The 72,089-nt window shown below is 33.2% G+C and overlaps 1 pseudogene; it reads left to right on the top strand.

Moving 5' to 3' along the window:
• The first annotated feature begins 38,624 nt into the window (after positions 1-38,624).
• On the top strand, positions 38,625-40,714 carry LOC116280254 (synaptojanin-2-binding protein pseudogene; annotated as a pseudogene).
• The last annotated feature ends 31,375 nt before the right edge of the window (positions 40,715-72,089 follow it).

Raw genomic sequence — 72,089 nt, 5'->3', positions numbered from 1 at the left:
GCAGAATACACGTTTTTTAAGCTCATGTGGGACATTTGCCAAGATAGGCCACAATCTGGAAAACAAAACACATACTAACAAATTTAAAGGAGTAGAAAGTACTACAAGATATGCCTGCAGACTACAATGATATTTAACTAGAAGTCAAGAACAGAAAGATAGCTGGAAAATCTTAAAATATTTAAAGATTAAACAAAAGACTTTTAAATAACACATGGAAGAAGGAAGAAGCCTCAAGATAAATTTAAAACTTTTTTGAACTAAATAAAAATGAAAAGTTAACTTATCAAGATTTATAAGATTAAACAAAAGCAGTGCTTAAACAAAAACAAAATACAGCATTTAATTAATTTATTAGGAAAAAAGAAAGTTCTAAAATAATCTATGCCGCTACCTTGTAAGAGAGGGGCAACCTAAATCCAAAGTAAGCAGAAGAAAAGAAAAAACAAAAAGGAAATCAAGGAAATTGATAACTAAATCAATGGAAAAAAATCAACAAAGCCAAACAATGGCTCTTTGAAAGATCAATAAAAGTAATAAACCTCCAGCCAAGCTAATCAAGAAAAAGAAAATAAAAGGAAAGACACAAATTAGTAATATCAGAAATGAAAGAGTTTCATCACTACTGATCTGATGGACATTAAAAGTTAGTAAAGAATACTATGACCAACTTTATACCCACAAATCTGATAACTTATTGAAATGGGCAATGGACTAGTAAATTTCCAAAACAGAAAGCGTCGAAGCCAAGATAGTTTTACTAGTGAAGTCTACCAAACATTTAAAGAAAAAATGTTACCAATTCTCTATGATTTTTTCCAGAAATAGAAGACTAGAGAGTACTTCCTAATTTATTTTATAAGGTCAGCATCACCTTAATTCCAGAGTCAGACAAAGGTACCACAAGAAGTGAAAACTACAGGCCATAGATGCAGAATTCTCAAATATTAGCAAGTCAAATCTAACAAGGTATAAAAATAATTATATACCATGACCTAGTGGTACTTATTCCATGCATGCAAGATGAACTCAGCAGTCAAAAACCAATTAATATAGTCCATCACATCGACAGGGTAAGGAACTTAATCTACACATTGAGTGTGATCTCAGTTGAAATTTTGCACATATAAACAAAATGATTCTAGAGTTTACATGGAAAGAGATGTGATACACAAAGATATCCATGGCCATAATCTAGTATCAAAACCTTATTACACCTGCACCCCAATGTTCATAGCAGCACTATTTACAATAGCTAAGACATGGAAAGAGCCTAAAGGTCCATTGACAGATGACTGGATAAAGAAGATGTGGTATATTTATACAATGGAATACTATTCAGCCATTAAAAAGACAACATAATGCCATTTACAGCAACATGGACATCCCTGGAGAATGTCATTCTAAGTGAAGTAAGCCAGAAAAAGAAAGAAAAATACCATGTGAGATCGCTCATATGTGGAATCTAAAAAAAAAAAAAAAAGAACATAAATAATACAAAACAGAAACAGACCCATAGACAAAATACAAACTTGTGGTTGCCAAGGGGAAGTAGGGTGGGAAGGGACAGACTGGGAGTTCAAAATTTGTAGATACTGACAGGCATATGTAGAATAGATAAACAAGATTATACTGTATAGCACAGGGAAATATATACAAGATCTTGTGGTAGCTCACAGCAAAAAAGAATGTGACAATGAATATATTATGTTCACGTGTAACTGAAAAATTGTACTGTACACTGGAAATTGACACAACATTGTAAAATGACTATAACTCAATAAAGAAAAGTAAAACAAAACAAAACAAAAAACCTTATTGTGTGGCATCCAGTGAAAACTGTTTAATGTGTATAACTTATTGTTTCAAATCTTGCATCAGGTCTAAATCAATAGTTATACTTTTATAGTAGACGACTGAAGAAACAATTCATCTTTGTTTGTTTCTCTCTACTGAGATCAGAGAAGACTTGCATCCAAAAGTTCATCTAGTGACATTAGACCTGTTTTTGGCAGTTTCTCTCTGTAATTGCCAGATTTCTGTTATCTGTTAAATAGATGCCTTCCTCTTTTCTACATCATCCTTCCAGTCAAACCAGTTAAAATAGTTTTGCATCAAATTTAGGGCTTGAATACTTGGATATGCATATTGATTACTTTTAATTTGTAGTTATCGAAAATTCTAATGAATATTGTTCTACCTTTACTCTGTCAATAATAAACTTGTTGGGTTTATAAGTCCAGACTCTGAACTGGAAGTATAATTTAAAGTTAATTGGAAATGAGGTTGTGGGAGCCATTACTGGGAGGACTGAACAAAAGAATCAGATAACAAATATCATGTTTACTTTCTAGTAAAATGTGATTTTAAAGTAATTAAAATAACCCTACTGTAAACAGTACATCAGTGCATCTATGAGAATAGTAAAGAGCCTGCTAAAATACCTCCTTTTAGTTACTTTAATACTAATATCAGTAACTCTAGAAAACTTAGATTTTTAAGACCTTAGTAAGGAAACACTGTTCAGTTCTTCTGAAGTGCTGACTTCACATGAGGAGCATGAATCCAGTTATTGTCATTTTTTCAACTTTGATAGCTACATGGGTGATAGCAGCACTTGAAATGGTCACTCCCAGTGTTGTGACAGCCTGTTTTTCCTGCAGGGCACTTTTATGTAGATGAAATCTTTTGGTCAGTAGAAGTGGCAGACTTCTTCTGGCAGGTCCTTGTAGATTTGTATTACATTTTATGTCTCAGTTTCTAGGGAAGAGAGATGCCCTAGAGATTGAACATGATTATGAGAGGATTCATCTAAATAAAGCATAGGACATGGTCTCAGACTCAGATTCATAGGCCTGCCACACACAAATGTAAAAGTAGAAATTCCATACTTGTTTCTTTGTTTTTAAATTTTTTTAATTGAGGTATATTTAATGTACAATATAGTGTATAAGTTTCAGGTGTACAACATAATGATTCAAAAATTTTAAAGGTTATGTTCCATTTATAGTTATTATAAAATATTGGCTATACTCCATGTGCTGTATCCTTACAATTTTTTAATTAGTGTTCTCATTTTTTTCAGATATACAACCAAGAGTGGAATTGTTGGATTGTAGGATAATGCTAGTTTTACTTATTTAAGGAACCTCCATACTGTTTTCCACAATGGCTGAACCAATTTACATTCCCCCCAAGAGTGTACAGTGGTTCCCTTTTCTTCGCCTTGCCAACATTTGTTATTTGTGGTGTTTTTGACGATAGCTGTTTTGACAGGTTTGAGGTGATATTTCATTATGGTTTTAGTTTGCATTTCTCTGATGGTTAAGGATGTTGAGGATCTTTTCATATGCCTGTTGGCATTTTGTATGTCTTCTTTAGAAAATGTCTATTAAAGTCTTCTGCTCATTTTTTTAATTAGGTTGTTTTTTGTTTTTTGGTTTTTTTTTTTTTGCTGTTGAGTTGGGTAGGCTGTTTATATATTTTGGATATTAACCCCTTGTTGGTCATATTATTTGCAGATATTTTCTCCCAAATCAGTAGGTTGTCTTTTTGTTTTGTCAATGGTTTTGCTTTGCTATGCAAAAGCTTTTAAGTTTAATTAGATCCCGTTTGTCTATTTTTGCTCTTATTCCTTCACTTTAGGAGACAGATTCGATAAAATATTGCTGTGATTTATGTCAAAGAGTGTTTTGCCTATGTTTTCTTCCAGAAGTTTAATGGTTTCTGATCTTATATTTAGGTCTTTAATCCATTTTTATTTTTATATATAGTATTAGAATTGCAGAGTTGCTTTCATCTCACTACCTTCAACATGAGTAGGGAAATATAGCCACAGAATGTTTTTTCTATTGCAGTGATTTATTTTGTGGTCCCAGAGTTTTAGTTGTCCCCAGAGCGATTCATAATTCAGTATCCTTTGTGTCTCTTGCTTCATCAGAGGTATAAATTCAGATCCTATACCCATGAGAGTTGCAGATTTTCATTCCACGCTGAAGACACACTGGATTTCTGACCTATGACAAGTTTCCCTGACATTTTCTAAGCCGGTGAAATGTTTTTGTTTGTTTGTTTTATTAATCCTTTCCAAAGTCAAGTCAACCTTCTTAAAAGTCTTTAGTTAACTGTCTTTAGTTCCAGCAATATACTTTGCATGATCTTAATTCCACCTTTCCTATCTTCTAATGGGTATTATGGTCTAGCTTCTAGTGTCATTGGGCTTCCTGGGGCACCACAAAATCAGCTGAGTTTTAACTTTGTGGTAACTTGAGATGTTCTTTTCTTTTTTTTCCAAATCCAATTGTTTTTCTTTTTAATTTTATCTTTATGATTTAAATATATTTGTGTTTACAGTGAGGATAGTAGGAGAAAAAGGGGAGGGATATCTATAACATCTTGATAGGTCATGGAATCAGGAGAAACTAAGCCATTTTCTGTGTAATATGAGGTAAAATTTTAGAATACCTGTGGAGGGGACTGTTCCTCAATACTTGAAGTATAAGTAAAGGACTACTTAGTTACACAGATATAAACCAGAGGGTATAATTGAAAGGGGTGAGGGGGCGATAAGGGGCTATGACTGTAAGGAGTTAAAGTACTTTGTGTAATAATGAAAAAGCTTGAATATGTTGTGGTAGTGTTCTTTCTTTCCATACTATATATGTTTCTTTGGCAGAAATGGTTCTTTCATAGAATGGATTTTAGACTGTGCAGTGCCTACAAAGTCATATTTATTTTTCTGGAGAAGTGTTTGCTTTGTGTTGTCTTGTTTTGTTTTTGAGCACTTGTAGAAGACCGCAGGAGCGCAGTGTAGATCTTATTTCCACCAGAATCAAGATGAAATATTGATTAAAGTACCTGAATGAGACTTAATAAGTGCTGTCTCGGTTTGAACAGATTTTCCCTTAATCTGATTTTACATATGTTTTTTTGAAGAATGGGAAATATTCCTGTGGTGTCCCATTCTTTAATTTGGAAAGCATTTTAAGTAGAAACTGTTCACTTGCCCTTTTTAAAAAACTGCTTACAAGTAGTTTAGTCCCTTGGATTTTCTGGCTAAACTAGAAACTGAGTAATTACAGAAAAAAATTCATTCTGTCAGACATGTTTGAGATAGGAAATAAGGCCTGGGTAGTTGGTCAGTATTTTAGGTTGAGAAGTAAATCCTTTCCCTTCTAATGCTTCATTCTCTGAACTGGGTTCTGAGCATATTATATATGCTTAAGGGCACCCTGAGGTGAATCTGAATTTTGACACAGAAAGAGTGACAGGAAGAGAGGAAGTCCTCTGCCTTGTGAGAAAAGCATCTAGGAAAGCCTCACCACTCAACGCATGGTAAGCAGAGTAGCAGTAGCAGCATCGTGAGAAGCCTGTGCCCTACCTCAGACTTGCTGTGGAATCTGCATTTAAATAAGATGCCTAGATGATCTGTAATGAGAAGTCAGGTTTGAGAAGCCCTGCTGTAATTGTCGGAGCCAGCCGACAATCGATCAGGTCCAGAAATCTGTGCTGCAGGACTGAGAAAAGGAAAGACGTAACAAAAAGACAGCAAGACAAGACTAAAAGGTGGGGTTGAGAGGGTCTCACTCTAGCCCGCAAGACGCTAAGTCAAGAGTGGACGACGAGTTTATTTCAGGTGGTTCTTTTATATGATTTTAACCCATTAGCTCATACATTCCTGCACGTAGGCAATAAAGCCTAACCTCGTGACTCGTATACATTCAACTCAGGTGATACATTCAACTCAGGTGATTGTTCTCTAAAAGGATCACTGATTTGTGTGCCAATTGTATCTCTCCCTCCGAAGGTCTTTTGTGACTTAATAGCTCAAAGATGTTTTCCTCAGGCATTAGCGCACCTGGTGCATTCTTTAGTAAAAGAGGTGGCGGGACAGAGATTGTTCTAACTCAATTGACCTTTGAGCCGGGCGCCCCGCACTGTGGGAGTTTAGGCCCAACCTTTGTGCTCGGCAGCCTCAATCTCAGAGCCTGGCGCCCTGCACTTTGGGGTTTTACGCCCAAGTTTTGTGCTCGGCAGCCCTCCGTCACGAGCGGCTCCCCGCATGTAATGAACTGAACAAGATGTGTCAGGGCTATGTATTTTAATTTCTGTCATATCTGTTTGCTAATTTTAATTATTTGCATAATCCGTTTAATACTATCCTTGAACCTTTAGTAAAGAGCTGTTAAATTATTTCAACCTACTATCATGAGGACAAAAGAAAATTAAGTCATGCATGTGCATCTGCTTTGGGTTAAAGTGACAAAATAGAGATAAGTGTCCTCATAGGCCACTGTGGTAAGAAACATGAATTTCACCATTAGCTGTTAAGTGCTCCAAACTGCAGAAGGCAAAGAAAAGATGTAGGGTCAGGAACCTATAGATAAAATAGTTTCTTCAGACTCAATGGTAGTGGCACAGATATCTAAATTGACACTATGCTATATTAATCTTTTATTTTATTAGTTCCTTGTACAGTGAGACAGTGCCTGTGGTTGAAACTGGATAAATATTTGTTGAATTTAATTGAAATACAGTGAATAAAAACTTCTTGTTGTGTGGATTATTTCATTATTTATTCATTTTATTTTTCAGTGTAATTATACTGTCTACTTCTCTGGATCTCCTACAGATTAATCTTCATTCTGGCTTGTAAAAACTTTATACAATAAGCCTATGTTCTTATATCAAAAGCGACTCTTCAGTGTTTGAAGCTTTCTGTTGTGATATCCCAAGCTCAAGTGCACAACACCCTATCTCTTCTATATGCTAACTCACATTTTTCAAATATATTCCCTAGGATTCATTTATCTAGACCCTGTGTTGTGACCACAGTACTCTTATCAAACATCAATGTGTTAGTTTCTCTTTTGAAGGAGAGAGACAAGAATTAAAGAAAGAGACACAGGAAAGACTGTTTTCCCCTTCATATCTCAAAGGATAGTCTCAGGTTTTCAGAGCTGTAAAGAGATGAAAGAAGCTGAAGAAAATTCATCTGCAGTGTTTAGACAAAATCAATGCCTACTGGTTAAATGAGAGGCACATAGAAAATACACTGTAAAATGAATTAAATGGTAATTGCAATTACCTGCAGAAAGTTTGATTAGAACCTGGGGAATCTACAAAGGTAGCCAGGTAATAAGAAATGCATTTCCAAAGCCCATTTAATTTTGTCAATGTACCTTAGTAAATTTGTAGTTGGTCTCATTAAAAGAATTAATTTAAATACATCAAACTTTTCATATTAAAAGTAATGTGGAAAACTTTGTGTGCACCTGAAATTATTTTCCAAGTGAATCTAAGGGATGAGTAATTTAAATTATCTTTTAGAAGTTTAAAAAATTATTTTATTAAACTCAGTCTGCCATATTTTACAAAACTGATAAAGTTAGAATGTCATTTATCTTACATAAATTCAAATTATAAACTTGGAGCTATTTCAAGTAGCTATACTCTAAGGAGAGTGTTCTAAAATATTATCTTGAAGCCTAGTATTATTGAGGATTGTATCATTGAACTCTGTCAAAATAAAGGCATGAGTGTCTGGAAAATATAAATTCAAGTATATAAATACAAAGAAAAATTTTAAATGTTTAAATGTGATATAAGAAAGTCAAGGATTGGAGAAGTAACTGAGAACTTCAAATAAACTTGGGTTTAAGCTTCAATCAGCTAACCAATACATGGTAGTCAGGCCTCTTTTGTATTCCCAGAGAATGAGAATATTATTAAGGTCTCAAATGACCACAAAATGAGTTGATTATTTTTAATTTAATGAAATTAAAACCTGTGATGTAGATCCTCAAGGAGAGGGACAAGAAGACAGAGTAGATTTAAGTTTAGAATCAGAGACTCAGGAGAAAATGAAAATTTAAATCTTAAGAGAGAACATAAATAAAGCAATGCAGTAGTAACTTAGAAGTTTCAGGTAGACAGGTTTTTATCAATGGTCATTTTAGATAGACTTAGAGACTTGGACATCTATTAGCAAAGACCTCAAAGGAATGAAGAAAAGGAGGCTCAGGGAAGCTGACATATGGATTAAGATCTACAGTTGAACTGAGATCAGGGTTAGTAGTCTGAATTTAAGCAACAATACATAGAGATCAAAATTTGGCATCTAAGTATGGGCAGAAATGATTTAGTTGTGAACTATACCTTTATAGAATACAGGAATATAGATTTAAAGAAATCAGCGACTTTGCTTACATAGTGTCATATTGTTCTTGTCCTTATATGGAAGAAGAGGATAAGGCAATGAGAATACTATTTACGTTAAATAAATTACTACAGATTTTAATTGCAGCAACATAGGAAGAGACCAAAATAAGCCAGCGTATTCAAGCAGCTCTCACTGGGGAAAAGAAAAAAAAAGTTGACTTGGTTATTCAGGAATCTTTTGAAGAATGTACTGATAAGCTGTGTGTGTGTTCTAGGCAGTTCTGGAGTAAATCTTGGCTTTGCCATCTATATCTGTGTAGCATAGGACATGGTACTTAGTTTCTCTGTGTCTTTGATTGTATAACTGCAGAATAAGAGTAAGAGTATCACTCAGAATTACCTTAAAAGGACTAAATGAGATACCCTGTAATTGTTATTAAGGCACTTTAATGTGTAAGGTAAAATACTGTCAAATACTCTTTAAAATGAAGATTGTGGGAATATAACTGCTTTGAATTACCCAGGAAAGATTCTCTTTAGGCAACTGCGAGGAGGTAAGAGGAAGTAACTATAAATAGTGCTTATTAGAATGATTCTCTCTTCATTCAAATAAAAGCATCACAGATTTATCAGAATGGTGCACTGTTAGGCCAAAACGAATAGGAACAGCTTATTTCTCACAAAGATATTAGAATAAGCAAATAATTAAAGTTTTGTTTTTACCTATGTGGGAAATTCTGAGGCTTCAAGCTTGAAAACAGCTAGGCCAGGAAAATGCTAAAAAAAAAAAAAAAAAGAAAAATCATCAAAAGCCCAATGTAGTATATAGCAGTGGAGAGTTTAAAGGTGACAATATCATGGGGCAGTAGGTAGGACAAGTGTGAAAACAAGAGTTAGATAAGTTTAGAAGTGAAACTTTGAGAAGATGTATCATGACACACAAATTCTTTCATGAGAAAAAATTTATTGACATGTCCATACTACAACTTCCAGCATGTTAGGTACTGCAACAGTCCTAATAAAAAACATTTATTTATGAAGTTAAAACTTGATTCTTTTTATACAATCCCCATGGAACATACATCTGTTTCTTTTAATATGAAGATAGAAGTTCTTTAAGTTTGTCAGTCTGTTGTTTTTTTTAATTCTCTCGATTTCTTTGTGGTGATTCATGGATTCCACAATGATACAACTATCATCATTACTTGTTTTATTAAACTATATTAACATGCAGTTTTATTTTATATATTTAACTGATAAATATTTCTAGGATAGGAAATGTCTTTTGGAGGCAGGCCTATCTGGGGTAGTATTAATTTTTGTGTCATTTGTATCAAAATTTATTTGTCAATGGTGATAAAAATGCCTGTTTTTCACTGAAAACTAGAAATAAAAAAAAAATATGTAACATATGCTGGGTTTCCAACTTGTCACATTACAGTTTTTCTTTTAGCCCCTGTATTCAAGACTTTAAGTTCTGGAGTTCAACTTAATGTCTTTAAATTCCAGCTCCAACATCCAGTTGCTATGTGACTTTAATTGAATTATTTATTCTTTCTATGCCTCTTTTTCTAAACTGTAAATTTGGGTGTCTATTTCAAATAGTTCTTATGAGGATTAAATGGAGTATTATATATGAACTGATTGAAGAGTGCCTGGCACATAATATGCACATGACAAATGTTTGATATAATTTTTTGTTTTAGCAGTGAAAAGGACAAAATTCCTATGAAGTGGCATTAAATATTTTTTCAGTTATCTCATTGCCCTGTAATAAAATTTAAGGAGCCATAACACAGTGAATGTCGATTAAACTTTATGGCTAAGATTTACCTTAAATTTTATTTAAAAATTTATACCTTACAATTGCTGCTGTCACATTACTGAGTATTCATGAAATGTCTCTCATTTTTACATCCCACCTTCTCCATTAACAAATAGCGAAAGTTTCTTTTCACATGTGAAGCAAAAGCCTAACAATACAAAATCATGTTTAATAATTTATCTTAATTTAAAAATGCTGTGACTGTGAAGATGCGAGTCTTTCAGTATCTTTAATGCTCTAGAACTCCCACTAGGCAATTGAAAATAAGCAGTAGTAGCTGGGAATACAATTATGCACAACTATTACACAATCTTTCTCCACACGTGCACACACACACACATTTTCTGTATAACTTCTTCTTCTCACTTATAAATATTATCAATGAAAATAATTACTGAAATGATTAAGCATTTTTTCAAGTGATTTTATAACTTATTTTCTTCCCACAACTATAGTTCATTGGCATATATAGAGCTTTTCACTAGTGAAATTTGTTCCCTCAATTTATCTATGTGTGTTCATGTATAAGCAGCAGCACATATCATTTTTCTCTTTGGTATCAGTGAATATTTTGTGAATTCTCTGGTATGCAGTACAAAATAAAAATAATTATCATATTTAGCAATATTCACGAAGGGAAATGTTACATTTAAACCTGGTTAAGTTTTGACATGTAACAGTACTAATTTACATTTGAAATTGAATTTATATATATATTAAAAGAGGAATAAACAAACACAAATGATTTTACTGTTATTACACAACACCTCATGTAATATGAGATGCCATCAAAAATGGCTTAAAATATATTAGGATTATCTGAAATCTTACATCCTTTTGCAAAGTTAATATTATGTGCATTTTGACATTCATAATAAAGATAATTTTAAAATTTACTTTATCTTGAATCACTAATGAATGTGTTGGTATATATAGAGAGAAATTACTATATTTAATACCTTTAACAACTCAAAAAATATACAGTTGTTAAGAGTAAGAGGTCTAAAATAAGACTATCTGGTTTGGGATCTCAGCCAAAAATCTAATGTTTATATGATTTGGAGCAAGTTATTTTACGCCTTTAAGCTCAGATTGCTTGTCTTGGAAGCTAGAATAATAATGGGTGCCACAACATAGGGCAGGTTCAAGGAGTAAATTAAGTAATAGCTGTCAGGATCTAATCAAAGTGACTAAAACTTAAGTATTTAGTAATATTTTCCTGATTTTTATTGTTGTTATAGTTGTATTATTAACTCTCACTTTAAAGGCAGCTGGTAAATTCTGTGGTCTTGAAAGTGATGAATAGAGGAATCTCTAAAACTAGATATAAAAATTTTAAATGTGTATATATATATATATATATATATACACACACACATAGTTACATATTTAAAATGTATATCTATGTATCTATCTATCTATCTATATATATATTATTCCATATCCTTTTTGGAAAACAGTCCAATGAGTGTAGTGCTAAACTAATTATGTGGATTAAGCAGTAGTACTTGGCAAGCACTGCATTTTTGAATAATAACAGCATGCCTCAGGTGGCATTAAAGCATACCAAGCTGAAGGCTATCAATTTTACCACCTGAGAAGTGTTCTAATTAACCAAAAATGCAGCGCCTAAAGTGGCTGCTCCATTACTGCCAATGAGACAAACAGTTGGATCCTTAGATTTATTGGCCTGCAAATTGCTGACTGTCAATTGCAAAACACCAACTGTGCTTTCCATTTGCAAGTTTTTTCCAATGTTTAGTTGAAGTGTAAGGTCAGTTAATTATAGAAGGAAATACATTGGGTGATAAAAGAAATGCCTGAGCATCAGGTACAGACTTAACCCCCAGGAAACCCAGTTCCACTACATTTTGCTATGTGGCCTTGGATAATTAATTAATTATGGCATATTTCCCTATCTATAAATTGAAACAGAGTGATTTCTTTATATATTGATTAATGAAGATGCACTTAATGTGCTTGGAGTAGTTTTGACCTGAAATCATCATGGATGTTGTTCTTTTCCTATTTCCACCTCATCCTTCATAATACACAGAGGCATTTAGTCAAATGAATAATAACGTGTTAGGCAGCTGCATGTGTTAGTCTTATTTTTATGAATTTATTAAGAAATTAAATTGTCCAATCTGGAGTAGTACTATGTTTTCTATTCTGTGTAAAGCATAACTCTTTTCTCAAATTCACATTTTTTTCTCTTAAATATACTAGTGGGTTAATGGTATATCTACCCAGGGCTAAGGAATTTATAGTTTTCAGTAGACAGTGCCCTCTGCTTTTATAATAAAATGTGTATTTTATAGGGCAGAGAAGATAAATAGGTATGAGTTCAACCCTACTGCTGCATCTAAAGTGTTTATGGTGACACAGTAGCACCTTTTACTTCATTGCTGTTTTCAATGATCCATATTATGGAACTGTTTTGTAGAAGTGTATGCTTTAAAACGTTTCCAAGTCAGTAACTAAATCCTTCCCTTTGAATTTAAGCAAAGTGCATCTACTTCTGTGCTGGATTATTCAGTATAATGAAGTTCGTTTTATGAAATGTTTTAAGTTTATTTGATCAGGAAAACCTGGAAATGATGGTACTGGGTGTAATCCTCAGAAATAAGTAAAAAATGTGGACTTATATACATGGTTACTATAGTCTTGGGATAAAATAGTCAGATATATTTACAAGATTTTTATGAACCATTTGTTGTAATGATACTGTATAGCATTACATCTACATTCTTGGTTCAAGTGTAGAATTTTCTTCTGGATGCAGCATGAAGGTATGCTTGAGTAGCCATGTGAAAGCTACTCACTGTAACTTCTGGTCAGAGTACATACAGTACATCCTAAGAAATGTGTAATTTTACAGTAGGTCAAATGAAAAGGTCAGTAGTTCTGTTTGAGGATAAGGTATAGTGTCCCTTTGTTGCTGCTTTGTGTGTGTGTGTGTGTGTGTGTGCTTGTGTCTGTGTGCCTACCTGTGTGTGTATTTTAGCAAATCTGTTAAAATTCTATTCCTAAGGTGGCATGGTAGTGAAGAAGGGAGTCTACCTTATGATAATACAAAATGCATGCTTATTCTAGCTTTCACTGTATTGTAAAATACACTCACCACTATTACATTTGACTATTGAGTACTTAAAATGTAGCTTCAAATTGAAATATGATATTAGTTTAAAAATACACATTAGATTTCAAGGACCTACTAAGAAAAAAGATTTTAAAAACTTCAAATAATTTTTACTGATGCCATAATATTTTGTGTAAAGTAAAACATATTATTAAAATGAGTTTTCCTCTTTCTTTTTACTTTTTAAAATGTGGCTTCTTGAAAATTTAAATGACATATGTGACACATTATATAATGTGTGCTGCATATGTAATTTTAATTTTAAAACTATTGCTTATTTTACAGAGGTTTAAAGCATCTGTGGGATACCAACTAGAGAAATGCATGTTTAAAATCTGTAAGATATAGGAATAAAGCATGCTTCTTATGTATAGAATTGATGCTCCAGGTCACGTGCAGTTATGTGAGTAGCATATTTAAATTATCAGAAATGGCCCAAAGTTGTGTTTTGTTAACCTAAAACAATAAAACTGTCAGTTATTTTTTACTGGCATGATCGATTTACTTGGGAACAATGGAGAACTGCAGTTTAGGACATGCAACTGTGGTGACCACATACAAGTATGGTAAAACAAAGAAAAGGAAACTCTTTTATGAAGGAGAAGGGAACGTTGGGAGGGGCTCTGAAAGACAAAATGTCCATTAAAGAAAACTGGTATTTCGAAGCATAGTGCTGGCTGAGTTGTGACAGTCTCTCATTGGCTGAACTGTTGCCAAGCAAGGAGAAAATCTTTTTTCCTTCTGCTATTGGAAGTAAAGTAGTGTCACTTCCTGTAGGAGAAGCAAGGTATGTCTCTTATGTTGAAATCTGTATTGATGTCAAATGATATGTCCATATGGGCTTCCCCTTCTGACTTCCTGACTCCATTTTAGTGGGTTTTCCCTTTATTAATTTTCTATTTCTGGACTGAGTGAATCATTCTTATAATCTATTCTTATGCATTGCATGAAGCATTTGTAGATTAACATACAAATGTACAAACGGGCTCTGAGGAATTTATTTAAAAAAGAAAAGAATGCTAGAACTCAGAAATCACCAGTAAAAGCACACTTTTAAAAGAGAACCCCCTGCTGTGAGTGGAATCTTCAAAAGTGGATCTGACAAGAAGTTTGAATCTGGGAGACAGCTAAGAAATTACAGTCAATGTTGGAAATTGCTATGACACCAATTCATTATTTCTGAAAGTGATTTACAAAAAAAACAGAATCGAAAACAAAGCATGTACACACACAGGAAATTAGACTTTTATTCTAACTTTCCAGTTTCTTCTGTATGTCAAGGTAATCACAAATTGAAAAGGGAATTAATCAATTCGATAGAAATGACAGAATAAAGATAATAACCATGCTGGGCTACAACAGTTTCCACAGTTATCCACCACTATAGACTTTCACCTCAAGAAGTGTTGTCTGTTTCCCCACTCTTTGAATCTAGCTTAGTGACTTGCTTTGATCAGAAAGAATTCCATGAATACAATGTTGTGCCAGTTCTAAGCCTAAAGCTCAAGGGACTTTGCATGCTTTTCTCCTCACTTCTGGAACCCTGAATCACCATGTGATCAGACCTAGGCTAGCCTGCTGGATGGTAAAATATGTCATCTTAAAGGAGCCAGCACTAACTAAACTGCCAGCTGAGTTCAAATACAAGAGCTAGCTCAGCATAGATCAATTATGGCTGCCCAAACAGAATCACATAACTGACCAGAGGCTCATAAGCAATAATAAATGATTATTGTTTTAAGCCACTTGTTTTGAGGTAGCTCGTTAAGCATCAGTAGATGACTGATTCAGCAACCATTTTGAAACTGCTAATGAGATAAAGAATCTAGGCAAGAATTACTAAATCATTTTAAAACCACAAATAATGCAGTGAAAATTTTGGGAGAAATAGCTTTCAACATATAGGTACAAATAGCGGATTATTTGTGTAGCTAAGAAGTAAAACATAAATAGTAATGACATAAATATAAATTTGGAAAGGGCGGCAGTAGTCTGATGCAGTGTGATTTGAATGTTCCTGTACTTCAGGAGAATAAATATACTTAATAACTTTAGGCTTTAATATCTTAAGAATTCAGGTAGAATTCTGAGAGTGTAAATTAAATATAAAGTACCTCACAATAAATATACTAAATATAAGTTCAGATGATTTATGGAAAAATATAAAGCTTTACTGAAACACCTAAAAGAACTCCTAAAAGGAAGTATATTATGAATAGAGGGTTACAGAATCATAAATTCTAATTTCTAATTCCAAATTCACTTGTAGATTGATGGCAATTCTAAACATATTCACAACATGATTTGACAAGCTAATTTGTTTACATATGAAAGTTTTATTTGAAAATAAAGGAATAGCCATGATATTCCTAATACAAATAACAACTAAATGAGATCTTTTTCTTTAAATATGAAGACTTTTTGTAAAGCAACAGTAATTAAGGAGACAGTATGGTATTGGTGCAAAGAGAGATTAGACCATTCAATTGTATATTCCACATACAGAGGGACACTTAGTAAATATTAGATGTATCATTACAGAGAAGAAGGAAAAACTGTTTAAAAATGTGTAATGGTGTAGGGAAAATATTTTTTCACAAGGAAAAGTGAAAGTCGATCTCTGTATTAGAACAAACTGGTATCAATTCCAGATAGATGTGGGGCGTTAGTGTTAAAGACAAAACTCTAAAACAATGCTTAGATATTAGTAGTGTCTATGAAACTGGAGTAGGAAAATATTTTCAAACAAAACATATACAGCAAATTATAAAGGAAAATGTTGACAAATTTGACTACTTTAAAATTATTTCTGTTTGTTAAAAGAGGCCATAAGGAAAAATGTAATGATATAAACTGAAAGGACATGTTTGCAATCCATCAAACTAAAAAAATAACTTAATACCCAGAATATAAATACTCAGAAAAACAAACAAAAAAAACAAGCAAAAACACATAAAAATAATATTTGTACAAAAGGCATACTTAGACATTTCATTGAAGAGAAAACATTACAGACCAATGAATACATGAAAAAATGCCTGTACCCATTTCCTATCAGGAGAATGCTAACACCACTATCACCATACATACCACCCGCCCCACACGCACACCAAAAACAAGCAAAAAAGACTTTACAAGGCTTGGCTGTAATATTAAACTATAGGATTATTGTACTCTTTTTTTTTGTTTTAGGGATGTGCTTTTTGATACGAATGATATGAGGCACACATAATCTGTGACACAATTTTTTTCCTAGAATTATTAATATACATATGGACCAAGAGACTTATATAGGAATATAAAAGATATTCTAGTTTTTAATAATAGGAAACTGGAAAAAATCCAAATATCCATTCACCAAAGTATAATAGTAAAATTACAGTGCTTTTCACAGAGAAATATTCAATAATGAAGATAAATTAGCTGCATTTTTATATGTCAGTGTGGTAGCATAATAGTGGGGAACAAAGGAAGTTGCAACTTTATGCAGTATGAATGCATTCATATACAATCTCAAAACAAAAAAACCTACATGATACTAAACAAAATGCAATTCACATATACAAGGAATACTATTCAGCAACAAAAAGAAAAAAAACTGTAACATGCAGCTAGATATATACATGTGAAAACATTATGCTCAGTAAAAGAAACCTAGATGCAGAAGACTAGATACTGCATTGTATACAAATTACTTTCTGGGAAAAGCCAAAATACAGGGATGGGAATGAGATTAGTGGTTGTTAGAGACTGCAGGAAAGAAGAGAGTGTTCATCTCAAAAAAACAAAAGGGAACATCTATGGGTATGGAAATGTTCCATATTTTGCATTTTGGTAGATGAAAAGTATACATTTTCTAAGTTTATACTCTATATTTAAATAAACCTGACATTAAGAAAATAACAAAAATACTGTATTCAGAGAAGTATGGGGATTGTAATAAAGTTATAAAGACAAAAGAATAAGTGCGTGTTTATAATAGTCACTGATGTGAGGAATGGAAGGAAGATGGGATCAGAGGAAATCATGGATTTAAAATTATGTTTAACCTCCATTTCTTAAGATGGGTTTTTGGTAAATTGCATTGTTATTATTATTACTAAATTTATATTACATTTATGAAATAGTTCATAAAAATATACATATAATACCTAGGATGTAGGTAAACAGAGAAATAATAGCACTGATTAAAAACTACAATTAGCTATTTAGCCAAGAAATAAAGCAAGATCAAATATTTTAATTAAAATAAAAGTAACAGTACATGCCTATGAGAATGACTTAAAGAATGAATACCAAATATTAGCAAAGATAAGGAATAAGGGAACTCTTTTTTTTATGGAGGTGTAAGCTACATAGTATGAAATCTGCTCTATTCATAAATTTCAAGTGTACATTATCGCTAACTGCATGAACATCATGTATGGCAGATCTCTAGAACTTTTTTGTCTTGCTTGACTGAAACTCTATGCCCATTGAAGGGCAGCTCCCCACTTTCATCTCCCTCCAGGACTTGGAACCACCATTCTACTTTTTACTTATATGGAATTTGACTACTTTAGATATCTTATTATAAGTGGAATTGTGTCATAGTTGCACTTCTGTAACTGGCTTATTTCACCTACTATATACCCTTAAGTTTCATGCATTTTGTTAGTATATAGCAGGATCTCCCTTTTCAAGGCTAAATGATACTCTGTTGTGTGTATGTACCACATTTTCTTTATTAATTTGTCTGTTGATGGGCATTTACTTTTTTTTTTTTAACCTCTTGACTATTGTGAATGCTGCAGTGAACATGCAATGAATTTTTTGAAGAATCCCCATACTGTTTTCCATAGCAGCTATACCATTTTACATTTCCACTAACAATGCATCACAAGGGTGCACTCTTGCCAATACTTCTCTCTTTTTTTTTTATAATGTCCATCCTAATAGGTATGAAGTGATATTTCATCTTTTTAAATTTTTTCCTGATGATTAGTAATATTGAACATGTTTTCATATACGTATTGGACATTTTTATGTCTTTTTTAAAGATATGCCTATTCAATATTTTACCCATTTTTAAAATTTATGTTACTTGATTTTTTTGTTATTGAGTTGTATGGGTTCCTAAATTAATTTTGACATTGACTCATTATCAGATATGTGGTTTGCAAATACTTTCTCTGATTATATAGGTTGTCTTTTCACTTTATTGTTTCTTGCTGCACTAAGGGAAAAAAAGTACAGATGCTTTTTAGTTTGAAGTAATCCCACTTGTCTGTTTTTGCTTTTGTTCCCTGTTCTTTCCATGTCATGTCTAGAAAATCATTACTAAGATCAATAAAGAATTCCCTACTATGTTTTCTTCTAGGAGTTTTATAGTTTCAGGTCCAATGTTTCAGTCTTTCATCCATTTTGAGTTTAATTTTATGTATGGTATAAGATAAGGGTCCAACTTGATTCTTTTGTGTATGGTTATTCAGCTTTCATACCACCATTTGCTGAAGATAGTATACTTTCTCCATTATGTATTTTTGTCAGCAATGTTGAAAATCACTTGACTATATATATATATATATATATATATATATATATTTCTAGGCTCTCTATTCTGTTTTATTGGCCTGTGTGTCTGTCCTTATGCCAGTACTATATTGTTTTGATTACTGCAACTTTGTAATGTATTTTGAATTCAGAAGTGTGATGCCTTCAGCTTTGTTCTTTTACTCAAGATTGTTTAGGGTCTTTTGCAGTTCCATATAAATTTTAGTATATGTTTTTGTAAAAATGCCTTTGGAATTTTGATATGAATTGAATCTGTAGATTGCTTTGGATGATATGACATTTTAGCAGTATTCTTCCAACCTGTAAGCTTGGAATGACTTTCCATTTATTTCTGTCTTCTTCAGTTACTTTCATCAGTGTTTTATAGTTTTCAGTGTATACTGGTCTTTTACCTCCTTGGTTAAATTTATTCCTAGTATTTTATTCTTCTTGATGGAATTGTGATTGGGATTGTTTTCTTAATTTCCTTTTTGGATTGTTTATTGTTAGTGTACAGAAATGTACCTGATTTTTGTATTTCAATTTTGTGTTCTGCAACTTTGCTTAATTTGTTTATTCTTTTTGTTGTGTGGAATCTTTAGGGTTTTATGTACATACGATCATGTCATCTGCAAACAGATAATTCTACATCTTCTTCCTTTCTAATTTACCTAATTTATTTTTCTTGTCTAATTACTTCAAATAAATGTGTACATATATGTAAAATAGTGGCCATAACGGCATCATTCATGGTGTCCCAAATGAAAATAGTACTTAAGCAAAATAATAGATACATAAATTCTGAAATTGTCATACAATGAAATTATATGGACTGTTGTGCACTATAAAATAGATCTATCTCACAGACATAATGTTGGATAAAATAGCCTCATGCTATAGGAATCCATTAATATGAAACATAAATGGGGAGAAACAAATCTTTGGTAATACAAGTCAGAATATTGGTATCTTAGGAGGGATGGTATTTACTAGGAGGGAACACAAATAGTGCTCTGGTGATGATGGTGTTATACTTCTAGATCTAGGTGGTCATTATACTGATGTGTTCTCTTTGTGTATAATTAAGTGAATACTTAGGATTTGTACATTTTGTTATATGTATACAATACTTAAATAAAAAATAAACTTTAAAGAAATAAAATCATTAGAAATAGAGAAGCAACAGTAAAAGTTTGCTGATGGTGAAAGCTGAAACTATTTAAGTAGAGGACCAGAATTAAAAATCATCTGAATTATATTATAGAAGGTGTTATAGGCTGAATATTTGTGTCTTCCCTGCAAAATTCATATGTTGAATTCCTAACCACCAACGTGATGGTATTAAGGGATGGGGCCTTTAGGAGATAATAAAATCATGACCTTGGAGCCCTCATGATAGGGTTAGTGCTCTTACAAGAAGAGACAGGAAAGAGCTTGCTTTCTCTCTCTACTCTCTGTCACGCGAGGATACAAGGAGAAGATGGCCATCTGTGAACTAGGAGGAAGGCCTTCACTTAGAAGTCGTGGTGCTAGCACTCTGACTTTAAGACTTCCAGCCTCCTGAACTGTGAGAAAGAAATGTTATTGTTTAAAACACTCAGGCTCTATTTTTATAGTACCCTGAACTGACTAAGCAGAAGTTACTTTTTAAAATTTGTTTTTATTTAAACACCATCTAAATATATGATATAACTGAAAATCACAAAATGTGAGATGTAATGAGGTGTTAATGCTAATTTTTGCAACTAAAGTAACAGGGCATCAATCAGTACTGTCTAAAAATGAAAGGCACAATAAAGGAAAAGCATAACAAAGAAGATTCTAATATCTGCAGATACTTTGTAGTCAAATTTCTTAACCATAGGGGATTTTTTGTTTTACTAATATCCCAATTGTGATGAAACATTTATCTGAAATGGAAGAGATTCCTCCATTTCGGTTGAGTATTATTTTTATCTATAAAATTCAGTTAAATATGGTAGTACTTTTTACATAAAAACTAACATGTACAGTATGACCCCTGTTTATAGAAAATCTGCTTATTCTTCTGTCTGTATATGAGAAGATATCTTAGTTAATACACCTTTATTTGTTGAACTTTTGCTCACTCTTTTAAAAATACATATACATATATATGCGCACATATGTACATACATATATGTGTATATATTTATTTAAATTGGCCATGAAAATAATAATTTGTCCAAGGGCATTTGGTAGATTTATGTCAAAATAATCTGTCTTTGATTTTAAATTTCTGTAGTTTTAGATGGTTGGGTAGAATATCTTGTACATCTCTGAATTAGGAGAAAAAATCAGTTCTAATTAATACATCGGATTGTAAAGGGAGGGTATAAGTTATCATTAGTATTTAACACAGATATACTGTTTAATGATTCAATATGGTATTCTTTTATACAGAACATCTTCTCACCTACGTACTTAATATTGTTACTGAAATTGAAGTCATTACTTTGTAAGCTCTTACGCTAGATATCAGAGCCTTTATAAATTTTGCTTTCTTCTTAGTATTCCTCTATTTGTTTTGTGTATGCTGAATTTCAAGATTTTCTTCAAGACTCTGCTCAATAAAGTCTACTCTCTAGAGTTTTTTCCTGACTTCATCAGATGAATTAATCGTTTTCTCCTTTTTATTCCCAAAAGGCTTTGTATTTACCTTCTTTAACTGTAATGAAATGTATGCAATGTCTAACAAATAGCAGATCCTCAATAATGACAATTATCTTTTGTATTCTCTACTATAGTACTTGTTTCTCATTACTACATTGTTGAAAGATCTTTCTCTTCTGCTCTCCTGTGACCTCTTAATGTCAGTCTTTTTATTTCCAGTGTTCGTCTTAGCCCCTAGCACATAGCTGATTATTCAGTAAATGCTCAAAAAATAAAGGGATTAATAATGTGTTTACAGGGTGACAAAAGAAGAAATATATAGAAAATGGATCACCTATGTAAATGATTCTCCCATTTTGGGAAGAAATCTAATGGAGAAAAAAGAATTATGTTAAAGATGAGCTTTTTATAAGGATGTAAATAACTATGCATTGGGCAGAATACTTTTACACGTAAAGAAAATGAAATTCACATTCTCTAAGAATGAGGAGTAAAACAATCTGACTGTTGTGTTAGTTCAACTCAATTTAATTCTTTAAAATTTAATTGACCCCCCACTAAATATATCATACTCTGATGTGATATTTTCAAAATTGAATAAAATATGTCTTAAAATTTCTCCTAGTTAGATAAAACATATAAATGTAAAAAACAATAAAGAAAAACAAAGTACGTTATTTCTGTCATTCTCTTCTGATTATTGGAACACAAGTTTATCAGGGAATACAAAGAAAATCAGGCACAGACATTTCCCTTAAGTGATATTTTTCTATATTTTTTGCCATTTCCTTAAGGGAAGTGGGATTAAAGGGATAAAATTATTGCATGTGTGCACACATACATTTATATGTTATGAATATCTACATATGTATGTATTTATTTTCTATCTATGTATAACTCTGCTCAAGGTAACTATTTGATAAACTCTGATGTGAATGCAAATATTTTAAGATATTTTTTAGCAAATTGCGTATAGTTTGTTAGATAATATGAATTTACTATTTGCAACCAGACGCTATGTTGCTTTTGTAAAGTAGAGAACTCTTTTGAATATTGTTAGCCTGAATGAAAGACTCAAGTTGGGCACAAATGACACCTTGATGTCAGGATTGAGAGGTCCAGAGGCAGAATAGGTGAATACTCTCTTTTCCTCTCTGGGATGGCCATGTATTACTCAAGTAATAGCGATAGACAGCTCAGCTAGGAAGCTAAGCTCACAGTAGTGTGGAACTGGGTTGTTTCTTAAAAGTTTAGGTCCTGGAGAAATAAATTTTCCCATTTTCCTGTTCCTGCAAATGAAAATGACTTATGTCCATTTATTTGAACAAATGACATTTGCTCAGGTAAGAAATCAATTGCATAGCTTCAGTTCCAAATAGTTTTATTAAGAATGAGGATTCTCACACAGAAATTCATCAGAGTGTGCAGGCTCTACAGCCGTCTGATTAGAGCAGGTGAAGCAATTCCTCTAATGCCACTACTTTCAGGTTCTTTTTGTTATGCCTTGAGGTCTCCTCAAAACATTATATAAATTAATCTATTCAAAGACCGCTCACTTGACCCTTCTCCACTTACATATTTTCAGTACCTTACTATGTAGGTATTTTATTTATGAACAGGAAATAGATATACTTTCTGCTGGATCTTGAATGATAGATCAGGTCATTAAAGATAAAATAACCGTATATCTTAACCTGCCCAGAAAAATTCTGGTATATGCCTGTCAACCTGGTGTAATTATTAATAACACCCTTTTATATTCTCCTGAGTACCTCAGTTTGGACAATAAATTACATGGTCACTATACTTATAGATCTGCTGGCTATTTCAACACTTCTGAAACGTATTTTTAGAGGTGAAGAGGCTTCATATATCATGGCTTAACTGATTCAGAGTCATTCTTCCTGATCTAATCCCAAAGATTCCTACTCAAAATATTTTCATGAATTGTTACCAAATTAGTATTTCTAAGTCAAAATCTGACCATGCCACTCTCCTGCTTATAAAGTGTAAAAGGCTCCACAAAATCCACAGGATAAAAGTTAAAATCTGTTCTCTGCATATGAAGATACGATCTGATAATATCCAAATGTTACCTGTTCTATTCTTAATACTTGCCCACACATACACTGAATTCTAGACATGTTAAATTTCTTATGATTTGTCAAGCATGCCTCTTTCTGATGCCTCTGTAATTTTACTCTTGCTGATCCCTGTATCTGGAATTGACTCCAGTCCTTAATTGCCTGAATTCTTTCTCATTCTCATCAACTTAGCTGTAAAATTGCCTTTTTTGTCGTAAGTGAAGCATCTCTTCCTCCTTAAAATAATGACATCATGTACATACCTCTAAATCTAGTACTTATATCATTGAATTTAAAATTTACACTTTTGTTTTTCATTCAAACTGGGCAATTTGAAGGACTATATTATTGGTTAATGATTTACTTTTCCAGAACTCACCATCATGTCCAACATATCAAATGCTTAATAGTTTCAAAAAGTGAATAATTCTCTTTATGTATATTATATTATTCATTGTAGTGAATTAACAAGGGCAAACATGGAAATGGTGGCTATGCCTGTATAGCAGGGGGTTTGTTTCTGCTTCAATGACTTTAGTTAAAAAATTTTTAAAAATAAAATGAAATAAAAAAGTTAAAAACTGGTTATGCTTTCTTTGATTCTCTTTTTAAAGTTGGTGATTTTCATCTGTTATGTTTATATTTTATCATAAATTCTATCTTTATTTTGGACAGTAAATATGAATGAATAAACTATCTTCATAATGTGTGAAATAAAGGGAATTTTTCCCTTTAATATCCACTCTATAATCAAAGAATGCAGAATGGACCAATACTCACAAAAATTGCAAGTAATACAAGTATCCTTGAATGTAATCCTCAAGAAGAGAATATGAACAGTTTGAAAATGAACAAAGAACATCAGTAGGAAACTTGGAAAAGAAGTGTTAAGTCCATAAAAACATTATATGAAAATATGACATCCTCACTAGTTACTGCAGAAAATAAATTATCAGAACTTCAAATAAGTGACATTTTATGCCTAATAAATTTACAAAATTAATAATCAGTGGTGTTAATAGACTTGTATGTGGTAAAACTGGTAATGAGTACTAGTATTAGGAATAACTGATACAATCCTCTTTGAAAATACTTCAGTAATGTACTTCCAGAATCATATAAATTTTTGTTTCAGTAATCCTACCTTTGCAAATGTATGTAAATACAATAGCAAATGAAGCTTAAAATATGAATTAAGATACTCTTTACAGTGTTATTTATAAAGTCTGTATCAAAATATCCCTATAGAGACTATTAATTATGAAAAATCAATTTTATGGGATGTAACAAAGCCATTACACTGTTAATTAAGACTATTTCCAGTTGATTTGAGGAGATAAGGGACGTTAGAAATATAGAACTAGTAATTTAGGCATGTGTTTAAAATTAATTTGTCTTTTTAAAAAGTATATATATTAGTATTTTATTATTGCTGTATAACAAACTACCACAAACTTAGTGATTAAAACAAATTATTACCTTACAGTTCTCCAAGATGTGTCTTAAAGTGCTAAATTCTTAAAATACCTTGATCATAGAAGAACACTGAATTTAGCCCATTTATGCTATGAAAAAGACACACTGGTATTGACAGAGAATATAAAGTAATGGGGAGCAGGATTAAAAGGAGTAGGAAGTATAGGCTTTAATTAGTGATGTCAAAAAAAAATCCTTTCTGAGGATGTTGTAGTTGAGTAAAAACCTGAAAGAAGAGCAGGAACCTGCTAGGCTAGAGAGGAGAGAATTGCTTTCCAAGTAGAGAGAATAAGGGGACAGGATATACAATGCCTTGATGTGGGAAAGTACATGATGGTCCAAGGATATACTGGGGCATAGATTGGCAAGAATATAGGCAACCCTAGCCCTAGCTGACCATTTAAGTCTGTGACTGAAATACTAGTTCAATTGAAGAGTACAGTCTCAATTTTATTGTGACATTTCAATAGAAGATTCTCTTTATGGAGGTTTTTACCTTATCTAGATATTTTTATATATGACTTAGCACAATATTTTTCATGCCATAGTTACTGAACCATTAGTAGATCATAACATCAGTTTATTTGTTGCAGATATTTATGTTTTTAAATGAAACAGGATATATTAGAAAATAGTGCAAACATAATTATTTTTTCTTAAAATTTCTGTTGAGTGGATATGTGTTTATGTGTTTTTTACTGGATCACGATGTAAAATATACTTCTCATACTTCATCTTTCTCTTTTTAAAAGAGTTTAAGGGCTATTACCTTAGCATCTATGTATGCACAGTGGTAGTTCTTCAGAGACAAATGTGAACCACATCTTATTTGTCTCTATGAAACCGGTTGATCTAGCCTAATTTGCATTTAAGGAATACATTTGGGGCAACTTAATAGATATTTTCACTGTGTTTTAGATGAAAATATTACCGTTTTCATCACACAATGAGGATACCATTTTTATATTACAGCTTAAATAAAAAATTTTTGTCTGGAGTCTATAAAGGTGAATAATGATTGTCATATTTCTGAGTAATTTTTAATTGACATCATGGTCACTTAGATACTCGTTTTTATCCCACATGGCTTCTAGAAATCTTCAGACCAAATACTGGATACACTGTATCAGGAGTATAAGACTTCATGATATTTTGTCTTCTAAATTTATTCATGAGTTTCATCTAATTTTTCTTTTTTTTATTATAGTTTTATCTCAATTTTCTTGTTGACTTAAATATTTCATCTTGCCACATTTCAATTTTATAAGCTACCTCACATTAAGTGTTAACATAATGGAAACTAGAGGCATAAATTTAGATACATAGTAAAGAGGAGAAATACCTGCTTTCAGTGGTTTTCTTCATCTACCATGGTACCCAGTAGAGGATGAAAGATATTCTATCAGAGGAGAAGGTCTTTAAGTTATAAGTATTTAATAAATGAATAGTATAGAAATATTTACAAAAATAGCTTATCTTTTAATTGAGTACAGTATTTTTATTTGAGAAAATAAATGACTTGGCTAAGATTTTATAACTAGTGAATAACTGAAACTAAACTTAAATCAAACTACTTTTTACTTTCAGGTCTGGTAATTTGTTGTTTTTCCTCTGTGTGTGTGTGTGTGTGTGTGTGTATGTGTGTAGATACCACTAATACTACACCACTCTGAAATTGTCGTATTAGGAAACTAGTATATGTATATATCTGTATCTATAATATCTGTACACATACATGCATGCATCTATCAAACATTATTGGACAGACATTTATTTTCTGTGCCTGCAAATCAAAATTGTATTTGAAATGTTAATGTATCCTGCTAACTGAATATATATATACATCTTTTAAAATCTTTCTGACTAATCTCTGCCTCAATGTCAACCCAAGGCCTCTATCAAACCATAGGTATAGCAATGTCAGTATGCTTCTTATTAGAAGTCCTTCATATCTTAATACATTTTGATCTTATAGTTCTGTCACTACCTGATTCAGTGATGCAAGCAGCTATATTATCTCTTGTGATCACCGTCTTTGTTTTTAATGGATATTTTCATGATCAGTATATGTGACACATCCGAACACAAATAGAGAGTTTAGTTCTCTGCAGAACATAAATTGATACACTAAAATATGTTGTCATATTTATTTCTTTGTGATGTTTACATGTTTTTAATCAATTTTAACACTATGTATATTTTACTTTATGCTTCAAATACATTTTGTATAGCAGGACAGTATAAATTACTGACACAAATTAATATTAGCATTTTACTTCAATATATTAAATCTACACTAACGTTCAAACTTTCCAAATGTGAAAAATATCTGGTGTACGATAAGAGGAGTTCCTGCTCAGAAAGTTCACAGACATGGTTTGAAGGATTTCTGAGGTATTGATCAGGTAGAGTTTGAGGAATCGAGCAGAATTGGGTGTTCCTCTTTATTAATAGACTGAGAGGTAAAGCTAGTTTCTTGCTAAAACCTTGCCATAATAGAATTTTATGACTGACTTGCAGCATTTACTGGATTAATTTTTCATAAAATAGTGTTTAAAAATAACTGTTATTTCCTCATAGGATCATAGTGACTAATAAAAGTTGTTTACCTTAAAATTGGCAACTAAGCTGTGCAAAAAAACAAATATTGCAAGGTGGTTATCTGTCCAGTATTTGAGAAGGTCCCATTACCCATGTAAACCATTTATTTATTTTGTAAATCTCTAACAGAACTTGGGGGATTTTTATTTGTAGTTACCTTAGGAGAGTTTTTTCAAGACATAAAGGATTGATTGTTTAAGGGCTGATCATGTCTTATGTTTATCTCTGCCGTATCTACTGTTGGTCTTGTGCAGACATTTATCCTTAAATGGAGTTTACCACCTGCTGTGGGCTGCATTCCCAAGCAGCAGGACTCCAGAAAGACCAGAGCTGGTGTCTCTACTGGCCTCACAGCTCCCACAGGCTGGGCCTCCATCAGAAGGAGTTGGGTTTCCCAGCAGTGGCAGCACCAGGGAGTGGACTAATAACCTTAAATTCAACAGGCTGCCTCATCTTATTTGAGGTTGTGAGACACATATGTCTAGAATGACCAAAAGATAATTATTAAAACTTAAGCAATAAGTGAATTACATTACACAATTGCACTGAATTCTGTTTTCTTCAATATGAACTGAAATGAAATATTAATATAAATAGTTTGTCTACATACAGAAGTAATAAATAGAATCTTGCAAACAATGTGGACAAAATTGACTTACTGATTTTGAAGTTTTAGAAGATTAACAAAAAAACAAATGAATTGCTCATGTTTATGAAATTTTTTGAGGGTGGATAAAAAAACTTTTAAAGTCTTCAGCAGGTGTAAATCAGACTTTCTCTTCTCTGAACTTGTAGTGGCAGTGCTAACTGTATTTTACTTATCCTAATTTGGAATTAAAAATAATTAAAATTCTTCCAAGTCATAAAGCAGTTAGATGTTATAGGTTGGAGATAAGTTTGGAAATGTGTTGGGGAATATATAGTATATACATAATTTCCAGCATCTTAGCCACCTCAAAAATATCAAGGATTTTCTCCCCTGGTTAAAAATACTTTTATCTACAATAGAAGATTTAAAGAAAGAAAGTGGCTGGTGAACCTGTAAACATCAAGACAGGAAAACTAATTGCTATCAGAATAAAATTTACTGTAGGCTGCCCTGCCGTGTGTTAGGGTTAGCTCACCTTCTTCTCATCTGTAGCATGAACTATTGGCATACTCAAAGAAGGAAACATTTTTACAACTATCGAAGTCCATGGCCTAGTAATATGGAAATGACTAAAAACCACTTTGCAAACTGTCTGCCAAATAGGAAGGCACTCAGAAATTATTAGCTTCCTTCTAACAAACCCCTTTTTAAACAATGAACTGTTTTCTCCATGGATGTCAGCCATTTGCTTCAAGCAAATAGTTTATGGCTGGATAATGGCCATGTTGTAATCATAAACTTTCAGTTTATATAAATTTTGATATTTAAACAAATTATTAAACACTAAGTACATGTGAAATTTTTGTTACCATAAGATTGTGGTTTATTTAGTAATATTTACAACTTTCTTCTTCAAGGAGTTTCTATTCTCTCCAAAAATCACCAGTCTTATTTTCTCAGTAGACAAGAAACCTGAGTAAAAATAAGCATCTGGAAAAATATGAAATAGAGAACATAGAAAATGCAGGAAATTTACTGATATCCTCAAGCTGACTCAGAGCTGGCTTTAGCTACCTCTTGTAAAACTTCAATGCCACACTTTGCTTTTGAGGACTAACAGACAGAACAGATTTTGAAGGTGCCCAAAATAGGAGATTACCATACTGCAGCCCTAATTTTTCCATTGCTCTTCAGATCATAGGCTTGGTATCATCACTGGAACCATAGAGTTATTTTTTAATCATGTTGTCTAGTCTTGATATACCGTTGACATTAGAGTAACAGAGTTATTTTCCTGCTCTTGACCAGCTCCAGCAAAATGACCTTGAACTAATATAAAACAAAGATATATGATTATGTGTTTACATCTACAATAATTATTCTGGTGTTTATTAAGTCGATTTTTATAACTTGATAGAAACTGCCAAACTTTCCGTGTCTTGAGCTAATGAAGTAACATGATACATCATTGCAAGTTATCATGAGTATGTGGAACATATTTTCATGTATTTTCAAAATTTCCAACTCATTTTTCAAAGTTATCATGGTATAACATGATACTAATTAACTACAGAGAGACCTGTTTGGACATCTTACTCATCTCTGGCACTCTGATACATAGCATATTCTTTGCAAATGTAGATGCTCAAAAACAATTTGTTATATGTGTGATGGGATGAAGTTACATGGTTTTTATTTACATATATAGTAGAGAAGCACAACAATTAAATAGTTTGATTTTGACTTTCTTGGTTAGGAATTTTATGAAGATGGCACTATAGGGGGAAATCAATGGGAGGAAGACATCAAGGAGGCTCTTGAAATAATGTAAATGCTAGATGAAGAGGATCTAGAATAGAGACACTGTCCAGAAAGAATATGAACTCCAAAATATGGCAACGGATTATCAATAAGTTGGATGTGAAAAGCAAAAAGAGTCATTAAATATAAATTGAACATAATAAAGATTGACAAGTATTAATTTTCCATTCTACAAGAAATCTAAGGAGTATGTAATTTACCTTCATTACCAAGATCATAAACTTTTTGAGTACAGGGACTTTGTTTTTCCATTATCTATTATTACGCATGTCTTAATAATAGTTGTACACTTATTTTTCAATAAATGCTTGAATAAAAAGTAAAAAAAAAAACCACAATGTCTCAGGGACAAGAATAAAATTCAGAACCATTATGTTTGAATGTTTGAGAACATCCTTGCAAAAGCAGAAAAAGTATCACTTATATAGTCATAAGGCGTCTATGCTAACAGTGTTAAAATAGCATTGTTTATATACTTCAAAATGTTTAGGAATTGGTATCCAGTGATGGTGGAGCTATTATTCCTCATTCATTCTTGGCACATATCTTATACCTGTGGCGTTATGAGAGAAAAATCAGCAACATTCCACTTTAATTAACAGCTGAATATAATTGTTTAAAGGAAACGTGGAATATTGCAGTGTTCCTGCACTTTGAAAGGTGCCCGTACCTGAATGAGAACAATATGTACACTTGAGAGGCCCTTGCACAATCCTTAGCTGATGAGTCAACTGAGAGTTTGAGGCAGCTGTGCAGGCAAATCATTTTGCATCTGAATATGGATTTTTATGAGGCTACATAGTTTTTGTAAATAAACCTGAAGAAACACTACACCTGTTCTCTGAGAATGTTGTAAGATTCTTAGATGGTAGTTCTTTTTGATTAAAATGTATCATCACAAACTTGTTTTAAGACTGTTGCCTTGCTATTTTCCCATGTGTTTGAGAAGTATAAACTCTCAAATGAAGTGTTCAGCAAGTCTTGAAAATGATAATGACAGAAAGGAAGCATCACAGAATTTTGGGAACAGAGTAGGAACATACTCTGTTGGGGGAAAAAATAGTACACAGAGTAAAAATGCAACTTTTGTACTATTGTGACTTTGTTAAATTAACATTTGTTAAGTAGAGCTTCAGGATGTCAGAAGGTGAGCTGCAGTTCAACAAAAGACCACAAGGGAATTGAAATACAGAAGATTATCACTCAAAGGTGCTGGAGGAGATCCACAGAGCACACCTTGAGAGGCCACATGGCAAGGTCAAGGCATAATGCAAGAAAGAGCAGCAGGGCCTGCAGACTTTATTAGGGTCCATGTGTAGACGGCTTTGGGGTTCCTAGGCTAAGACTGGATTGGTCAGTACAAACCAAAGAGCAGGTTTTGGTAAACTCCAAAGGGGCATACAAGGGGAAGATTCTGAGAGGCCGAGGAGACTGTTTATCACAAGGACTATTGTGGGAGTCCTATCAGGAATTTATATTTACTTGTGACTGCAGATTGTTTTCTAGAGCATGTGCTTGCAGGGGAGGCTAGTGTCATTTCAAGGCCCCTGAAGGCCTCTGTCCACACAAAATGGGTGTGTTGAGGGAACAGTGTTATGGAAATGTAGGTAAACTCTCACAGTAGTGTTAAGCAAGTGGATTGAAAGGGGTGTGGATGAAAATTAGTGCCTGACATATTAGTAAACAAAGGAATGTTATGGACATCAAGTCATCAGCCTCTATTGCCACCCCCAAGGTCTACCCTAATGTGAAAGAATAGGATACTGGTCCTAGATAGCTGAATGCATATCAAAGGAATGATATCAGTAAGCCTAGACTTTTGTACTTTTGCATATATAGAAAAGCACTAAATTCCTTAATTTGAGATATCTGGTTTTGTTTAATTAACAGTAAACTTTTGATGTTCTATCCGGTCTTTGTGGCAAAACTCCTATATATCCTGGCTCCTCCCCTTTCTCTTCGGAGCAGTCTCTTGAAACAATCTGAGAGGCTGCCTCCCAGGTTCCAGTCCTCAGAAAGTCCACCGAATAAAGCATAACTCTCAACTTTTGAGTTGTGCACATTTTTTCTGTAGGCAAGTTCAAAGCAATGTGGTTCTAGAAAAAGTGCCCAAGTTTAGGAGTTAACTAGGTTCAAACACCCACCATACACTACCTTCCTTTGTAATTTTCACCAATTTAATTTACCTTTTTTTCTAAACTTCTTCTTCTGATTACTAGTACTATAAATATAATGGTTTATATTATATTAAATAAAACAATCTGTTTTAAGTCTCTGACTTACTGTGGTCCGAGTATGCCTAACATAAACACTCAAGCCCTTTAAAAGCACAGAGATTTCTTTAGCTGGTTGCTGAAGGGGAACTCATAGAGATTCAAATTATGAGAGTAACTTATGTGAAGGCGATTCTCCATTAGTGGCTTTGAGCAGAGGAAGCCATAAAGCAAGGACCTAGGAGCTGAGAGCAGTCCCTGATCAACAGAGAACGGGGACTTCAGTGTTAAAACAGCAAAGAATTTAATTCTGCCATTAATAAGAATGGGCATGGGAGTGGATTCTTCCATAGAGTCTAGCGCTGCTGACAACTTGATTTTAGCCTTATGAGACCTAGGCGGAGAACCCAGTCAAGCCTGCCTGTACTTTTGACCTGCTATGCTATGAGGTAATAAATGGGGGTTGTTTTAAACACCTACTTTGTGGTAATTTGTCACAAATCAAGAGAAAACTAACATGGGTTTAGTGAGTTTCTATTAATATTAAATTTTCTTTTTTTTCTGTATTTATTTTTAGATAATTATTTTTCTCTAAACTATGAAGGTATAGTTTTATTTTGTATTCTTTGCCTTTTGTTTTAAGAGGTTAGTTTGCACTTAATTTTGGATCCTTTATAAATATGTTTTTTTCTTAACTGCTTTAATAGTCCTCTTAAAAAAACTTAAACTCTTAAAAAAACTTTCAAAAACATAATAGTATGTCTAGGTGAGGACCTTCCTTCCTTCTCTTCTGTTTTTCTTTCCATCCTTTCCTTCCCTTGCTTCATTTCCTACCATTCCTTCTTCTCTTCCTTAGGCATTTTAACACTTCAGCTTGGGAATTTGTCACAAAGAACCAAAGAGCTGAATTGAATCTAAATCCTGACTTAATAGAGAAAAGGAAGTATCCAAATTGAACTTAATTTCATGCCCATCTTCAAGGTTTTGTTTATTGTTCATTATACAACCACCAGAAGTGAACTATCAGGTCAGTAGGAACTGGTAGATATCCATAGGCACCTCCGTCTTTCCTGCTATATACCACTACAGATCTATGTCTTTATTTTTGGCATCTGAGAAAGTCACTTACCTTTATGGAGGTCTGTAATAATTTTTTGAAAACTATTTTCTAAAATATTGTTTTAATAATTTTGTGTTGTTGCCACATGAAGAGTTTTCAAGGTATCCAATTTTCTACGTAGATACGTACATAGAAAAGCTATTGAATGCCATTTAGTTTGTAATGTAGGTGGTGCAGAAGCAGTGAATACTGTAAGAACAATGAATAATATAGTCACATTTACATTTTCTTAAGTCACTATCTGTGATGTGGGAATAATTGAAGGATGTAAAGCACTCAGACTGGGGTGGAAACCTTATTTAGAAGAATGGTTGTGTAATATGAATATGCAATAACTACAACAAACAGCATGAGAATAAACATGAAAATGTAAAAGAGGATATCAGAATCATAAAATCTGAGAGAGGGGAACAAGAAAATGTAGATTTCTTTCATTCTTTTTAGGATGTGTTTGAGCCTATATGATTACCAGTCTAAAGCAAATAGATATAGTAATGGGCTAACATGTTTGAAACACAGGGTAACCATAAATCAGAAGCATACAATAGAGTCACAAAAACCAAAAAAGAAAAGAAATTAAGCTGATACAAAAGAAAATTATCAAACCACAAAAGGAAAAACCAAATTAAAAAGAAAGGAACAAAGAAGAAATACCAAGTCAACTGGAAAACAAAGTTTAAAATGGCAGTAAACACATCTATCAATAATTACCATAAATGTCAATGGACTAAATACTTTAATCAAAAGACATAGAGTGGCAGATTGGATAATAAAACAAAAGCCTACAATATGCTGCCTGCAAAAGACCCACTTAAGGGTGGGTGAAGGACACACATAGATTGAAAGTGAGAGGATGCAAAAAGATATTTCATGCAAATGGAAAAGGCAAGAAACAGGAGTAGCAATACTCATATCAGACAAAATTGACTTTAAAACAAAGGCCATAAAGGCAGATAAAGAAGGACACTATATAATGATCAAAGGAGCAATACAAGATGAGGCTATTATGACCGTTAACATATATACACCCAGTATAGGAGCATCTAAATATATAAAACAAATATCAACAGACATAAAGGGAGAAATTAGTGGGAACACAATAATACCAGGAGTTTTATGTCCATCTGAACAAAACCAAATGTACCATTTACACATTCAGCCTGTATATAATTTGTAAAGAAGCATGCTTTACTTTACAAATGTTTCTCAAACAACACCATATACTAATCTTAACTGAAACCTAGAGCATCTCTTCCCTTGATAGTGTATTTTAATCCTTTAGGGGCAGTGAGGATTGCCAGCCAAGTTGTAGACTTGTATAGTTGATGCTCTAAAAGATTATTGTGTTAAGGTAGAGAAAAGTATGTAATACGTTATTATAATATTTTTGTTAAAGTATTGTCAGGGACTTCTAGATCCCAAATATGCCTAATTCACAATTTTATTTTTCTCTTTCTAGTATTTCCTAATGTTTTGCTTTTCTCTAATTCTTCCTTCTGAATAATGTTATTAATTTTTCCTCTTTTTTCTATATTTAGGTCATCCTACTCCCAAGTTCTAGAAGATATTTTGAATACAAAACATTTTAAGCTAAATGTTAAATTAGGCATCATTCTTTAAACAGTTTATGAAAAATTGTGGAGATATCAATTCATTGTTACTTATTATTTGATGGATCTCGTTCTTAAGAACATAACTCACATATTAGCCAGGGTTTTAGGATAAAGAAAGATTTATTCTGACTATGTCTATGGAATATATTTTTTAGAGGAGAAATATTTGGTTATCTTTTTCTTGGTAAAGTACTAACTTACTCATATTTCAGTATCATTTTGAAACAAACAGGGGGAAGAAGTATTTATCTTAATATACTTGATTCCCTACAGGGTCAGCAACACAGCTAAAATGTCCAATATAGAATATGTTAAAACAATTGCATTTTAATTTTTTAAATTTATGAGTATTTAAGGTATATTGCTAAGCAAATACAATAATGATTCTTCTCTCTAGTAGTCAGAGAAAAAGGCTGTTTCGATGGGGAAAAGAGGTATAGGATATCTACTCTGCCACATTTATAAAAGACTTTTATTCACTAAGCTTTATTAAGTTTGCTTTTACAACTTTCACTCAGAGGATTTTACAATGCATTTGGTATTGGCAAATGCTTGATAATTCCTCAGTGTGTATGGAAGTACAAAATAACACTTCCAACCTTTAAGACCAAACACTTTGGTAAATACCACAGATGCCAAATTGCTATAGCAGGTGCTAAATTGCTACTAGTGTATCACCTTGGGATATGATGAAGATAAATGGAGCCCTGTGCATTTCCCCAGTATTCCACAATTACTGGAACACCTGTGCTAAACGATGTGGTGCTAATGCAGTATAAACATCCTCACAATGCTCAAAGGACCTTCTAGTGTCACATCTCAGCTTGTTTAGCAGGGCCTCACCTTAACATAGGTGTTGGAAGGGTTTCACCTGTACTTGACACTGCCACTGTATGACATATCAAAGAAGCTGACTTTCTTCCTTCTCTGTCCAGTTTTTATTTCTTTATATTCTTACCTCATTCATTTTAATATTTTCTTCTATCCATTCTTATCTCATTTTTGCTACAAGAGTATATGTATTTCCTTTTGCTTCAAATGAATTATCTTCACACATTTGCTTTAACATCAGAGACCCATGCCATTGTCAGCAATGCTGGATGCTGTTACTACGATAGTTCTAGCACCTCTGTTTTCTAGCAAATCACCTTTGGCACATATAAGCCCTGATAGGCAAAATGGAGGTTTTAAAGATGACAGCAATAAGATGACAAATGGAAATGCCTGCAAATGTATTTGTAGTTGTGGACCTGGATCTACTTTTACCAGATTTAAACATTAAAAGACAAACAGCTTCGTGTGTACGTATCAATGTGTTTATGGTATCATCCATAGTTATTGTGAATTAAGATTCTGCCATTCCTGTTACAGACTATTTTGACAGCATTACTGAGATGCAATTCACATACCATTATAATTAAATATTTGTAAGTGTATAATATAGTGTATTTCATATGTTTACAGAGTTGTTTGACTATTATCACAATCTAATTTTATAGTATTTTTGTCCCCTGAAAATGAAATTTCTCTACTCACCAGCAGTTGTTCCCTATTCCCCCCATACCCTATCTCCTCCAGTCTAGGGAGCCAGTAATCTATTATGCATCTCTGTAAATCTGTCTGGTTTTTTTTTTTTCTTTCACTATTTTAAAGATCATCTCTTTACTTTTCAGCAACTTTAATTTTATGACCTTAAATGTGAATATCTTTGTTTTGACCCCCCCACCACCATTTTTGTTCATAGAATCTTGTAATTCAGTGCTTTGTATTTTTGTAATTTTGCAAAAACTATCCTCAGTTATTGTCCTCCCCACTTACCCACTCTCTCTTTCAGGCTACATCTGCTTTGCTAACAGTATGTGTATACCTTTATACAGCTCATCTCATAGATTGCATTCTCTATGGTACATCTTTTAAACTGTATTTTATATTTCATGGTTCAGGTTGAGATATGTCTTATTTCTAATACTTCATCAGGATAGGGGTGGTAGTGGGAAAAGCAAGGGAAATTCTGAGAAACTGTACATTTTATGTATGTCACAGTCCAAACCATTTTTTATGGATTTATTTCAACAACTTTCACAGAGTTTTCAGCTTTCTCTGAAATGAACACAAAGGAATCTCTATGAATCAAGAGCATATTAAGCTCTCACCTCTACAACTGTATATTTTGTTTATTTATTGTGTTTTCCAGATCTTGACTAGAAAATAGCAAGTCCTTGTGACTTTCTGCAAAAAATAAACACCCAGAAAGACAGGAACTACTTGTTCACAGTGGCTTTCATTGTCTTTGAAATTTGAAATAGTTCTTATAATTGGATTCACAAGTCACCATATATGCTTACCCAGGAAGTGATGATTCTTCAAAGATGATGACAGGTAGTGGCAAAGTAAAAAAAAAATTAATAATCCATAAATGGACAGTGCTACTCCAACCTCCAAATTTTAAAATTTAAAAAATATCATCCTGAATTCATAGGTATAGACCAAACAGACCCTAATGTGTGGAATAATTGAAAAGCAACCTTTTTATAGTATTTAAAAACACTTTACTAATGAACTACTGTATCTGAAACTTGCACTGTAAATTTATTGTTTAGAATGAGTAATACTGAGATGGGAAGTTTATTAGTGTAAGAAAATATTTTTCTTCATATACACACATGAATATAAAATGGTATGAAATGTTTATAAAAGTTTAATTGAATTTTGTTTGGATAAGGTATTTATTGATATTTGCTTGAAAGCAAACACTGTTTTGTTCTCCTTAGAAATAAGGTCATTGTCACCTCCTCAAAGTTTATAACATTAGATAAAGAAGTCAACTTAGAGTCCATTTCCCTCACCCATCCATTCACTTAATAAAAGTTTATAGAAGGCCTAATGACTTACATTTAGTAGCCAGTCTATTATACTAAATTACTGGTTTTGGGATCATACAAAGGTCTATGAGCAGACAAATAAGACTGAGCTGAGTTGTCAAAACAAAACTGACAGAACTATCCTGTGTTCTGTTATCATAGTGCTTTTTTATCTGAAGAAAACTCCATTTCCTGAATGAATTGTAATGGTTTAATCATGCAAAAGAATGACATGAGTCAAAATAACCACCTCACAAAGTTAAACATATTCAACTAAAAAGGTAATGAAGTGAAAATAAGTGGAATATCTAGTTCTAGTCTGGGAAGTAAGCCCAAGATTGTAATAAATGAATAATGAAAGTGTTTGCCTAATAATAATCAATCCTTCCAATCACAAGTTTGCTGTCAGTACATAATCATGTTGAGTAATTAAATTCCAGTGAATTCAGTTGCTAAGTCAGGCATATGCTTTGAGTTATCAGTATGGCCAGGGATCTCTCCTAGGTGCCTGCCTTGAATCACTTGCCTGGGTTAAGTTAGAAGAGTTTCTAAACTAATTACCAGAGTTTTCCTTCTGTAGAGGCTTTGCTCATTAGATCAGTTATTTACCAGCGCCTGCTATGAGAGGGCGGGAAGATCTGAGCCAGAGAAACAGATCTGTTAGTCTGGCCATAAATGCCATGCTGCAAAATCACAGACCCCTGCCCAAATCTAGATTCCTAGTTGTGTATCATGGCTCGGGATGAAATAAATACTGTCCTCTTACTATCTTCCTGTTCCCTCTACCAAGATCTTGTCAAGCTCTTACAGAGTAATTCAATGTTTCCCCCCATCACACACACATACACACAAGTATGCACATGCACACATGCATGCCCATACCTGCATACCACTTTTTCTCTCTTGTTAGCATTATAGTTTAGCACAAGCTCTCAGATTATCACTCTGAAATCTCTATGGAGTAAGATAATCAAAATATATTCCTAGACAAAATAGATCTCACTCAAGGAGGAATGCTGATAGAAGCTATCAAGATTTCATATCTGTTTTGTATACAACTTTGTAAACATGTAAGAGCATGGGCTTAGGTGTCAGACTGACCTGAATTCAGTCACTGTACTGCAACTTACTAGGTGGGTGATTTGAAAAAGTCATTTTACAGACTCTCAGTTTTATTAAATGCATTACTGAGAAAAATATACCATCAATCTTGTATAATCATTTTGACAATTATAGTAATTGTACATGAAAGTGCCTAGCATACTACTTGAATGCTCAGGTATTTAATACATTTATTTGGCTATCTCTAATTATTTATGTATAATATGAACTTGAAAGTTATTCATTGGAAATGAATTTTATTTGGTATTTTTTCTTTTTATTGAAGTATAGTTGATTTACAATGTAGTGTTAATTTCTGGTGTACAGTATAGTAATTCAGTTATTTATATATATATATTCCTTTTAATATTCTTTTCATTATAGGCTATTTCAAGATACTGAATATAGTTCCCTGTGCTATATGTTGTTTATCTATTTTATATATGGTACTTAGTATTTGAAAATCCCAAACTCACAGATTGTCCCTCTACCCCGTCCCTTTCCCCTTGGTAACCATACATTTGTTTTCTATGTCTGCGAGTCTATCTCTGTTTTGTAAATAAATCGTTTTGTGTCATTTTTTAAGATTCCGCATGTAAGTGATCCCATATGGTATTTTTCTTTCTCATTCTGGCTTACTTCACTTAGTATGACGATCTTCATGTCCACCCATGTTGCTGAAAATGGCATTATTTTATTCTTTTTTAATGGCTGAGTAGTGTTCCATTGTATAAATATACCACAACTTCTTTATCCAGTCATCTGTTAATGGACATTTAGGTTGTTTCCATGTCTTGGCTATTGTACATAGTGCTGCTATGAACTTGTATCTTTTCGAATTAGAGTTTCCTCTGGATATATGTCCAGGAGGGGGATTGCTGGATAATAGGGTAAATCTGTTTCTATACTGTTTTCCATAATGGCTGCACCAAACTACATTCCCACCAACAATGTTGGAGGGTTCCCTTTTCTCCACACCCTCTCCAGTATTTATCATTCATAGACTTTTTAATGATCGCCATTCTGGCTGGTGTGAGGTGATACCTCACTGTAGTTTTGATTTGCATTTCTCTGATAATTAGCGTGATACTGAGCATTTTTTTCTTGGGCCTATTGACCATTTGTATGTCTTCACTGGTGAATTGCTTGTTTAGATATTCTGCCCGTTTTGGGGTTGGGTTGTTTGTTTTTTGTTATTGAGTTGTGAGTTGTTTGTAAATTTTGCAAATTAATCCTTTGTCAGTCTCATTGTTTGCAAGTATTTTCTCCCATTCTGTAGGTTGTCTTTTCATTTTATTTATGATTTCCTTTTCTGTGCAAAAGCTTATAAGTTTAATTAGGTCCCGTTTGTTAACTTTTGATTTTATTTCTATTGGTATTCTTTCTTAGCAGTGGGTAGTTAACGATATTTTCTAATTGGAAATCAGCATTAAAATATTATAAGTCAATTTCCCTGACCTAAGCAACCATTTATTGACTTTTTTTATTCTTGATTATATTTTGACTTTCTTGGAGTTTAAAAAAAAAAAGCTTATACTGGAACTGAACAACTGAAAGTGTGGTGCTTTTGATGCCAGACTGGGACTTATTCTCACCTTCACCTGAGGGAGCCCTAGCTGACCCAGGTTAGGAAACTAGACAAACAATAACATAGAAATGGAGGAGTGGATTATTTGGTTACTGAGGAAGAGATCAATCTTACTAGAGGACCCTCAGGTAAATGGCCAAGATTTTAAAAACCTGCTGTACCAGAATGCTGTAGACCTCTTTTGTAATGCAAGCTGTGCTGTGTCCCTGAGAGTGTAGCACAGGTTACAGGTGCAGAATGGGCCTATAAGACACTGAGGTGAAAGGGAGCTGAGTGGTATTCCTGTAGCTATGGTGCTGGTGCCAGTTTGCCCTCACCATGGTAGCAGCCTGGACCTTCATGAGATATCTGCAATGACTTTGAAAAGCTTGCTTTCTTCCAGTGCTCCTAAAGAGGAAGATATATTTCTCTCTTTCTCTCACTCTCCTCCTCTGCCATTCTCCCATACCTTTTCCTCTCTCTCCATAGGTAAAACATGGTTTAAAGAGACTTCTAACCAACCAGAACTTTGATATATGAAGTCTCTAAATCCTTGTATACTAGTGGGAGAGTAAAGGCATTGTTTGAAGGAAAGCTGAAGTAAAGACTTACTTAAAGCAAATGACAAGTTACATATTTTACTAGCACTTCCAAGAGAAGTTCAGCTACAACCCAAAGAGGGGAAGGTATAGACTTCCCATCGCCAAGGTGATTCCTTTTTTCTTGGCTGGCATGCCTCAAAGGCTAGCTGTAATAAGAGGAAGAGAGAATTTTTTTTAATGATCTTCCTTCCTTTTTAATGACTTCAAAAAAGGAAGTTTTTGTGGCTTTTACTTAATATCTGACTACCTACTTGGGTGCCTATATCAAACAAAGATGAATGAGAGCATTTCTACTTTACAAAAAAAGCCACTTATTATATCTATGTACATGTATATACACATAAATATGCATATATGATAGTATAATAGTGATGCATTATGGGGAATTAAAGATGGGGAAAGCAAAAAAAAATTTATACTGTATGTATTTTTTGCATCTGGCATCTTTTGCTCATCATATGGAAAGGGCCATGGAAGAACATTGTGGGCAGATGGAAATTTCTATATGTTAATTTTGGGGTCATTAAATACAGGTTTAATTTAAAAAATAAACTAGGCTCATTAAAATATTTGACTGAAAAAAGTTACTTTCTCATTTTACTTGTTTCTATGAGTCTTATTAAATGAAGTATTTAGTGTCAACAAAAAATAATGAATTTGTTCAACTGATGTATTTTATTAAAAATTGTATTCAGATAATTGTAGATGCAGACGCAATTTGTAAGAGTAGTCCATAGAGATACCATGTACACTTACCAGTGTCCCCCTTGGTAACATTTATAAAACTATAGTTATACCCAGGATATTAACATTGATAACATCACTACTCTTTTTCAGATTTTCTCAACTTTATTTGAACTTGTGTGTGTGTGTGTTTAGTTCTATACAGTTATATCACATGTTTGTGTTCTTATATCCACTACCACAATCAAGATGCTAAGCAGTTCAGTTGTCACAAAGATCCCTCATACTCGCCTTTCATCATCATAATCATCTTCTTTCTTCCCCTACCCAGATCCTAACACGTGGCAATCACTAATCTCTTATCCATTTCTAAAATTTTGTCATTTTATTATACTATGTAAATGGAATCATACAGTAGAAATCTTTGAGACTGGCTTTTTTTTCCACTCAACAAAATTCCCTGAAGATTTATTCAAGTGGTTATATTTATCAGTAGCTCATTCATTTTTATTACTTTGTAACATTCCATGCTATATATGTACCTGTTGAAGATCATCCAGTTTCTTTCCAGTTTTGGGTTATTAAAAATAATGCTGCTATGAACATTTGTGAATATAAGTTTTACTTCTCTGGGGAAAATGCCCAAGAATACAATTGCTGAGTCACATGAAGGCTTATGCTTATTTTTATGAGAAACTGCCCAGCTGTCTTCCTGAGTAGCTGTACAATATTATATCCACATCAACAATGTATGAGTGATCCAGTTTTTCTGCATTCCTGCCAGTATGTGGTATTGTCACTATTTTTTTTTCAATTTTAGGCATTCTGATAGATATGTAGTAATATGTTATTGTAATTTTAATTTGTATTTCCCTGATGGTGTTTATTTCTCATTTAAGTCTATGATCCATTTTGAGTTCTTTTGCTTTTTTTTTTTCCTATAGATGTCCATTTGCCCCAGCCAGCTGTTGGATGGACTATACTTCCTTCATAAAATTGCTTTGGTATCTGTCAAAAATCACTTGAACATATTTGAGTGGGTGTATTCCTGTGTTCTTTATTCCACAGATATTTTAATAGTATTCAAAATTATACAAGGTGCACAGAATACTGAGGTGAGTTAATTGTGACCCTTGTCTTCAGAGTGTTGCTGGAGCTGTTACAGGGCAGGGGACTTAAGCAGATGTGACAGAGTGTAAAAGCGACTAAGTTTGAAATCTGTATCTGTATATTTGGGGGCAAAATGGAGAGAGGAGACAGTTCTGTATAAGGAGGGAGTTATTAGGAAGGGCACTAAAGAACAGGGTTAAGAATGACAAGTAAGTGAATAGAGTGAAAACATTTCAGGTACAAGAAGAAGTCAGTATTTATAAAAATTTTAAATATGCAAATGTATGGAGGTTTGAAATGATCTGGGGCATTAGGAGAACTACAGATAGTTCAGTATGGCCTAAGCATAGGGTCCAAGAGGCCCTGATGAGAGGTGAGGCTGGAAGCATAAAAAGACAGGCTGTGGAAGGCCTGTTTAACGTTCTAATGGCCTTGGCAAGAGGGAGATATTAAATAATTTTAAACTAGAGAGTGACATAATCAGTACAAAGGAAACTATAATAGACTGCATATTCCTTTCTTAAAAATCAGTTATATCATATATTTGTATTAGCCTCTGTACTTTCTCTTTAAATTTTTACAAATGAATTTCTTTAGCTCCTGCACTTCCTGATTCAGTTCATATGAATGGAATTCTGCCCGTAGCCATGAAATGAAGGCCCAACAAATTACAGATAAGGGAATAAAGGGCTATTTATTTAGGTGCAAAAGGACAAGTAATTTAAAAACTATAACCATTTTAAAGAATATTTTAGTTAAGACAAGAAATTAAAAGAATTTACAAAAATGAAATCCTATTTTGTAATTAGCAACCATGAAGGTACGCTATGGTTCCATTTTGTGATTTATGGATTAAAGTACTTCCTTTGTAAGTTTGTCTTCCTTTCTTGCCTATTATATTAATTTATCTTTGTGAATATAACTAATCAAATTGATGAATATAACCTCAGAAAATTTCTTCTGAAGACTCTTAGGACTCTATTTGTACCTTCTTTGTGCATGAAGTCACATGTATTTGTTTGCGTTCAATTATTTATAAAAGGAGTTAAAGTACAAATATTATAAAAATATCATGTTAAACCTTAGACCAGAATAAAATTAAAAGATTCCGGGGAATTTTTCATGATTAACAGGAGATAAATTAGCATTGAATAATAATATGATAGATGTGTGAATAATTACAAAGTTCATTCTGGTTAGTCTTAGGGTGATCTTTTGGTGCAGTAATCTGACAATGATTAGTCCCTTTCTTGTAGTATTGTGGTAAAACTCATACCACATAGCATAACTAAAATATATGGCATTTAGTAGCTACTAAATAATTCATAGCTTTGATTAAAATGAATTTCTTATACTTTGATTCTGGATTTCCATTCCCACATGTGTTTTTCACTTTGCCATTACTACCTCCTTCCCTTTATTAGACATACTCAAGGGCAGCACTTTTAAATGTTGACTCTACATTTGCCTTATTTCCTCTGTTTGGATCCGTCATCGCTGGACTCTGATGATGCATTTACCTATTCACTTCTCACAATTGTATTCCTGGACAAATTCTCTTATCACTTTTTGTTCCCTTTGTATAGGCAGTTTCATCCATTCTCATTGCATTAACTGTCATGAATATTCTGCTAGTTATATTCTAGTCCCTGAGGTCTAAAGCCATTTATCTAGGTTGGTGTACAAGGAGTCAATAAGATTTGACTCTTCTGTGAATAAGTTAATGAGATTAAGTAACTAGAGATGAGAGGGCAGAACAGAACATTTGTTGAAAGTGTGATGTGAATGAGTACCAGGGAAAGGAGATATAATCACTATCCTTAGATTTTAAGATCACATCTTCATACTCACATGGCTTAAACAAACAAGTAAGTGAATACATGTGTTAATGAAGATAAAGCAAAGGTATATTCTCTACCAGATCATATAACTCAGCTACTCCTGGTGTTGGCCTTGTTTATACTTTTGCCTCAATTCTTTAGTTCAAACTAAAATTGATAAGCTTTCTTAGAATAATAGTCTCAACTTTGATAAGTATTAGCAAAATTAACTGTTTTTATTTTAGTAAGAGTAATGGCAAAATTGACTATTTCATCACATACAATACTCCTCCTAGTTGTGTTCCTAATTATCCTAATATATGGATTCATTAGATATGAACTCTGTTTTAAATTTTTGTGATTATGTATATGTACTAGATTCTTGGTATATATTTATGATTATGTCCCTAAGATGTGAAATACATCTCCAAAATGAAAAGAAAACAAATAAATTAAAAATACATACAGATATATAAATTGACCTCTGTCAATGTGTAAAGGCAAAACTAATAAATGACTCTTTATGCACTGCCAAAAAAATAAAAAAATAAAAAAACATAAAGCCATGTATCTACTTGTTAATTAACACTTAAGAGACGATAGTTAAAGCAACCTCATTGACAGCTTGAAATTTCCATTTACTAGCTGCTACAGAATCATATGGATAAAATGTATAACAACAACAGTTTTTCAAAAATCAGCTTCTTGGAACAAAGGCATAGCTACTAGTACTCTCAGGAGCTCATTCTATACCCACAAATAAACTAAGCTATGTTTGTTGTTTTTGTTGTTGCTTAAGTAAGAGAAGACTGAGATATAGGCATGATGGTAGCAGGTAAGAAACCATCACACAACTGGTTTAAACTTCATGAAACGTCATACATATGGTCATTTTCTAAAACATTTTTATTGCTGATAGTATACACACAGAAAAGTGCACAGATCCTAAGCCACAACATAGACATCTGTGTAAAATGTCTTCTCAGATAAAGAAATAAAATATTATCAGCATCCCATAAGCTTCGTTCTTGCCCCCTCATAATTATTACCCTTTTCTTCCTTGTATTTTTTTTAAAGAGGACATGTAGACCAGTAGCAGCAGTCAGAAAACCCTCAGGCAATAGGTTTCAAACTTTCGTGTGTTGCATCATCAGTTTAGGTATGCCAAGTGGACACCACCATTGTAGGCTCAAGCTCAATAGAGACAAAAGTAACTTGGAAAACAGAGTTATAATTTGTCTTCATTAAAATATATGGACCTTCCTCTTGAGAAGGTATATGTAGCAGCAAGAACAACACCCAATTATCTCATCAGTAAAGTAGATCAGCAAATATTTGCCATATGAAATTTCCTAAAACACACAAATGATTGCACAACTTTGTAAATCTGTTTTTTAATGCCTGCAGGATAATGTTTAACCACCACAGCTATTTGTTCAAAATCATCCAGGATCTATTCCAGGGTACTCAATAATGTAGTGATTACAGGAAGTACAGATTCTTATGGTTAGTGTGTTAATTGGGCATGGGGGTGGTACAATGGTAGTTAAGAGGGGAAGAAAGCTTTCGTGCAAAATAAGATATGTGTTGCCAGAAAAAATAAGAACAACTCACACTGGGTCATAGTGAACATTTCTTGCTGTAAAACAGTGATGGTCAAAATAATTTTGAGGAAAAACAAATTCAACAACTTGAAACTCTTGGGGAATATTTATTGATTTGATTTACAAAGGATATACTCATCCAAACTGAAGGGCTGAAAGCTAGCACCATTTTTTTCTTTACTCTCCCTCATCATGCTGCCCTGTTCCACAGGGCAAAACTCACAGTGGTAGCTGACTCATAGACCAACAGATTTCATATGCTGAATTATCAGCATCCCTCATTCTTTGAATGAACTGTAACAACTGTGCAGTCAATCAATTGGCTATGGGGAGAGGATGCCCTGGAGATGAACAGCAGAGCCTGTGAGAGTGAAATCTTTTAAAATGAAGTGAAATCTGTCTTCAAAGCTTATTAACAATTTGAAGAAATAGTGGTGCAAAAGAGTCACAAAATACCTTCATGACTGAAGTAAACTTTTTATAAATTTATAGGTGTACAACTGTTTTTATAACTTAAATAAAGGATGGGATTTTCAGATTTATCTGCTTATATACATTTAGCAGTACAGCATTATTAAGTATGGCTTGGAAAAAATAAGTTCTTTACAAAATAGTATGTAAGGAAAGATAAGTAGTAATTTTTGAGTACTGTGCAAGGACTTTGTTTGAATCACTTCATAGATTTGCACAATAACACATGAGGCAGATATATTTTGCCTTTCAGGAGCATTTCTAAGTTCCATGATTTAAAATTCTGAGGCCTGGGTTCAGTACCACATTTTTGTGAGTTCAGTATTTATGCTTTCTCCTCCCCCCACATTATATCCCATAGCTTAAGCATTTCACTTTCTCCTTCCTTACAATAGTATACATATTTGCTAGGATTAGATTGAATTTTAGGTGAGATTGATTGATGTTTTAAAAACTGAAGTTAATGATCTCCTTGATTACTACTGAGTAGTTCCTCCATTTCCATTGAAATAATTATTTCCTCTACATAGAAGTTTAAACAATTAAAGAAAAGCATTGGAAGTCTAGAAATTTGCTGGATAGCTGATATTTCTGCACTTAGAAAATATAGTCCTAGATGATATCATACCTCATATATAACCATTAGCAATTCTTATTCAGACTACCTTAAAAAGATGTAATGAAATCTATCCACTACTCCATCACCACTATTGCCACCCCAGCCCTCTTTCATTGGTTGAGCAGGTGACTACAGTAACCTTTTTATTGGTCCCCCTGCTTCCATTCTTGGTACAACCCACCCCATACCCTTTTAATTGCCTTTCATTACCCAGAATGACCTTCAACAATAGCTTAGATTATGTAATTTCTTTGTTTTAGAAACTTCTAATGCTTTCCCATTGTCCTTCTGTGGTAACGTAATAAAACTAAAATTAATAATACTTGTATGAATAAACACATGTACACCTCCTCAGCCTCCTTTTCTACATTTCAATTACACTAACTCCTTTTGAATTCCAGATGCCAAATTATCCGTATCTCAGGGCCTTTCACTGGCCATTTCATCATCCACTTTCCTCCTGGATCACCACGAGGCTGACCTTCATTTATCATTCAGGTCTCAGTTAAAATGACACGACTTTCAAGAGTCCTCCTCTTATTGTCTAAAACAAAATACCTTCTCAAAAAGCAATTACTCGGTATTGTGTCACTCATATTTCTTTATCATTCATAAAACTTAGTACACTTATAATGATTTTTGTTTTTTGCTTTATATTTTGTTTCCTTTTCTTCCCACAAGTTGGTAAGTTAGATCCTCAAAGAAAAGTACTCTCTCTCTATTTATAACCTTATTTCTAGTTGTAAACATTTCTCACTGAAAATATACATGATTCATTCATAGTATGAAGTTTTTTTTCACTCTGCAATTATTTCCTATGGATAATTTAAAATACTTGTAAATTAAAAAATTTGACTCAGTAAATTCATCTATTTATGCACTCACAGACCTTTACTGATCATGTATAGTTTGATATCATGTAAAGCATTTTATGAAAAAAGTAATTTGATAAATGAAATAATAAAGATGAATGGATTATATGACAACAATATATGCTGTGTAAATAGTAGCAGGGTGGCAGAGAGAATAAAGCTTCTAGAAAGTAGTTAACCAGAACTGATTTCTTTAGAATGAACATCAAAACAGAATTGGTTAGGGGAGTCATGACAAAAGGAGTGCCATATACAAAGTTAGGGCTGAATAAAAGCATGTAGATATGAAGGCATGTAGATATGAAAGGGCATAATACAATGATGCAAAATTATGGCAGAAACTGTATTTTAAGGGTGTTAAATTTAAAATGACAAATATAATAACTTATGGAATGTTTAAATGCAAATTAAATTTAATCACATATGCCTCTTAAGAAGATCTAGCCTTGAGGCTTTTAGAGAGCTCGTAGATAAGGTACACAATTGAATAGTGTTTCATTAATCTAAGTAAGAAGTGGTAAAGACACTAAGTAAGGAACAGACATGGATATAAATGGATTCAAGGTAGAATTCTAATGGTAGAAATTTTACGATGAGGTGAAGATAAGCTACAATAGGGAACAAAGGGTCAAAGATGACTCATTGGTTCCTGACTGGATAGTAGAAAGAGTTACCGTGAGAAAAGAACATGTTTAAAAATTAAGCTTGATAAAGTTAATTTTGAAGTACCTGGGAGATTTCTAGATTGAAATGTGCACTAGGTGAGGGATTGAGAGAGAGAGGTGTTGGAGGTAGACATTTAGGAGTCATTACAAACTATTATTTTGAAGCTTTAGGTGTATTGGATTCAATAATCAAATAAAGTATAGTTGACCTTTGAACAACTCAGGGCTTAGGGACACTGACCTTCCACACTGTTGGAAATTCAAGTATAATTTATAGTCAACCCTCTATATTACACAGTTCCTCCATATCTGTGGCTCTGTATTTGCAGATTCAAGTCATGTTGGATGGTGTAGGACTGCACTATTTACTATGGAAAAAAAAATCTGCATATAACTGGAACTTGGCAGTTCAAACTCATGTCATTCATGGGTCAACTGTATACTTAACATCTATGTGGTAAAAAACCACTTTCAATATTTGATGTTGAACTTTCAAGTTACTAAAGATGATAGATTTGAATTGGACAGGAAAGCTGTGAGGAATTTGACAAAATATTTGATTAATGAGGAGGAGTAACTATAAATTCTAAATCAATAGGTGACATTGATGAGAAAGTTGTAATGTAGATTGGATAATTTTAAAAGAAAGAATAATATTGTTAAAAAACATTTTGAAGACTAATAATGGAAATAAACTCTGGTATCTTAAGCATTTTATCTCTAATTTCCAAACTTGAATTATACAAAGTCAAATTAGGGAGAATATCCTTTTGAGAGGACTATAAAGTAGAGTTTTCAGGAGAGGACTACCAGCTTTCATTATGGCAAAATAGTGTTTTCTAGGAACAGTTTGGGGTTATAGATGTGCTATTTATAATAAAAAGAGAGCAGTGTGGCATAGGGCTAAGAATACGAGGTGAGAGACAGCTGTCCAACTTTCCCAGCACCACTTATTGAAGAGACTGTCTTTTCTCCATTGTATATTCTTGCCTCCTTTGTCATAGATTAATTGACCATAAGTGTGTGGGTTTATTTTTGGACTTTCTATCCTTTCCATTGATCTATGGGTCTGTTTTTTGTGCCAGTACCATACTGTTTTGATTATTATAGCTTTTTAGTATAGTCTAAAGTCAGAGTGTGTGATTTCCCCCAGTTCCATTCTCTTTTTCAAGACAGTTTTGGCTATTTGGGGTCTTTTGTATTTCCATATAAATTTTAACATTTTTTGTTCTAGCTCTGTAAAAAATGTCATTGATAATTTGATAGGGATTGCATTAAATCTATACATTATCTCAAGTAGTATGATCATTTTAACAATGTTGATTCTTCCAATCCAAGAACACAGTATATCTTTCCATCTGTTTATGTCATCTTCAGTTTCTTTCATCAGTGTCTCATAGTTTTCAGTGTCCAGATCCTTTGCCTCCTTCAGTAGGTTTATTCCTAGGTATTTTACTCTTTTTGGTGTGATGGTAAATGGTATTGTTTCCTTAATTTCTTTTTCTGCTATTTCTTTGTTAGTGTATAGAAATGCAACTAATTTCTGTATATTAATTTTGTATTCTGAAGACTGAAATTAGAACACTCACTGACAGCATACAAAAAAATAAACTCGAAATGGATTAAAGACCTAAATGTATGCCTAGATACTATAAAACTCCTAGAGGAAAACATAGAACACTGTTTGACATAAATCACAGCAACATTTTTTCAAACCAGCTCCTAGAGTAATTGAAATTAAAGCAAAAATAAACAAATGGGATATAATTAAACTTTAAATTTTTGCACAGCTAAGGATACCATCAACAAAATGAAAAGACAACCTACAGAATGGGAGAAAATATTTGCGTATGATGCAACCAACAAGAGACTAACTTCCAAAATATACAAACAGCTTATACATCTTAATATATTTTAAAAAAAAGCAACTCAATCAAAATATGGACAGAAGACCTAAATGGACATCTCTCCAAAGAAGATATCCAGATGGCCAACAAGCACATGAAGAGGTTCTCAGCATCACTAATTGTTAGAGAAATGTAAATCAAAACTGCAATGAGTTATCACCTCACACCAGTCTTAATGACTATAATTAGAAAGTCCATAAACAGTAAATGTTGGAGAAGGTGTAGAGAAAAAGGAACACTCCTACAGTGTTGCTAGGATTGTAAATTGGTGCAGCCATTATGGAGGACAGTATGGAGGTTCCTTGAAAAAATTAAAGCTAAACTTACCATATGATCCAACAGTCCCTTTCCTGGGCATTTATCTAGATAAAAATATAATTTGAAAAGACAGATGCACCCAATGTTCACAGCAGTATTACTTACAACAGCCAAGACATGGAAACAATCCAAATGTCCACTGACAGATGACTGGATGAAGAAGATGTGGTATATATACACAATAGAATACTGCTCAGCCATAAAAAAGAATAAAATAATGCTATTTTCAGCAACATGGATGGACCTGGAGATTGTTCTATCACTCATTTCTTTCAGAAAGAGAAAGAAAAATACCATAGGATATTGCTTATATTTGGAATCTTTAAAAAAGGACACAAATGAAATTTTCTACAAAACAAAAACATATTCACAGACATAGAGAACAAACTTATGATTACCAGAGGGTAAAGAGGGTGGAGAGGGATAAATTGGGAATTTGAAATTTGCGTCTCTTGGAAGGTGATGGATATGTTAGCTATCTTGATTGTGGTGGCGGTTCCATAGGTGTATACATCTATCAAAATCCTTTAAATGTACATCTGAAATGTGTGCAGTTTACTGTACAGGAATTATATCGCAATAAAGGTGTTTTTTTTAAAGAATATGATGTGACATATTCTGTTTCAGATGGAGTATTTCCATAAATTTGCCTTAAGGTAAACACAATGTGAAGTGTGTGGTTGAATTATCATGAAGCTAGCAGCTATATCCATGTGTGGAAGCAGAAAGCAGAAAGCCTAGTTGATAGATTTAGAAGCTTCAGAAACTCTTCCTCATAGATTTATTTTGTATTCTGTGCACAGAAATATATTTGGTTCCATGGGATATAAAAAAGTATATGTTAATAAGAATCATAGCAATAATTACAATACCAATAAAAATCACCAATATAACACTTCCATTGTAGTGAAATATTGTTAATTATTTTCTTATAATTTCATCTCTCACATAATGATTAAAATTCCAAATAAAAGACTGAATGTCCAAGCTTGTTATGTGGTTGGACCCTTGGGCAAAGGAGAAGAGGATGCTTTTTTTTTTTTTCCTGAGAAATTTTTTTTAAGTTGGGCTGAAATTCATATAACACTAACCAAAAGATTTGGCAGCATGTATTATATTCAGGATGTTGTGCGACCACCATTTCTGTCTAGCTCTAAAACATTTTCATTGCCCCAAAATAAAACCACATACCTATTAAACTGTTATTTCTCATTCTTTGCTTCCCCCAGCCCCTTACAACTAACAATTTGCTTTTTGTCTCCAAATTCATACAGGCATCCTAATTATAGCATGTGTCAGTGTTTCATTCTTATTTATGAAATAATATTACAATATGGAGTAATATTACATTGCATATATATATACTGCAGTTTGTTATCCATTCATATGTTGATAGGTATTTGGGTTATTTCCATCTTTGGCTATTGTGCATAGCACTGCTATGAATATCAATGTACAAGTATTTATTTGAGTTTGTGTCTTCACATCTTAGGGTTGTATATCTAGGAGTGGGATTGCTGTGTCAGATGGTAATTCTATGTTTAACTTTTTGAGAAATTACCAAACTGGTTTCCACATTGGCTGTACCATTTTACATTCTTAACAGCAATATATGTTTCCAATATATACCTATTTTGGCCAATACTCATTATTTTCTTTTTTCTTTTTAAGGTGTGAAGTAGTAGCTCATGGTTTTAATTTGCATGTCCCTAATAAATAATGATATTAAGTGTCACATTGTATGCCTGTTGGCCATTTCTGTATCTTCTTCACAGAATTGCCTGTTCAAGTCCTCTGCCTCTATTTTAATTGGGTTGTTTAGCTTTTTGTTGTTGAGGATAAGACATCCTGTGTTCAACCAACAAAGGGAGACATACAAAGGAACACAAAATGTTATTACCTAAATAAAGGTAAATGGATTTTGAACAGCCAAACAAATGTGTGTTATAATATTTTTAGGCTTCTCTGCCTTAGGTGAGAGAGGATCTATTTTGGCATTTATTGCATTAAATTTTTTTCTTTGAATTTGAAGGATGTTATAGGTGAGGGCTAGACATCTTTCATAGTTGTACTGCAAATGACACAATATTTGTTGATTTATTGTTTAACAATGACTTACTTACTCAATTTGGTGATCACTGAGGATATCTTCCATAAACTTATTCAATCAAGCAGCAGAGAATCCGAATGCATGTATTCTTTTCTGTATTGTCTACTTCTAGGTTGAAATACTAGTTATGTAGTAGGTCTGACATGAACACTTTCAGCAGATTTATGGTTATACTTTAAAAGTTATTTATTGGTTACTAGTAAGGATAAGCTTATTTGAAATAGTCTTCGAAAAAAATATTGAGGTATTAGGACATGTTTTTCGGACAATTAACATAATAGAATTCAGGTGGACAGAGCATTGAGTTAGAAGGACTCTAGCCACATAGCATACTGAGTTGTTCATATAGCACTTAAAAGTGAATTATGAGGCCCTATTCGAAGAGGAGAATGCTTTAAGAATATATATTTATACTGAATCACCAGTAAAGGCTTTGAAATGTCTATCTGTGACAATTGCAGAAAATATAACACTGAAATGGACTCAGATAAGTCTCACAATGTAATTTGCAGAGTTTGCAAAGCTGTTACATTTTAGTCACCCATAGAAGAAAATCTTTAATCCATTTAATAGGCATGTCTTTTTATTTACACATATCTTTGTTCTCTCAGTGTGGATGAGTGAATGAAATAGACTTTCACATTTCTTCTATGGCTGTCATTATTAGCCTGAATATAACCAGTCTAATGAAAGCAATTTCATTGTTTATTGTTGAATTCAACTGATGATGTAGTTTTGATATGCTTGTGGCTATTTAATACTGAAATATCTCTCAATGAATACTAAAATTCCAGCATGCAATTGAGATAGAAAACCATTTATTTTATTCCCAATTCCATGCCTGACCTTATATGTGTTACAAATAAGACCAGCAACTGGATGATGCTTGTGAACAAGTGGCTAATATCCCTTACCATTTGGTAAATTAGTATAGTGTGCTTGAGTGAAATTTCTTGTTCTCCACCTACACATTTGTCTGTTCAAAGAATAGCTTCTAAGTTATTTTTAAATGAAAAATCCCTTGTTCTGTAGATGAAGAAGCAGTAATAAAAGAGCATGATTTCTTCGTTGTGAGAGGTCCACATTTGAATTCCTATTTTTACATTTTTGTAGCTTTATAACATTGTCAAACTATGTGATTTCCTCTTTTTTTTCATCTATTTGATTAGTAATTTAACTTACTACCTAAAAGATATTAATAACTCCCATATTATTCATTATTCCTGCATGGGCTACTACTTGACCATAAAGGCAGATCTTTTGGAAATAATTCCTGCCATTATGATGCTATATTTAAATTATTTAGTCGAATAGCATTTCATCAGGATTTTGTTCTCTTCTGTCTCAGTTGCAAGGGACAATTTATGATCCTTTGGTTTACATTTATGACTTAGATACTTACTCTACCTGACTTTGTAATTTCTTATTCTAATGATGAGTATTTAATTGCCCTTGGTTTCTTTGGTTTACAACTATCAAATTGGTTTTAATATTAGTCCACTGCTTGAATAAAATTCATTAATTTCTCTTTGTAAATATTTGTCTTTTATAGTTGCTAAATGTAGGCTATTAGAGAGTCAGTACATTTTTTATATTTAATGGGAGATTGAGGAAACAGTTGTGTCCTGTGTACTGGAAACTTTTTCATTATATCTTATTTACTAGAACATATTATTAATTAGTAATAATTTAAATTTATATTGATTACTCTTACTGAATGCTTTCTATGCCAGACCATGGTTGAAATGTTTTACATATGTCTATTGCCACTTAATCCTTTCAGCCCCATGAGGCTAATACTAATATTATCTCCATTTTGCAGATAGTATATAGAAAGATAATGCATCCAAGTCATCATATTAGTGAAAGATTTTACTTTTCAAAGTAGTTATGACTTAATAGTTAATTAATTCCTAGTTCTTTAATAGCTGAAAATATTACTTAAGAAAAAATCTCAAAACCTAAGTAATAAACATCTAAAAAATTTCACACAAATTGTGTGTGGGAAATGTTTTGATGTTCATAATTCTTCCCAATCATATCCCACTGCACTAGGAAAACTCTAAAGACAGCTAAGGCAGGTTGATCAAGAGCCACATGCAAAAATAAGAAAGACTTGGCTTGCTAAATATTTATGTTTAATTTATCCATTATACCTATACTATGGAATGTGGGTAATACCTGGAGGTGCTTGAAACAATATCTGTTCATAGTTTGGATATTTATGTTTAGCCTTACCAAAGTCAGTTTTGCATTTTCAAGCTTTTTGCTGCCACAGAATCAAAATTTTATTTGCTTGCTTTCTCAGTTCGTATGACTTCATCAGAATCTACTTAAATAAATACCATAATACTGAGAACTGTTTGCCTATTTCCCAGTCTAGTCTGAAGACCAATGTTGTTTAGTCCATAATGTTCTATTTTAAGTAGAGTTTTTAAACAAAATGTTAAATTAGGCCAACATTTAAAAAATCAAGACCTTCCTAATAAAGAGCTGAATTCCTTCATTTTCTTGGGAAGGTGACCAGAAGATGTGGAAACATTGGACCAGAATTTAGATGGAGTTGAATTGCATTTGCACAGTTAAGTTAGGATATGCACTTTCCAATTCAACAAAGTACCCATCAATTTATTGTCTCCTTGATGGAAAAGCTGAAAGTCAATTATAATTCATCATCAAGTTTGCTGGGTTTTTTTAGAGTAAACAGATATTTCCCTGTTTCTATATCTCTAACAAAGAGTGCAGATGAAACATAAATCCAGGAGAGCTAATGTTTCAAAAAAGCAAGAAATAAACAGGATTTATTTCTTTGTGGAAATAAATGTTATTTTTATCATTTACTATTAAAGAGAGTATTTAGTATGTAATGTGTATCTTTGTACTTATACCCATGTTTACTCCTATAGGTATTTGAGTTTGTGACCCCTAGTCTAGAGATACACAACAGTAGGAATACTTCTGAATATCAGTTTTTGTATTTCTATCAATTGTATGCTGTTTAACAGCAGAAGTGTGGTTCATCAGTTTAACCCAAATTTCAGGGTAAGAATGTCAGAGGAATGTATCTATCACAGAAAAGTAAGAAATAGCTATAAAATACCCAATGGTCTAAGTCACTTAATCTGTTTCCCAAATCACTTGACTTACTATGTTTTATTTTCCTTTTTTTTTCCCTCTGAGGAAAATCAAGTTCAATGTCATATTCCTGAGGACTTAAACTAAAATCAAATTGTCTTTTCTTTCAAACATAAATCCAATAATTAATATCTAGTTGGTAGGCTCTTATATGGATTATTTCTTGAAAACCAAATACAATAATTGAGTTTAAGGTGCTGTTCTTAACATTTCAGGGTGACACAGGGCAAATGCAGTGTAGAATCTTTTTCTGTCAAAGTGAATTTCTTAATGGAAATTCATTTAAATGAAGGCTTATCAATTTGTAGTATATTATCTCACTGTAGTGTAGACCAAGCTTCATTGAACGCGTGCCTGCCCCTACACATAATGAATTGCATCTTGGCAGCGCAATTCTTTTAAATAAATATTTTCTCTCTTTTAATTTTAAATAAGCCTTTACCATCTGTTCTGTCCTTTAGTTGCAAATGCCAAAGAACATAACTTACTATTGTGCCATTTACAAACTGCAGACAGAAAAGTGACTTAGTGCTTGACATGTCTTTGTTCTTAATTCTGCAGTCAGTATTTGTTTTCCTTTTCTTATGCTTCAAATATAATGGGGGATATTATTCTGTTCTGACATGTTGAAATCTTTTCCAGCAAAAAGAGAACACAGGAAAGGAAGAATGATTAATTGAAAGGCTTACCCAAGGCCATATCTGCAGAAATGTGTTGTGCCTGAAGGATTATAATCATATAAAGAGGATGTTAACCCTAATTGTATCAGGCAAGTGCAATACAGATTGCATTGTAGCCAAGACCCTTGGTAAGGGAAACTTTGTCTTCTAAGAGGGACAATATATCTTTTCAAAGAAACAAAGAATTGAAGCTTGCATTCATTCTGTCTGAATCTTTTGAAAGGCTACACACTCCAGGAGCATAGCAAAAATTAGCTGGACATTAGAAAGTCATCAAACACTAAGTAGGAGAGTAGTATATTAATGCTGGTTAAAGTATAAAAGTGACATTCAGTGCAATTTAGTGTTCATCAAGCCCTTTCCTTGAACAAATAATGTAGTGAGACACTTAGCTGAATACATTCACAATGAAATTAAAAGCTGCTGGTTAATTAAAAACAAAAGCAAAAACAGGACACCCTTATAAAATGTTTATATTAGGAATTCATAAGAAACTAACATCACTAATAGGAAAGTGATGATTTTTTTCAGAACAAGAGCATATGAGCCTTCAGTCTTGGCTACTTTGGTCAAGCAGGATTCCTAGGTGGTTACTAGGTACTCCCTTGAGAGGTTTCTTCTGTATTGCTCTCTTGGCTCTACATTCCACAGTGTCAGACAGTGGACTCAGCTGTCTAGAATACTCTACGCTGGACAAGACCAGACTTACATGAGTCTCCTGGTTTATAATTCAAGACCAGGCATTATTAGGGTGATCAGTTTTATAGAATTAAGAACATAGACATACGAAAGCCCTCTCAAGCATTTGCTGCCCACAGATGTGTCTAGTTTGTTGTAGTCTTTCCTATAGCTAAAATCAGTTCTCACCTTTTGATCTTTAAAGATCACTTAGTAGTAATTATCATAGCTTATCCCATCAGTTTACCTTTTCCCTCTGCCAAAACTGCTCCTCTTTTACAACTGATAGTGTGGGAAAAGAAACATTGATCATTGAAACTAAATAAAATTGAAAAGCTTCAGATGCCTCTGCCATTTAAGAGAAGTAAAATGAATTATACAAATTTTTCTGTTTGATATCAGCATGAGTGTATCAGTCAGTAACTTTCCTTTTGCCTGTAAAATTTCCCAGAGAAAAAATGAATTAGGAATAGAATTCAGACAATAGAAATATTGTATAATCTATATACACAATAAAATAAAAAGCTAGAAATTAAAAATGAAATCAGAAAAAAAAACCTATCATCTCAGAAAGGAACCCTTTCTTTTAAAATTATTGGATCCAAGATGAAAACTAAAATGAAACTGTAGTTTATCAAGAATATAACAGTAATGAAAACATTACATATTAGAATGTATAAAGTATAAAGGTAAAATAATTCTAAAAGGAAAATTAATTATATACATGCACACTTGAGAAAAAAGGAAAATAAATTAATTAAATGCATAATTCAGAATGTTAGTAAATGAACAACAGAGTAAAATGGGAGCAGAAGGGAAGAATTAATAAAGGTGAAAGCAGGAAACAATAAGAAAAATAGAACACACAAAATAAACAAATGTAGTTCTTTGGCAAAACCAATGGAGTAGCTTATCACTAATCACTAGCTAATCATTAGCTAATATGAATCTGGAAAAAATGGGAAAAGAACAAATATGCATAATAAATAATGAAAAGGGTAATAACTACAAAAATAAAGTAAAATGAAAAGACTCCAGAAACTGTCTTGCCCAGTTCTATACGAGTGCATTTGGAAACATGAATATAATTTATTTTTAGAAAATGTGATTTATGAAAACTAATTTTAGAAGAGAAAGATAGTCTAAATAGGATGATTCCCATGGAATAAACAGATAATAACCCTCTCTCAAGTATATTTGACTTGTGATTTTAAGAAGAATTCTGACATAAAATTCTGTCAAATAATTCCAATGTTACTTAAATAGTTTCAGAATTTGAGGGATAAAATAAAACTTTTTAATTCTTAGTAACCAAAGTACTATTTTTCTCTTACTGATGAGACTGATTTTTCTCTTTATTAAATACATTGTAATGTCCTAAATGTAGGGAATTACAACAGAGATAAGGCAAGTTCCTTTGTTGCTTTGGTTTCACATTTGTTCCTCTTCTTTGTTTCTGCAATTATATCTAGAATCAATTTAAGACATGTTGTTGGGAGTAGAGGAACAATTAGAAAATACAGAATAAGTAAAAGTAACTTATTCACAGTTTTTGTTAGGAAGAGTTTTCTAATTTATGTACATAAAATAAGTTCAGAAAATATATGAGGATAGATTCTGATAATGCTTGACTAAGAAGAGAAGAATTAAGTTTTGAATCAAGCTGAATTTATTAATGGGGTGCCTTTACCAGAATTTCTGGATTTGCTAACTTTAGAGTAGGGCATTGTTCAAATTTTTGTGCACTTGTTTGAAAATGGGATTCGGCAATAAATAAAGGTGAGGTACCAAAATTTCCTTCGTTTTGTGGAAAGTGAATCCAATGACTCACAGAAATAGAAATGATGCAGTGAACTTTAAATATCCCACTATCCTTCTCATCCTAGGCGGGCCTATAAACAATTCCTCTACCAAAGACTGAAGAAGTATGTGTACGGAGGGCCCAAGACCATTCCCAGATTCTGTGATTCACTACGAGGACTCACAGGATTTAGGATATAGTATACTCATGGCTATGATTTTTTACAACAAAAGGATACAAAGCAGAATCAGCAAAGGGAAAATACGCAAGGGTTGATGGTGGGAATCCAGAGAAAACCAAGCTCAAGCTTCCAGAGTCCTTTCTCAGTGGAGACACACAGGTCATGTTTAATTCCTCTAGCAGGGAGTTGTGACAACATGTGTAAAATGTTGTCCACCAAGGAAGCTCATTAGAGATTTCAATACTCAAAGCTTTTATTGGAACCTGGTCATATAGGGCCCCTTCTTCTTAGCAAGTACGGCTTCCAGTATTTCAGAGATCCAGAAGTAAAGCAGGTATTCAACATAAACCATATTCCTTATACAGACCATCTAAACACAGCAAGTTATTTTTATCAGTTCTACGAAACGTAAGAACACTTCTAAAATCCAAGTCTCCAAAAGCCAGGCAAGTTTCAGTCATACAAGTAGGCCTTTCTAAGGAAAACAGTCTCAGGCCTGCCATGTTCACTCTTTTCTGTCCAATTGATGGGAGGAGAACAATATATCTGAAAAATGCCAGATGTCTCTGCTGTGTAGTGTTGCCTTCTGATGTGAGATTCTATAGTTGAAAAGGACCCAGATTTCAAACGGGGATGAGACATAGCAGGGTGTCAGATGAGAAGTCAAGGCGCTTAACTTATACTTATTCAGAAGCCAAATGGACATGGTTTATCTCAGTAAGCAGAAGGATAAACATGGTAAAGAAAAGAATATGACCTTAAAGTATCTTTGTGGCTGTTGTTCACGGTGTCCTACTAGATGAATAGACAAGGTGGTACTTGGAGTTCATAATCAAAAGAAAGAAACAAACAACATTTTTCTAGTTCAAGTTGAATCTGGTTACTTAATTTAACCATTAAAAGAGTGAGTTACAAAACCTCACCCAGTTATCAAGTTAAAAACCAATTATTTGTGAATGAAGCAAGATTGAGTTCGCCTAAGGAAGGGTATTGTAATCAAATCATAGATACTTTCTATGTCTCTCCCTCTAACCCTGCCCTAAAGTAATCTGAACCTACTGATCCAACTAACAGTGTACAAGTATAAAGGAAAATATAGAAATTGTGTAGGGGGATATCGGACACTTCTATAGTAGACTGCAACCTTCACATCCCCATTACTCATTTATTCGTGGATATTTTAAATTCCATATTGAAACCCTTAGTTCTATACGCCTTATAGTGATTGTGTGTGTATGTATGTGTTTAATTGAACTCTGACTGATAAACTTGTTCTGAGATTATCATGGTTCTTTTGGTACAAATCTGTCACTGAAGCTCCCAAGGAAATGTGGGAGAGGCTTATGATAGGTAAAGTAATACAATTTTTAAACTCATCAATCAATCTTACACTAGGCCCAGTGGAACCCATCCATTGAAATGTTTCCCATTTATGAGTAGGGGTACATCTCAGTTAACAATACTCTCATACTCACTTTCTTACTTTGAGGAGACTCATGATTATAAGAAAGACCCAGTGGAAGTTCCTGAAATACTTTTCTGTATCAACATTGAATCAAAAGCAATACTACATTGCTGAAGGAATCACACATCAAAAAAACTGGAACATTTCAGAAGTGATCATCCCTACTACATTCCCATTTAACTCTTCAGTATGTCTGAGACAAAAGAGAGGTTTGTGCTGAAGAATTATAGAGCTTTATCATGAACTTAATTAGGTGATTTTTCCAGTTGTAACTACTGTTCCAAATATGCTTTCCTTACTAAAGCAAATCAATACAGCCTCTGGCATCTGGTATACTGTTATTGATCCAGAGGTAACTTTTCCCCTCTAAACCAATAAACAGCAAACATAAAAAGCATTCTGCTTTCACCTGGCAGGGACAGCAGCTCAGTAGGGCACTTCCAATTTAAGCCACCATCTATTTTTGAAATATCTTGGAAAACAGGAAATAACCCTATCTCCATTAAAAGTCTTGGTAAGAAAAATTCTTATCCAAGAATATGTGACAAAGTCCATGAAAATACAGAGATTTTCCTGCTTGCTAAACTTCCTACAAGTATAGTGATTTGCACTATACTGTATCCCTTTCAAAGGAACAGATAAATGAATGCACAGTAAACCAACTTTACTAAAAATGAGCTAAAACGTCTAGTGAATTTTAATAAAAATTTAGATGCAATTCAAATTACATTTGTGTGTGCTGTCCAGTTTACTTAGGTGTTATTAAATGGCTTTTACTTTTACATCCTTTACCTAACCTTTAGATTTTAGCTAGAGCAATTGACATTCAGCTTTGTGACTCAGCCCATCAAATGAGACTGAAAATTCCTGTCGTAGAAAGGAAGTATTTTATTTAAACTGTCAAGACCTAATGGGGGAATGACAGTAAAGGACCTGACTTCTCTTCCCTCCGTTCTTCCCTCCTTCCTCACTCCTCCTTTCCTTTCTTCCTCCTCTCTTTCCTTCCTCCCCTCTTTCCTTCCTTCCTTCTATTTTTTTACTTTTCTTCTTTCTTTAATTAAAGTCATCCCCTCTTTAATAAGTAGTGATTCTTCTTTTAAGGAAGGCCCTTCATCTGCTTCTAAGCCCTTATATATTTGAACATCTAACCATGGGACAACAAGTGAACATGCTCCCTACCAACCTGTCCATCATCAACTGGATGGTATTTGTCCACTTAGCCTTAAAGGCAGTTTGTCCTGCAACACTCTGTCTTCAGGTAGATGCACATTTTATAATACTAGACCTGAGGATGTTCTGAAAGCACAAATTAGTTGCAGGTGAAAACTTCTCACATCCTCATTACTTTGGTTTCACTTCTACTTTGCTGTTAACTCACACTTAGGAGTAGAATGCCTAATTTTTTTTTAATTGAAGTACAATCAGTTATAATGTGTCAATTTCTGATGTATAGCACAACATCCCAGTCATGCATATACATACATATATTAATTTTCATATAGAATGCTTATAATTAATTGAATGAATTGGAAAATATGAGCCTGATTTATAAATGACTTTATTGATTGTAACATCCAAAAGTTCATTACTATGCCATTAAAGCCTCATTCAGAAATGTCCTGAACACCTACAGGGAAGTCCTCTTACTGTGCAGAAAACTTCAAGCAGGAAATATTATTGTCTCTGTGGAAGATGAGATGGCTTGAGATAAGACTCTTCAGGGATTCATGGGCAATGGCAGTGCTTTGGTTTGATGATCAGAGATTTGAGAGGAACAAAATTGGAGAACTAGTGATAAAGATATTCAGGAAGAATTATATGGCTAGATCTCACTAAAATTGTAAAAAGAATGTGTTTCATGTGCATATTCACTAAATGTCCAGCTCTTGAGAAGGTTCTTAATGTCAGATAAAAAAGAACATTTAGTTGTATGGGTATCAGTAATCTCTGAGTTAAAATCATACATGGCTACATATAATGTATAACAAGAAAAATAAGATGCAACTTAAAAAATTTAGAAAAGTATTTTTCTGTCATAGAAGACACCTTGGACTATGCAATTCCATGCCTATTATAGTTGCTTCATATTCTTGAGTGAGCTAGTTTCCTTCCAATTTCCGCCTCACTATCTTACTAGCATTCTATCCACTTTCAAGGTCAGCTCATGGTATAGAATCGTTCCTGGAGCTCCAACCATCATTTTTGCATGCCAATAAACAAGAATGAGGAAAGTCTGGAGTACAAAGGATCCACATATCAGCTAAACTGGATCACTTTACACAAATGTTTTGAAAGTCGTTCACCGTACTTTTCTTTTTATATCACTGACCAGAACTTAGCCATGTGGTCTCATCCAGACAAGGGACAAAGAAATGTCTTTTACCTAGACACATGGCTACTCTAGATAGAATATGGATTATATTACTAAGGATGAGAAAGCAAAGGTATATTTAGTGGAAACTAGTCCTGCAACAGCCTCTTTTACTTGCATTGACTTTTTATCAAAGTCTTGATTTGAAAAAAAAAAAAAGGCTATTTTCACAGAGACATCCTATGTATAGAATCAGCAACATGGATAGCTACACTGCAAATGCTTGCCTGGTGACCAACACAGCAGAGTGTCTTCCAGCAATTTGCAAGAATAGGGTGTTAGCACTAATATTAGTAATAAGATGTATACTCTTATTCAGCTATTAATATGTGATTTATTTCTTCTTTAGTCACAGTACTCAGTTCTGGGAACCATGCGGTTGGGATGACATTGCTGACCATCACACTCAATTACCTATACATTAAAAATTCCTAGCTCATAGATTCTAGGGTCTATTGATTCAGCCCACAGGAAGAAATTATTCCCTCAGAGGATACAAAAAAGATTTATATTAAATTGAAGATGCTACCTCTTTATATAAAACTCTTATGTGACTGGACTATACAGTGGGCCAAGGGAGGAGAATGTATGGAACCATACAGTTCTCAAAAGATGAGATATTGGGTGAGATATTTTAGGAATCTGGATGATTCCATTTTTTTGTTTGTTTGTTTGTTTACTTGAGGGATGGTTGCATTATGCTGAGAACAGATTATTAAATCAGCAGAGCCATGTGCTTACCCCCCATGCAAAGAGGGCAAGAACATGTAAATTAAAATTAATCAATCTGAAGTTCCCATTTGGAATTTTGAATTTGAAGTTAATGACAGAGAAGAGCAGGGATATTTTAAGGGCTTGTTCATGGGGGAGAAGAAAACACTATGAGAGACAATACCTAGTCTTCTGTGGCAATGGTGTCTTAACGAGGCTGTCTGTGTCCATGATATTGATGTACCCATACCTTCTCTTGTATTTCACACTTACGTCAATTCTGTTTCTCCAGTCTCTTCATATATGCTCTGCATTATCTAGCATCCTTTCAAGAAAACTATTTTTGTTTAAATTATACAGGATTGGCTTCTATATGGAGAGAGAGAAGTTTAATTTAAGGAACATGACAATTATTAGAAGATTATATTTTTCCCTGAGTCTGTGATATTTCCAAAAATTTTACTATGGATTGAGTGAAGTATATCAAAATATATCTCAGATCATTTTGCTCTTAACCTGTGCATTTTAGATGAATGGCATAGCTGAGAGCTTCTTTCCAGGTTCCCAAAAGTAGGAAAAAGAACTACTCAGAAAATGGTACAGTTAATGTAGAGGGATGATCATTATAGTTTCCATAAAAATTTCCATTTTGATTTATTCTTCTGTTTTATGTGCATTTATACATAGACATACTTGTCTGACCAACAAACATTGTTCAGCGCTGGGTCTACTGAAAGCAGTCAGTTTTTATAAAACAAGAGTAAGAACCAGATTTAGGCAAAGCTAGTTCAAGACAGTAATGCTATCCTGAAAGGTTTTTAGACAGTCAGCCTTTCTTTGTCTAGTCTAAATGTTTCTTTCCAAAGGCTAAGAATAGGAAGATTAAAATTGTCTAGCATATCTTTTTTTCTTTTCATCATTATGGTCTAAAATACTGTAGAACTCAATACATCTCTAGGCCAGCAGTTCTCAAATCTTAGGATACTGTTATACTTTAAGTGTTGACACAAGCCTAGGAACACTTACCAGGCCCCAGTTTTGTAGTAAGTGCTTTTTGTATAATATTTACCCTTATTTTACAGATAAGGAAACTGAAGCTCAGAGAATCAAGTTATTTGCCTGGAGTGACAGTAATTCTAATGCAAACCTAGGCTCTTCAGTTCCCTCAAATAAAGGCATTGCTATTTTCACTGTATTAGCCTTTAACTGTCCAAAAGGAATAGATGACATCTACAGTTAAAGTTCAACAAAATGTACTGATGTTAGTTTTCAAGTAATTAATATTAATTTGAAAATACCATGTGTTTATTCAGAGTATAGATTATTTCTGTTTACCAACTCACTATATCATCATGGGTATTTTTCTATTTTTCCTTGAGAATTTTGGCTAATGCCCCAAAACTTCCAACGAGAAATATTTGGATTTGTGTTGTATGGAATGACCTTTCCATGAATGATAAGATGAACTTTCAAAGTTTTGATATTCATTTTCTTATTTTACAAAAAAGTATGGAGTTTATCTTTTAAAAAGTATCATCTTTGGTTAGAAAAGCTATTTTGTTCTTTAGTTTTATGTTCAGTTAGAGTTACATAATCACCAAGGGTTTCTGTCAAGAGAGACAATTTCATACAATTGTCCATTTGGGTAAAACATTTCTACTTTCTCTGGAATTTTGAAGCACCTGTGACCTTCCAAGAAAATAGAAACATTGTTGGTACCTATTCTTTCCATTGTTAATAGGGACAAAACCACTGAAACATTCAGTTTATCACATGATATGCGAACAGCGTGTGGGGTTTCTTGCTTAAAAAGTCACTTTAATTGTCTTTCATTTTTGGCAGCCCAATAAATAACCTTACACTGGAAATATCTTGGATTCAATCAGAACTTTACTTACAATTCCAATTCTGTTGCTTAATGGCTAGATTATCTTGGTTGCATTAGTCTTTATAAAATTCAAGTCAATTCAGCAGACACCTGTAGGAGTGTTATTAAGCACCTGGCATTATTGTGAACACTGGAGATAGAGACATAAGCTGAGACCATCTCTTTCTTTGTTGCTGTTGTGGTTTCAATATTGCTTTTATGGGTTCACACAAAGAACTTATATAGAAAGTGTTGCACCATAATTGCCTCATATTATATTTTCAATTAAATTTCTGTAAATTTTGATCTCCCTCTTCCTTTAATGGCTAACACATTTTTCAGTGGTTAATACATTTCTTTTTCAACACATTAGGTAAGAGACTAAATATGATTACCTGTAAAGTCCACTTTAACTTTACTATTTCATTTATCTTGAAAATTATTGTATGAAAATTCAAGGTCAAACTGGATGCTCTGTGCATATAACATGTCACTATGATTTTGTATATCCACTTATTAGCAAAGATTTGAATGTTTAGAAAACATGAGTAACTCACAGCAGGTAAACTAGTTGGAAATGTTTGGCTTTTTGTATTTTGTTCTGTGGTAACTGTCAACATCCATTCAGGTCATGTGAATTAAAGGTGTGTATCTTTTTTTCCAATCATATGCCATTGACCAGGACTTAAGCACCTGACCATAGCTGGCTATTAGGGAGTTTGGAAAATGTCTAGCTTTAAATTTAGGACTTTAGAGGACCAAAAGGAGGGATAAGAATGAATCTCAGGTATATATGCTTCCCCTCTGAATTTAAAAATATGTTTCCTTCAGTTAGATTATAATCATTATCTTATCTTTTGATTTTATTCATTTTTACATAATCTTCTTGTAGGTGGTAAGTAATATTCACATATAAATAAGAATATATATATATATATATATACACACACACACACACACACATACGTGTGTGTACTTGGTGGGTGCTACTAATATTATAGTTTGTATATTTTAATTATCAAGCCTAGTGTTAATATGTAATTCTATTCACCACTGGACAATATAGGAACTTTGATCACATCCAATCAGATTGTCTTTCAATGTAGTTTGGTATTTTAATCCATTTGGATTTTATATCCTGCCACAAATAGGCTATTACTATTGCTTTTTTTTTTACAAAATTAACATTTTTTGGATTTATCACCATGTCTGACAATTTATTTCCTTATTATTTTTCATGTTTGTTTTTTTCTGAGTCAATTGCTTTCTTTCTAAAATATATTTTATTACTTTTAAGTGAAGATCTGTGAAAGAGAAATAGCTCTCATATTTTATTAATTTGAACATATCTTTAATTTTCACTGATTTATAAATGATGTTTTTCCTGGGAAAGAAATTTCCTATTACACTTTGTCCTTTTGAAAAAAATATCAGCTCATTATCTTGTGGCTTATTAGGCTTTTTATTTATTCATTTTTTTATTGAAGTATAGTCAGTTACAATGTGTCAATTTCTGGTGTACAGCATATATATATATACAGTTATATTTGTGTCCATATTCTTTTTCATTATTACGCTTTTTAGAGTCTTCTGTTAGACTATTTTTTTCTATTGATTTTTTTCTGTTTATTTTTTTAAATCCGTTTTAATTGCCCATATTTTTCTTGAGATATGTCAAGATGTAGATTATCTTTCAATTTTTCCTCCTTGAGACTTGCTGAAGAGCTTTAATCTTTTACCAGTTCTGGAAATATTCTACCTGTTATCACATTAAATAATGCTTCCTCATTATATCTAACTCAAATGAAGTTCTATTTGGAGTACAGGGTTAACATCCCAGGGCAGCTGTCCTCCTTGCAGTGACAGCAGTCTGCTAGATTTAGTATTATTTGTGGGGAAGAAAAACTAGAAAATTGTACAAGGGCTTTGTTTCAGGCTAGAAGTAATACAGTCTCATTTCAATTGGCTGAACTAAACAACGGCTCTACCAAATTAGAAGGAGACTGCAAAGTGTCATTTCTCTTATGCCCAGAACAGAGAAAAACATGAAATATGTGAGCTTAATGATGGATTCTTCCTTCATATGTGTAGTCATTTTGGATTGTGTGCTCATCATTAGCTGGTGTTTAACCCAGGGATTTATATACTGAATGATGGGAGAGTTTTGTATCTGCTTCTGCAAGATCTCCAAGGGGTATGTGAGAGGAATAAATTTGAATTCTAAACCAATACAAATTGTAGACTTGGGTTTTTTCCTTCAGGATTTTTTTTTCTCCTAAAGACTACATATAGTCAGCCCTCTATATCTGTAGGTTTTGCATCCACAGATTCAGCCAACCTCGGTTGATGTGAAATCCACAGACATTCAGGGCTGACTGTATTCATAGTTCTGTGCATTCTTACATAAGGGAGTTGAGCGTCCACTGATTTTGTTATCCTGGAACCAATCCCCTGTGGATACTAAGGGGTAATGTATTGAGACATGTTTCCTTACCTTTTGTCAATTTTTAAAAGCTGTATTTTTCCCTCACTATGCAGATATTAATGTGTTGATGTAGAGTCTTGAATCAAAGTTACTACCTTGTAGAGACTAAGGCTTCCTTTACCTTCCCTATGCTATTATGACTTAGGTTACAAGAAACTACAATCGTCCTCTTCTCCAATATTTTTTAATGGCAGTCATTGCCACAGCATCAGACCATGTGTTTATTGCTCTAATTTTCAGTTTCATCTTGCTTTTCGAAGCCTGGATATTACCATTATTTATTTTAATCTCAATTTTGCAGTTATAGTAATTTTTATTTTATATAGCATTTTAGCTGTTTGCATACAAGAAATCTAGTAATTCTTATTGTAGTATCTTGTCATTGTTTTAAGTCTACCAAATTATTTTGAGATTTTTATCACGTGTATTGGCTTTGGGTTTTTGTTTCCTCATTTATCTACTGGATTGATGAAATGTTATTTAATTCTCTATTCCTCTGCCCCTTTTAAAGTTATTTCTCTGGTCTGGAATTTATACAGGATGCTTCTGTTACTTGGGAGTTACTTCAACGCTTAAATAATAGCCATCAGCTCTAGACTCTTTCAGTATGGTACAAAAATTTTAGGTGCTTTAGCTCTTAATTGTCTCTTCCCATATGCCACGTCCTTTTGCCTATATCTTAATACCATTTTATTTTCAACTACAGATTTACTCATTATTTAACTTTATTTTCCCTGTATTCAATTCTCTGTAATTATTTTTAGTTTGTTCTTAATCTTAAATGAAAATAAATATAACCACAGGGGATTAGAAATTTAGAGAGTTCTAATCCCCTGTGGTTATATTTATTTTGTTTTAGTTTGGTTTGGTTTTCCCTCTTTAAGCCTTTGGACAATTAATTTTAATACTTTCTTGCCTTTGTTGTCGGTGATGAAAAGTCTATCTACTTGTCATTCCTTTATTTATGATATCAATAATTTTCTTTCTGGTAATTTTAAGATTATCTGCTTTTTAAAAATGGAGTTATATTGTGTGTAACTGAATCTGTTTTCCTTTATTCTCCTTACGAATTGATATGTTGCTCCAATTTGAGAATTCATATATTTTCTTAATTCTGAAAATTTCTCAGCCATTATCTCACACAATTATAAATCAGTCAGTTTCCTCTCTGTTCTCTCCTTGTAGAACTGTAGTTCATGGATATTGACTTTAAAACTCTCTCTCATAAATCTTGTCCAGAGAGAAGTGTGGAGTTTAGCTTTCTCTCTCAATAACTAGGTGACTTTAGTGGACTTCATTAATGATCATGAGAGTCAGTTTTCTCTTCTGTAAAACAAGGATAATAATGGTACATGATTCTTTTTGGAGAACTAAATGATATAAGACATTGTGCAAATTTTCTCTTGCTGCTGTAACAAATTGCCACAAACTTAGTGGCTTAAAACAACATAAATGTATTATCTTACAACTCTGTAGGTCAGAAGTCCAGCATGGATCTCACTGGATTTCTGTCTTTCTAAGACAGGATATAAGGGCCTCAAGCCCTGTCCCTTCCCACATTTTGGTCTGAATGTTGTGTTGTCACGTTTTTGTTCTGAAATTAAAGTATGCAAAATGAAGAAGATGCCGTTTTATACAGAAAAAAAAAGCGAAGCATTGGTGGAACTCTTTCTGGAGAAAAGTGAGGGAGAATCAGTTTTCTGATCTTTTATAGCTTGTAGAAGCTGCTTGTATTCCTTCGTTTGAGGTTCTCTTTCACCTTAAAATCCAGCAATAGCAGGTTGAGTCTTTCTCATGCTACCATTTCTCTGACCCTTCTTTCATGATTACATCTGTGTTTCTGACCACAGCTGGGAAAGAGTCTCCATTTTTAAAAATTCGTATGATTAGATTGGACCTACCTGGATGATCTTGAGTACTCTCCCCATCTCAAGGTCTGTAATCTTAATCACATCTGTAAAGTCCCTTTTGCCATATAATGTAACATACATTAACATGGTCCAGGGATTAGGACACGGACATCTTTGGAGGGGCCTGTTATTCTGCCTAATACCACATATAAAAGTCTTGACATCTAATAAGCATTCAAAAAATGTTAGCCTCTATTTCTTTTAAATAGTTTTGAGACAGTGGACCATTTGCTTTCTCTGAATCCCTATTAAATAGAAATATATATGGATACCTAAGATAATACAGAGGATATCCTGAAATAGTATATTTATAATTCATGTATATATTTAGTTAAATTGTATTTTATTTGAGCAACAGCAAGGATGTTAGTGGGCAGAGACTAGAGACAGGTTTGAACTTCAATAGCAGGCTCTATGGCACGCCAATTAATTTATTGCAAAAGAGCAGTCTTGCTTTCTCTTCCTCTCTTTCTCTCTCTCTCTGCATATATATGTATATTTATATAAATACACATATATATCCATTGTGCTTTGGTTATGGCAGGAATGAGAGCAATAACTGGTAGCTGGTAGCTGTATAACAGATGTCAAGAGTAAAGGGGGCTAAATACATTGGGATTGTGTCTTGAACCAGTGTGTTCAATTAAAAGGTTGTCTGAGTGCTTGACTTTGTCAGCTGTTTCTTAGCTCAGTAATTAAGCAAAACCTGATGCCTTTGAGGGTATTTTTGAAAGTCCGATAAAAACAGAAACGTATCATTTGTAACCAACTTTTAATATTTAATGTTAGTATAAGTATACCTCTAATAAAGTGTGCATTTGAAAACATACTTTGCCTATTTGCTAAGCAAAATTTAATCATAATAGCAATAAAAGCCTAAGTTTGTATAATACCTCACAATTTCTCAAAGCGCTTCAACATATTCAGTATGTTGGCAATGGAAAGAGACAGAACATTTGTGTTACAGAACATAAGGTTCAGATATTGGCCAAACCCTGAGCCAAGTACTAATGTGGCACAGGGATTGGCTCCACTCCTTAGTCATTCTGTGCCTGTGTCGGGCGGGGTTCAGTTGGAGAACCGGAACCAGAACAATCTGGATAGACAAGCACAGACTAGAGTACACAAATATAAATAAAACCCCATATCTGCTCCTGTTGCCTCTGACCTTGAAGGTGTGGGTATCTTGTAGGAACCAGGATGTTTCTCATCGAGCTGAACCTGCGGACCTGGCCCTGGGTCAGAGAAGAGGAGAATCCAGAGGAAGGCCCTGCAACTGCCTTCTGCCAAGGAAGTGAGCCAGCAGGTAAGTTACAACGTGTGTGGCCTACTGAATGGCTGCTGCTTTACTTTGCCTTCTCATAAAAATCTCTCATAAACAGAAACATACAAGTAAAGGGATTTGGGAAACTGTAGTTCAGCCTAGCCAAACTGATACTTTACAAAACCATCGCACAGTACCTATGAGTCCTTTGGCAACTAATTTTAAGATTTCTTTTAGTTTATAAACAGTTTAGATCTTTAGAGCTTACAGAATGAGAATGTAGTTATCAAGATAAAATTTATAATATATGTAAAGCATATACTTAAGTATTTCAGTAATTGATTCAGTAATAATAAATATTTTCCTTGTATCTGTAGTTGACACTAATCATTTTATTCATTGCCTTTTTAAGAGTCAAGAAAA

The sequence above is a fragment of the Vicugna pacos genome, chromosome 4 (genome assembly GCF_048564905.1).
Source record: "Vicugna pacos chromosome 4, VicPac4, whole genome shotgun sequence".
Taxonomy (NCBI): domain Eukaryota; kingdom Metazoa; phylum Chordata; class Mammalia; order Artiodactyla; family Camelidae; genus Vicugna; species Vicugna pacos.
This window is presented reverse-complemented; position numbering and strand designations above follow the sequence as displayed.